This window comes from Eriocheir sinensis, chromosome 13 (assembly GCF_024679095.1).
Source record: "Eriocheir sinensis breed Jianghai 21 chromosome 13, ASM2467909v1, whole genome shotgun sequence".
NCBI classification, from domain to species: Eukaryota; Metazoa; Arthropoda; class Malacostraca; order Decapoda; family Varunidae; genus Eriocheir; species Eriocheir sinensis.
The window spans coordinates 23,615,357-23,687,445 of record NC_066521.1 but is presented as its reverse complement, the minus strand read 5'-3'; the positions used below and the strand labels follow the sequence as shown (position 1 = coordinate 23,687,445).

Sequence of the window (72,089 nt, the reverse complement as noted above, 5' to 3'; positions counted from 1 at the left end):
ATGTCTAGTATGTTCTTACCTCTTGTAGGAGTGTCGATGATTTGATTGAGGCAGTATTCCTCGGCAAAGTGCATGACAGCTTTTGCCTGGGTCCTCATGTCTTCCGCTCCTCCATACACACACTCCAAATTCCAGTCTGTTAGCGGAAAGTTTAAGTCTGCAGTAAGTATAAGGGTGGGCATGGGCAGTGGTAGCGAGCCAATGATATCTTTTATCTTTGTTAGTTGCGTCATAAATTTCTCTGTTGGGCATGCTGGTGGTCTGTATATATACCCAGTCAATGTCTTGAATGCATAGTACCAGTGATTCTGTGTACATATTGGATTCCTGGAAAAGTACTTTTGTTCTAGCTGCAAAATGGCTAAGTGATGACCCCGCCTTTTGTCCGTTGAATTGGTCGGTCCGTCCTGTGTGGTACAAAGTGTGGTATTTTTATTTCTGCTCTTCTAATCTCCTCTGTTAAGTGTGTTTCTGTGAGAGAGATTATATAGGCATTTTCAGTTTGTGCCATTTCTGTGAGCAGACCATTAATTTCACATCAACCGGTTGATTTATTTATCTCTTATCTAATCACCCCCCCCAGAGGCAGTGCCAGTGTTTGGAGTGCCACTGTGCCTGGCCGTCCAGCGCTGCCCGGCACACGATGGCATCCAGCTGCCCACCATTGTCAGGGAGTGCATTGACCAGATAGAGGAGCGGGGTGAGTGTTATTATTATTATTGTTATTATTGTTATTATTATTATTATTATTACTGCATTATTACATTATCTGGGCCTGAGAACACACACACACACACACACACACACACAGCGCTCATGTGTGAAGATTATTAGAGAAGTGATTCCTGGCAGCAAGAACACATCAAAGACAGCGTGTCATTTTGATACTGTTTTTGCTCAAGTGGGTAAATGTACATTTGAAAAATCTCAACAGAACTTAAGTGATGCAGACTTAATACTACAACCATTACACACAAATTTAAGACATGGCATTAATTCACATAGTAGTAATTCACATGTTTGGGCCTGAACCCACAAGCTGGGAAACAGTAACTTCAGCTATCAGACACATGAATAATATTGGCTCTTACGGATCAGACGGAATCCCTTTTAAAGTTTTAAAAGACGCCCTTCAATGCACACATCACTTGCATCATAAACACCTCAATTGTAAGTGGAGTTTTCCCCACACCGTGGAAGCACTCCATTGTAATACCTATTTTTAAGTCTGGCAATGAAAACGAACCTATAGCGTCCCATCCTACCCATTCTTTCTAAAGTAACTGAAAAAAGAGTTGCATCTCAGCTTACTAAGTGAATGAGAAGGATAGTCTCCAAAATACGCATTTCCCCCTCGATTTGCAAGGTTTGCAGTGAGAACTGACGGACGATGGCCGGAGCCAGAGCCGAGGCTGACTCTAGACGGGAGATGGCAGAGTGAACATGACCCCGAACTGTGGCGTTGAGGACTTCCTGATGGAGGTTAAGCTGACGTCTCTCTTCCGCCAATAGAGTGTAGAGATGGGAGATTTTCCCGTGTATGACGTCTATCTGGGCCTGACTGGCCGTACCAGAAAGGAGGTGCAAGCGAGCCAATGAAATCAACGGCTCCTCGCCGCTGGGGAGTCCAAAACGGGCTCTCATCCCTACCACTCCTAGCCGACAGGAAGTTGTTGAGATCCTTGAACAATTTTGCAAATTCAGTGTGGAAGGAGTCTAGAGTCCGCCTCAGCAGCCCAACAGTAGGGACTGATTGATTCATATGGTCAATTGTGTGTGTGTATTTACCTAATTGTATTTACCTAGTTGTGACATACGGGAAAAGATCTACGCTCATGCTGTCCGGTCTCCATATCCTCTCTTATCCAACTTTTCCTTAATATCCTGAATGTTTCTTGCACAAACCACCTCCTCCTCCAGTCCGTTCCACAGCTTCTGTTTGGGAAGCTAAACTTTTTCACATCTCACCTACACGTGGTCGCCCTAAACTTCTTTCCATGTCCTCTCGTTTCTCTCTCGCTCCACACACACACACACAGGTCCTCTCTGTCCACCCCGCTCGCCACCCTGTACACCGCTGTCAGGTCTCCTCTCTCTCTTCTCCTCTATCTATATGTGTGTGTGTGTGTGTGTGTGTGTGTGTGTGAGAGAGAGAGAGAGAGAGAGAGAGAGAGAGAGAGAGAGAGAGAGAGAGAGAGATGGGGGATTTTGGCACCTCATTGACAGAGAGAGAGAGAGAGCCTATTTGGCTCTCTCTCTCTCTCTCTCTCTCTCTCTCTCTCTCTCTCTCTCTTTTGGGGGAAGGGACACACCCACACAGAAGCATGGAATAGACTGGAGGAGGAGGTGGTTTGTGCAAGAAACATTTTAAGGAAAGGTTGGATAAGGCTTGTGATTATTGGACTAAACTTTTGCAACCTCACAGAACACACCCTTGCAACAACACCCCTATACACCTCTCCTTCCGCCCCCCATAGGTACATGCCGCCCATTGGGTAGCGGCAGCAGCGGCAGCAGTGGAGAGCGGAGTCTGGAACAGCTGCAAAGTGTGGCAGAGAATGAGGTGGAAATGATGAAGCAGGAATCTTGATTGGCACACTTCCATACTCAGGTGTGTGTGTGTGTGTGTGTGTGTCCATAGATAGATAGATAATTTGTATATATTTATCTATGCTAAATGTAAGTCAAATGCTCTTTTATATTGTTGTCTGTCAATTGATATTTATTTCTCTCAATATTTTAATTATGTATATATATATTTAATGACGAGCTTTTCTATTCTCTTTTTTTCTATTACTCTCTCGGTCCCACACGTCCTCTGCGTGTATCCAAACACACGAGAAACTAATCACAACAAGGAGAGGGTATTCCCCGGCTGCCTGGGACTGAACCTGCGACCAGCGTGACGGGAGAGCCACTCCTTGCCGAGTCGGCCAAAGAGGTGCCCCCCTGGCTAAGTGGGTTATGGGAGGCTCGTTCATCAGGCATTTATCTATTTATTTATCTATTTATTTATTCTCAGGTAACCGCCGGGCAGGTGTCTCGGAGCAAGGAGGAGCAGCTTTGGGAGTCTACAGCGGCACCCTACTCAACCCACCACCACCACCACCACCCATAATGTGACAGTTATTAGCACGGAGGAAGTGCCGACTAGTGAGACTGGTTGTGTTTCCGACACTGTGCCACTGTTGACGAGTGCAGTGCCGTGAGTGCCAGTGTTAGTGTGGCACCTCAGACGGAGGGTGATTCGGCACTCCGGGGTGATGTCAGAGTGCCAAGTGACGAGCCCAAAACCGAGGAGGAGAAGGAGGAGGAGGAGGAAAAGAAGGAAGAGGAGGAGGAAAACAAAGCTAGTCAAGTGATCAAACTGGAGGAAAAGGAAGAAGAGGAGGAGAAGAAAGAGGAGGAGGAGGAGGAGGAGAGAGAAACACAGGAACAAATAGATGGAGAGAGGAGAGAAGAAGGAAAAAGGAGGAGGAGGAGGAGGAAAAATTCACCACCAAACTTTCCACCAATGAAAGAGGACCCCAAGATACTGTCATACAAATAGTGCCACAGGGACAGCAGGGGGTGGCACAGGGGGCCTCAGGGGTGCCGCAGGGAGGGAGGCTGCCCCGCCCCTCGACTCGAGCCTTGACGACACTAGGCCTAAGGGTGAGTGCAGTAGTAGTAGTAGTAGTAGTAGTAGTAATGGTAGTTCTTGCTTAGAATATAAATTCATTGATCTCTCTCCATATTTATTTATTTATTTTATCTATTAACATATGCACTGTCTTCATCTGTCTATCTATTAATCTATCATTTATCTATTGACCTATCCTCCCTCTCACACATGTATTTATCAGTTTATCTATCTATCTGCCTCTCCCCTTCTCTTTCTTTCCCACATGTATATATTCAAGCATGTATTATATTATCTATCAGCCTTTTCCCCCCTTCAAACATGTATTTCTGTATTTATCAGTTTATCTATCTATCTGTCCTTTCCCATCTGTCTTTCCTTCACGCATGTATTTCTCATTCATTCATGTCATGGATCCTAGGAGCTCCCACCAGGGGATGGCCACGGCAGAAGAGCTTCCAACCTTCTCTATCCAGACACTCCCTCCTTGCCTGCTCAAGGATCTTTCCCCCCTCTCCCTAACGTACTCTTGCACCCTATCCCTCCATTTCACTGGAGGCCCAACATTCCCTCCCTCTATCTCACTCACATACACCCTTCTGGTCATCCTACTCTCCTCCATTCGCTCCATGTGGCCAAACCACTTTAAAGTCTGTCGCTTCACTTCTGCCCTTCACCCCTGTGTTGACACATTCCAAAACACACTTTCATTACTCACTCCATCCATTCTACTCACACCACACGCACTCCTCAAATAACTCATTTCCACTGCCTGCACTCTAGACCTCTGACTTTCATTCCAGGCCCACGTTTCATATGTGAGGGTTGGTACTGTTATTGTATTTCTCAAATCCTTCCATGCTCTCTCCTCATCTCTCTCTCCACCTCTCTCCTCATCTCTCTCTCCACCTCTCTCCTCATCTCTCTCTCTCTCCACCTCTCTCCTCATCTCTCTCTCCACCTCTCTCCTCATCTCTCTCTCTCTCTCCACCTCTCTCCTCATCTCTCTCTCCACCTTTCTCCTCATCTCTCTCTCCACCTCTCTCCTCATCTCTCTCTCTCTCCACCTCTCTCCTCATCTCTCTCTCCACCTCTCTCCTCATCTCTCTCTCTCTCTTCCTCTCTCTCTCCCTCTCTCTCTCTCTCCACCTCTCTCTCCTCATCTCTCTCTCTTCTCTCCCCTCTCTCCCTCTCTCTCTCTCTCTCTCACCTCTCTCCTCATCTCTCTCCTCTCTCCTCATCTCTCTCCCTCTCTCTCATCTCTCTCCCTCTCTCTCTCTCTCTCCACCTCTCTCCTCATCTCTCTCTCCTCTCCTCATCTCTCTCTCTCCACCTCTCTCCTCATCTCTCTCTCACCTCTCTCCTCTCTCTCTCCACCTCTCTCCTCTCTCTCTCCTCTCTCCTCATCTCTCTCTCCCTCTCTCTCTCTCTCTCTCCACCTCTCTCCTCATCTCTCTCTCTTCTCTCTCCTCATCTCTCTCTCCACCTCTCTCCTCATCTCTCTCTCCTCTCCTCATCTCTCTCCCTCTCCTCTCTCTCCACCTCTCTCCTCATCTCTCTCTCCCGATCTCTCCTCTTCTCTCTCTCTCCACCTCTCTCCTCCTCTCTCTCTCCACCTCTCTCCTCATCTCTCTCTCCACCTCTCTCCTCATCTCTCTCTCCACCTCTCTCCTCATCTCTCTCTCTCCACCTCTCTCCTCATCTCTCTCTCCACCTCTCTCCTCTCTCTCTCCACTTCTCTCTTCATCTCTCTCTCCACATCTCTCCTCATCTCTCACTCTCTCACCACCTCTCTCCTCTCCTCATCTCTCTCTCCACCTCTCTCTCTCTCTACCTATCCCCCTCTCTCCTCATCTCTCTCTCCACCTCTCTCCTCATCTCTCTCCACCTCTCTCCACATCTCTCTCCACATCTCTCCTCATCTCTCTCTCCACCTCTCTCCTCATCTCTCTCTCCACCTCTCTCTCATCTCTCTCTCCTCTCTCTCATCTCTCTCCCTCTCTCCTCATCTCTCTCCCTCTCTCCTCTCTCTCTCTCTCCTCCCTCTCTCCTCATCTCTCTCTCTCCCTCTCTCATCTCTCTCACCTCTCTCTCATCTCTCTCTCCCTCTCTCCTCTCTCTCACCTCTCTCCATCTCTCTCCACCTCTCTCCTCATCTCTCTCTCCACCTCTCTCCTCATCTCTCTCTCTCTCTCTCTCACCTCTCTCCTCATCTCTCTCCACCTCTCTCCTCATCTCTCTCTCCCCTCTCTCTCTCTCTCCACCTCTCTCCTCATCTCTCTCTCCACCTCCTCTCTCTCTCCACCACTCTCCTCATCTCTCTCTCCTCCTCTCTCTCTCTCCACCTCTCTCCACCCCACTCTCCTCTTCTCTCTCTCTCCACCTCTCTCCTCATATCTCACCTCTCCTCATCTCTCTCCACCTCTCTCCTCATCTCTCTCCCTCCTCATCTCTCTCTCCCTCTCTCTCCTCTCTCTCCACCTCTCTCCTCATCTCTCTCTCCACCTCTCTCCTCATCTCTCTCTCCTCTCTCTCCACCTCTCTCCTCTCTCTCTCTCCACCTCTCTCTCATCTCTCTCCACCTCTCTCCTCATCTCTCTCTCCTCTCCTCATCTCTCTCCACCTCCTCTCCTCATCTCTCTCTCCAACTCTCTCCTCTCTCTCTCTCCACCTCTCTCCTCATCTCTCTCTCCACCTCTCTCCTCATCTCTCTCTCCCACCTCTCTCCTCATCTCTCTCTCTCTCTCTCTCCTCTCTCTCTCTCTCCACCTCTCTCTCCTCATCTCTCTCTCCACCTCTCTCTCTCTCTCCACCTCTCTCCTCATCTCTCTCTCCACCTCTCTCCTCATCTCTCTCTCCACCTCTCTCTCTCTCTCTCTCTCCACCTCTCTCCTCATCTCTCTCCCTCTCTCCTCATCTCTCTCTCTCTCTCACCTCTCCTCATCTCTCTCTCTCTCACCTCTCTCCTCATCTCTCTCTCCACCTCTCTCCTCATCTCTCTCTCTCTCCACCTCTCTCTCTCATCTCTCTCCACCTCTCTCCTCATCTCTCTCTCCTCTCTCCTCATCTCTCTCTCCACCTCTCTCCTCATCTCTCTCTTCACCTCTCTCCTCATCTCTCTCTCCACCTCTCTCCTCATCTCTCTCTCCACCTCTCTCCTCATCTCTCTCTCCACCTCTCTCCTCATCTCTCTCTCCACCTCTCCTCATCTCTCTCTTCACCTCTCTCCTCATCTCTCTCTCCACCTCTCTCCTCATCTCTCTCTCCACCTCTCTCCTCATCTCTCTCTCCACCTCTCTCATCTCTCTCTCCTCTCTCCTCATCTCTCTCCACCTCTCTCCTCATCTCTCTCTCTCCTCCTCTCTCTCCACCTCCTCATCTCTCTCACCTCTCCTCTCTCTCTACACCTCTCTCCTCATCTCTCTCTCCACCTCTCCTCATCTCTCTCACCTCTCTCCTCATCTCTCTCTCCTCTCTCTCTCTCTCCTCTCCTCTCCCTCTCTCCTCTCTCTCTCTCTCTCTGTCCCCCGCTCTCCTTCTCTTCTCTTCCACCTCTCCTCATCTCTCTCTCTCCACCTCTCTCCTCATCTCTCTCTCCACCTCTCTCCTCATCTCTCTCTCCACCTCTCTCAACATCACTCTCTCACCTCCTCCTCTCTCTCTCTCCCTCTCTCCTCATCTCTCTCTCACCTCTCTCCTCATCTCTCTCTCCTCTCTCCTCTCTCTCTCTCTCCACCTCTCTCCTCTCTCTCTCTCCACCTCTCTCCTCATCTCTCTCCCTCTCTCCTCATCTCTCTCTCCACCTCTCCCTCATCTCTCTCTCTCTCTCCCCTCTCTCCTCTCTCCCACCTCTCTCCTCATCTCTCCACCTCTCTCCTCATCTCTCTCCTCTCTCCTCATCTCTCTCACCTCTCTCCTCATATCTCTCCACCTCTCTCCTACTCTCTCTCTCCACCTCTCTCCTCATCTCTCTCTCCACCTCTCTCCTCATCTCTCTCCACCTCTCTCTCATCTCTCTCTCCACCTCTCTCCTCATCTCTCTCCACCTCTCCTCATCTCTCTCTCCTCTCCTCTCTCTCTCCTCTCTCTCTCCTCTCTCTCTCTCACCTCTCTCCTCATCTCTCTCTCCCTCTCTCTCATCTCTCTCTCTCCCACCTCTCTCCTCATCTCTCTCCCTCTCTCCTCATCTCTCTCTCCACCTCTCTCCTCATCTCTCTCTCCACCTCTCTCCCTCTCTCTCTCCACCTCTCTCCATCTCTCTCTCCTCTCTCCTCATCTCTCTCCACCTCTCCTCATCTCTCTCTCTCCCCTCTCTCTCTCTCTCTCTCTCCCCTCTCTCCTCATCTCTCTCCACCTCTCTCCTCATCTCTCTCTCCTCTCTCTCTCTCTCCCTCTCTCCTCATCTCTCTCTCTCTCTCTCATCTCTCTCTCCACCTCTCTCCTCATCTCCCCTCTCTCCTCATCTCTCTCTCTCTCCACCTCTCTCCTCTCTCTCTCCACCTCTCTCCTCATCTCTCTCTCCTCTCTCCTCTCTCTCCCTCTCTCCTCATCTCTCTCTCTCCACCTCTCTCCTCATCTCTCTCAACCACTCTCCACACCTCTCTCTCTCCACCTCTCTCCTCATCTCTCTCTCCACCTCTCTCCTCATCTCTCTCCTCATCTCCTCATCTCTCTCTCCACCTCTCTCTCCTCTCTCTCCCTCTCTCCTCATCTCTCTCCACCTCTCTCTCTCTCTCTCTCCACCTCTCTCCTCATCTCTCTCTCCACCTCTCTCCTCATCTCTCTCTCCACCTCTCTCTCTTCTCTTCCACCTCTCTCCTCATCTCTCTCCCCACATCTCTCCTCATCTCTCTCTCCACCTCTCTCTCCTCATCTCTCTCTACATCTCTCCTCTTATCTCTCTCCACCTCTCTCCTCATCTCTCTCTCCACCTCTCTCCTCATCTCTCTCTCTACCTTTCTCTCCTCTCTCTCCACCTCTCTCCTCATCTCTCTCCACCTCTCTCCTCATCTCTCTCTCCACCTCTCTCCTCATCTCTCTCTCTCTCCACCTCTCTCCTCATCTCTCTCTCTCCTCTCTCTCTCCCTCTCTCCTCATCTCTCTCTCCACCTCTCTCCTCATCTCTCCTCATCTCTCTCTCTCTCCACCTTTCTCCTCATCTCTCTCCACCTCTCTCCTCATCTCTCTCTCACCTCTCTCTCCTCTCTCTCTCTCCCTCTCTCATCTCTCTCTCCTCTCTCTCATCTCTCTCCACCTCTCCTCATCTCTCTCTCCCTCTCTCCTCATCTCTCTCTCCACCTCTCTCTCATCTCTCTCTCCACCTCTCTCCTCACCTCTCTCCACCTCTCTCCTCATCTCTCTCTCCACCTCTCTCCTCATCTCTCTCTCCACCTCTCTCCTCATCTCTCTCTCCACCTCTCTCATCTCTCCACCTCTCTCTCTCTCTCTCTCACCCTCTCTACACATCTCTCTCTCTCCACCTCTCTCCTCATCTCTCTCACCTCTCTCCTCTCTCTCTCTCTCTCTCTCCACCTCTCTCCTCATCTCTCTCTCTCTCTCTCTCTCTCTCTCTCTTCTCTCTCCTCATCTCTCTCTCCACCACTCTCCTCATCTCTCTCTCTCACTCTCTCTAACTCTCTCTCTCTCTCTCCACCTCTCTCCTCATCTCTCTCTCCACCTCTCTCCTCATCTCTCTCTCCACCTCTCTCCTCATCTCTCTCTCTCTCTCTCTCTCTCTCTCTCTCCCCCTCTCTCCACCTCTCTCTCTCCACCTCTCTCCTCATCTCTCTCTCCACCTCTCTCCTCATCTCTCTCTCCACCTCTCTCCTCATATCTCTCTCTCCTCATCTCTCTCTCCACCTCTCTCATCTCTCTATCCACCTCTCTCCTCATCTCTCTCTCCACCTCTCTCCTCATCTCTCTCTCCACCTCTCTCATCTCACTCTCTCTCTCTCTCTCCCACCTCTCCTCATCTCTCTCTCTCACCTCTCTCCTCTCTCTCTCTCTCCACCTCTCTCCTCATCTCTCTCCACCTCTCTCCTCATCTCTCTCTCTCCACCTCTCCTCATCTCTCTCTCCACCTCTCTCCTCATCTCTCTCCACCTCTCTCTCATCTCTCTCTCCATCTCTCTCCTTCTCTCTCTCTCCACCTCTCTCCTCATCTCTCTCTCCACCTCTCTCCTCATCTCTCTCTCCCCCTCTCTCCCTCTCTCTCCACCTCTCTCTCATCTCTCTCCCCTCTCTCCTCATCTCTCTCTCCACCTCTCTCCTCTCTCTCTCACCTCTCCTCATCTCTCTCCACCTCTCTCCTCATCTCTCTCTCCACCTCTCTCTCTCCACCTCTCTCCTCATCTCTCTCTCCACCTCTCTCTCTCTCTCTCTCTCTCTCTCTCTCTCTCACCTCTCTCTCATCTCTCTCTCTCCACCTCTCTCTTCATCTCTCTCTCCACTTCTCTCCTCATCTCTCTCTTCATCTCTCTCTCCACCTCTCTCCTCATCTCTCTCTCCACCTCTCTCCTCATCTCTCTCTCCACCTCTCTCCTCATCTCTCTCTCCACCTCTCTCCTCATCTCTCTCTCCACAATTTAACCACCGACAGGCTCAGTGCAGGTTTGACCATAGGTTACGATGTGGTATGTGTCGTAAGCTTGGTCATAAGAACCGTCTGTGCGATTACCATAACCAGTAGGAGTCCGGCAAAGAAGAAAACGCCAGTAGTAATGCAGTGAAAGGCCACAATGAAAACGATTATCTGACAATAGAACACATTAATGCACAGAGCCTTCTAGGAAACAAAGTGGAGGTTGAATTATTAGTGAAAGATAGACATATAGATGTCCTTTGTGTCAGTGAGACGTGGCTCCTTCATCGTACTCCAGACCAGCTTATTTATCTTCCACAATATAAAGTTTACCGGTGTGACACTGGACGGGGTGGTGGAGTTTGTATTTATGTTAAGGACTACCTGAGTGTTACTCTTCTCCCCACACACCCTGTTAGCAGGCCACCAGGTATTGAGGATGTCTGGGTCACCACACAACACCGAAAAATGCCATCTATCATCGTAGGATGTCTATACCGCCACCCTAAAGCAACACAAGAATCATTTGATTATATTCAGGATATTCTTAGATTAGTACGTCTTCGAAAGAAAACGTTCTTTTTGCTCGGCGACCTCAACGATGATTATTTATGTACCTCAAGTAAACTCAGGAATATCATTACTAATGCCAAATTTTCTCAGCTTATTCAAAATCCCACGAGAGTTACGGCTAACACTGCAACGCTCCTTGATGTTATTGTCACTAACAGGCCAGATACAGTTATAACCTCTGATGTTCATCCATGCTCCATTGCAGACCATGACCTAATTTCTGTCACTACAAATGTACGCAAGCCTCAGTGCTGCCAACCAACTGTTGTAACAAAACGAAGTCTAGGAAATTACTCCCCAATCGTATTTTGTAATGCACTTTACAAAGAGACGATCAACTTGAGCCAAATATTTAATACTGATGATGTTAACGTACAGACAAGTTTATTTACTAACATTTTCTGCTCATGTCTTGACCTTTGTGCCCCGATGGTGACCAAAGAGTTACGAGGACCTCCATGGTTAACTGAAGAACTTCACCACGTCATGCAAGAAAGGAACACCAGACAGAAAGCTCTAAAACACGATAGATATGACATAAGCCTACAACAAGAATATAAAGTCCTAAAGAAAAAAGTCAAAGCCATGATGGGTACTGCCAGGAAGGACTATTATAAAGATAGACTTAACACGTCCAGAGGTAACACAACAGCCTTGTGGAAAATCTTGAGAGAAATAGTTCCTAATGCTACAAAGAAACAAGCTAATAAAGTATATCAGGAATGCAGTGTCGAAGACTTCAATAATTTCTTTGCTAATGTTGGAAAAAAAGCTTTCGAGGAATCTCAAAACAGTGTAAGAAACAATCACGAAAACTCACCCCCTGAAAACCCTGAAAACAATAACAGTCGTTACACCTTTCCACCCCAGCCCACCGATACTGACACAATCACTCTCACTATGAAGCACCTCAAGGAATCCAACTCATATGGATCTGACGATATTTCCCTGAGATTCATCAAAGACGCTCTGCCAGCAATTCTACCATATATCACATGCATCATAAATACATCTATTACAACAGGTATAATGCCTGGAAACATGCTATTGTCACACCAATATTTAAGAAAGGAAATCCAGAAGAAGTAGGTAACTACAGGCCAATTTCCTTGCTCCCAGTTGCATCGAAAATATTAGAAAAGATAGTCGCAACTCAATTGGCCCAATTTATGGAACGGCATTCCCTCTTTAGCAGTACTCAACATGGCTTCAGACCAAACTTGTCTACTGAGACGGCACTCTTACAAGTTTCCAAAAAGATTTATGACACCACGGACAAAAGAGAAATATGTCTTTGAACTCTTTGCGACCTATCTAAAGCTTTTGACAGTGTCAGCCATAACATTCTACTTAGAAAATGTAACAGATTAGGAATAGATATATTTTGGTTTAAAGATTATTTGTGTAACAGGACTCAGTCTGTGTGAATCGGGGGAAATTTGTCCTCTACACTAGAAGGGCCTTTTGGAGTCCCGCAAGGATCTATTCTCGGCCCTCTGCTATTTAACGTCTTCGTAAATGACCCGTCACAAGAAATTAAAGAACGTTTTGTTATTCAATATGCTGACGAGACACAATTCTTTCATACTGGTAATACTGAAAATCTACCTGAACTAATTCTTAGAACAGAACAGACATTAGAAAAAATTAAAAACTATTTTAACAGGAACGGTCTCTTGCTGAACTCCAAAAAAACTCAATGTATATTTCTAGGCACAAGAGCTCTGATGTCACGAATACCGGATAACACCACTATCAAAGTAGGGGGTGCCTTAGTAAAACCTTGTCAAAAATTTGGGGCTACATTTCGACAGTAACATGTTGTTTGATATGCACGTGACAGAAATCAGTAAAAAGGTATCTGGCATGCTTATGTACATCAGTCGTTTTCAAGACATGCTCAGCAGAAAAGCCAGGCTAATAGTGGTTCAGACACTTGCGTTAAGTCACCTTAACTATGGGATAACTGTTTGGGGCACCACAAATATCACACAGCTGAATAGAGTTCAGAAGCTACAGAAAGTTTGACCATGTCAGCCCACTCTTAAAAGAACTACAGTGGCCAAATATTACACAGAAGTGCATTTTTGAACAGTGCATCATAGTATTCAAAGCACTGAAGAAGCATTTTCCTGAATGGCTATTCTCTTTTCCACAAGTAGGACAAATAGTTGACATAAACACAAGACAACAAAATCTCCTCTGTGTACCCAAAACACACAGTGACATTGGGTCCCGATCTATCACAGTCAGAGGGCCAAAACTATGGAATAACCTCCCCACAAAGGCAAAGAATTGTCACAGTCTGCATACCTTTAAGGTCAATCTGAAGAAACACCTCTTGCAAGATAGCTCAGGAAACTAATCAGACTGAATACTCTTATTACATTTTATCATATAATGTTCTGCATGATGTCCTAGATATTAGTCCACACTTTATCTTTAGCACCAATTATATACTACTTATATTTTAGGGATTATCTGTAAATTTTATCGCACTCCATATACCGTGTTCAATAGTTTTAAGCCAGTAAAGAATAACCATTGTATAAATGGAAATAAAGTTTCTGATTCTCTCTCTCTCTCTCTCTCTCTCTCTCTCTCTCTCTCTCTCTCTCTCTCTCTCTCTCTCTCTCTCTCTCTCTCTCTCCCATAACTTACTCACTTGTGCCCATAAACTTACTCACCAATGCCAATAAACTTACTCATCTTGCCCCCAAAACTTCCTCACCAATGTCCATAACTTACTCACTTGTGCCCATAAACTTACTCACCAGTGCCCATAAACTTACTCACCTGACCCCATGAATTTACTCACCAATGCCCATAAACTAACTTGTGCCATAAACTTATTCACCTTTCCCCCAAAACTTACTCACCAATGCTCATAAACTTACTCACCTGAGCCCATGAACTTACTCACCTTACCCCAAAACTTACTCACCAATGCCCATAAACTTACTTGTGCCCATAAACTTACTCACCTTTCCCCCAAAACTTACTCACCAATGCCCATAAACTTACTCACCTGAGCCCATGAACTTACTCACCTGCCCCCAAAACTTACTCACCTGCCCCCAAAACTTACTCACCAATGCCCATAACTTACTTGTGCCCATAAACTTACTCACCAAACCCCATACACTTACTCACTACGAGGGCTGCACATTTGAATCTTACCAGGGCACACACACACTAAGAATTATTTGTCCTGGTATAGTGTGGCTAATTCTTATGGCTCCGTGGTGTAGTGGTTAGCATGCCAGGGTTGGAATCCCCCTCCCTGGACAGTCATTTAATTGTTGCCCACTTATGAATTTTCCCCAAAAACATTTGAGGAAGAATTAATTTTGTCATAGGTGTGTAGGTGAGTAAGGTTAGGTTATGTTCATCCTTCCTTTCAGGCGGGCTGGATGTACCTATTGTTAGACCTTGCTATATAGATCTCTCTCTCTCTCTCTCTCTCTCTCTCTCTCTCTCTCTCTCTCTCTCTCTCTCTCTCTCTCTCTCTCTCTCTCTCTCTCTCTCTCTCTCTCTCTCTCTCTCTCTCTCTCCCCCCCATAACTTGCTCACTTGTGCAAATAAACTTACTCACCTATGTCCATAACTTACTCACTTGTGCCCATAAACTTACTCACCTGAGCCCATGAACTTACTCACCTGCCCCCAAAACTTACTCACCAATGCCCATAAACTTACCTTGTGCCCATAAACTTACTCACTAAACTGCCCACCTGCCCATAACTTACTTGTGCCCATAAACTTACTTACCAATGCCCATAAACTTATTCACCTGAGCCCATGAACTTACTCACCTGCCCCCAAAACTTACTCACCAATGCCCATAACTTACTTGTGCCCATAAACTTACTCACCAAACCCCATACACTTACTCACTACCAGGCAGCACATTTGAATCTTACCAGGGCACACACACACTAAGAATTATTTGTCCTGGTATAGTGTGGCTAATTCTTATGGCTCCGTGGTGTAGTGGTTATCATGCCTACCTATGAATCTGCCGGCCAGGGCTGGAATCCCCCTCCCTGGACAGTCATATAATTGTAGCCCACTTATGATTTTTTTTTACTCGGAATGCCTCACCATATTTAAGCATTTTGTGTTATATTGTCTGACTACATCATACTCTGATCTTAACACTTTACTTTAACCTTTTATCATGATAACGTTTTAGCTTTGTATGTTTAATACTTTTTACCTTATAACTCACGAATGTTGTCTAACTCAGTTTTGATATAGGTATTTTCTTTTGTGTATTAACTTCATTTTAATGTTCTCGTAAGCGTAAGTCTCATGGAAAAGAATAACCATTGTAACAATAGAAATAAAGTTCATCTCTCTCTCTCTCTCTCTCTCTCTCTCTGTTACCTACGTACTTATTGAAGACATTGTGCATCGGTCTAAAGCATTCTCTCTCTCCCTTACTGCTTGTCTCCGCTCTCCTAAACACACAAACACACACACACACACACACTCAAACACACACACACACACACACTCAAACACACATATACACACACACACACACACACACACACACACGTATCCTCCTCTTCCTTCTCCTCCTCCTCCCCATCATCGTCCCCTCTAAAGTTTCCTCCACCTCCTCCTCCCCCTCCTACCCCGCCCCCTGCGCCATGTTTAAATGTTTAAAAGGCCTCGTCGCGTCATTTCTAGCCACCATGTCCCCAGGTTTAAAGCCCCGGATACCCAGCGACCTTGAAAGTGTCCTAGAAAACGAAACTAGGGAAGCCAAGCTGGAGGGGAAGACAAGAGTATGGAACGCCTTGTGATGGGACGGTTAATGTTCTCTGTTACTACTACTACAAGTATATAACAAGTATAGTCTCTCTCTCTCTCTCTCTCTCTCTCTCTCTCTCTCTCTCTCTCTCTCTCTCTCTCTCTCTCTCTCTCTCTCTCTCTCTCTCTCTCTCTCTCTCTCACACACACACACACACACACATACACACAATCTTTATTTATATATATTTATTTATTTACAGTAAGTCTCTCTCTCTCTCTCTCTCTCTCTCTCTCTCTCTCTCTCTCTCTCTCTCTCTCTCTCTCTCTCTCTCTCTCACACACACACACACACACACACACACACACCATTAATTTCACATCAACCAGTTTATTTATTTATCTCTATCCAGTGCAATATAAATGAGTGATTTTGTTTCTTCTATTTTTCTGTCTATCTTTTGCTGTTTCTGTGTGTGTGTGTGTGTGTGTGTGTGTGTGTGTGTGTAAGGTTAGATTAGGCTAGGCAAGGTTAGGTTAGGTAAGGTTTGGTAAGGTTAGATTAGGTTATGCAAGGTTAGATTAGGTTAGGTAAGGTTAGATTAGGTTAGGTAAGGTTAGATTAGGTTAGGTAAGGTTAGATTAGGTTAGATAAGGTTAGATTAGGTTAGGTAAGGTTAGATTAGGTTTGGTAAGGTTAGATTAGGTTAGGTAGGGTTAGATTAGGTTTGGTAAGGTTATATTAGGTTTGGTAAGGTTAGATAAGGTTTGGTAAGGTTAGATTAGGTTAGGTAAGGTTAGATAAGGTTTGGTAAGCTTAGATTAGGTTAGGTAGGGTTAGATTAGGTTAGGTAAGGTTAGATTAGGTTTGGTAAGGTTAGATATGGTTTGGTAATCCAAATGACCATTCTGCAGGGAGTTGCCGGAGCCAGTGTTGACGTCGGACATAACAATAATAATAATAATAATAATAATAATAATAATAATAATAAAAATGACCGTTCTGCAGGGAGTTGCCGGAGCCAGTGTTGACGTCGGACATGATGCCACACTTTGAGGATGTAGCGATGATTCCTAACCCCGGGGAGCGCGCCGAGGCCATGCGCCAGCTGATCAACCGCCTGCCAACCGCCAACCGCCTGCTGCTCCAATACATGTTCAAGCATATGGGACACATCATTGCAAGGGTAACTAGGGATTTTCTTTATGGTACTTATTTATTTGCTTTTATATTTATTTATTTTTGTTTTTCTCTCTCTCTCTCTCTCTCTCTCTCTCACCACTTCAGTAATGCGGCGCCATGCCCGGTCTGAGGGCGCCGCTGGACTGTGCGTGTTTGACCTTATTTTAAAGCTACTATTTGACCATCGCAGGAATTATTACACTTTTCATTAGTCTTCATTAATGAGTGAGTGCCTCAAGTCATTGTTTTGTCTCTGGGGTGCCGCACATAACCTATTCCCAAAGCTTAAAAAGGACGTCAATCAGGCCTTCACGAGTGTTTTACAGGTTCAAGGTTCAGAGGAAGGGTCAAACTGCATCCAGGCTCACTAATATACCCATGCAAGTGACCCAGACTCCTAGGAAATCACATCAACACAAAACAAATTACTACAGAATCATACCCAACACACCGAATTCATCCAAAATCACACCCAACACACTCAATTGCTCCAGTGCTAGCAACTGCAATATAAATATGTGATTTTTTTTTCTATTTTTCTCTCTATCTTTTGCCGTTTCTGTGTGTGTGTGTGTGTGTGTGTGTGTGTGTGTGTGTGTAAGGTTAGATTAGATTAGGTTAGGTAAGGTTTGGTAAGGTTAGATTAGGTTAGGTAGGGGTAGATTAGGTTTGCTAAGGTTTTGCAAGGTCATATTAGGTTAGGTAATGTTGGATTAGGTTAGGTAAGGTTATATTAAGTTAGATAAGGTTAGATAAGGTTTGGTAATGTTAGATTAGGCTATGCAAGGTTAGATTAGGTTAGATTAGGTAAGGTTAGACTAGGTTAGGTAAGGTTAGATTAGGTTTGGTAAGGTTAGATTAGGTTAGGTAGGGTTAGATTAGGTTTGGTAAGGTTAGATTAGGTTTGGTAAGGTTAGATAAGGTTTGGTAAGGTTACATTAGGTTAGGTAAAGTTAGATTAGGTTAGATAAGGTTAGATTTGGTTAGGTAAGGTTAGATTAGGTTAGGTAAGGTTAGATTAGGTTAGGTAAGGTTAGATTGGGTTAGGTAAGGTTAGATGAGGTTTGCTAAGGTTAGATTAGGTCAGGTAGGGTTAGATTAGGTTTGGTAAGGTTAGATTAGGTTTGGTAAGGTTAGATATGGTTTGGTAATCCAAATCACCATTCTGCAGGGAGTTGCCGGAGCCAGTGTTGACGTCGGACATAACAATAATAATAATAATAATAATAATAATCCAAATAATAATAATAATCCAAATGACCGTTCTGCAGGGAGTTGCCGGAGCCAGTGATGCCGTCGGACATGATGCCACACTTTGAGGACATAGCGATCATTCCTAACCCCGGGGAGCGCGCCGAGGCCATGCGCCAGCTGATCAACCGCCTGCCAACCGCCAACCGCCTGCTGCTCCAATACATGTTCAAGCATATGGGACACATCATTGCAAGGGTAACTAGGGATTTTCTTTATGGTACTTATTTATTTGCTTTTATATTTATTTATTTTTGTTTTTTTCTCTTTGTGTGTTTGTGTGTGTGTGTGTCTCTCTCTCTCTCCTCCGTTTTCCTTCAATTGTCCTCTTTTTTTTTTTCCTTCATATTCCTTGTGTGTGTGTTTCTCTCTCTCTCTCTCTCTCTCTCTCTCTCTCTCTCTCTCTCTCTCTCTCTCTCTCTCTCTCCTCCATTTTCCTTCAATTGTCCTCTTTTTTTCCTTCATATTCCTTGTGTGTGTGTTTCTCTCTCTCTCTCTCTCTCTCTCTCTCTCTCTCTCTCTCTCTCTCTCTCTCTCTCTCTCTCTCTCTCTCTCTCTCTCTCTCTCTCTCTCTCTCTCTCTCCTCCATTTCCTTCAGTTTTCCTCTTTTTCCTTCATATTCCTTGTGTGTGTTTCTCTCTCTCTCTCTCTCTCTCTCTCTCTCTCTCTCTCTCTCTCTCTCTCTCTCTCTCTCTCTCTCTCTCTCTCTCTCTCTCTCTCTCTCTTCTTTTCTCCATTTTCCTTCAATTTTCCTCTTTTTCCTTCATATTCCTTGTGTGTGTGTTTCTCTCTCTCTCTTCTTTTCTCCATTTTCCTTCAATTTTCCTCTTTTTTTCCTTCATATTCCTTATGTGTGTGTTTCTCTCTCTCTCTCTCTCTCTCTCTCTCTCTCTCTCTCCTTTCCTCCGTTTTCCTTCAATTTTCCTTTTTTTCCTTCATATTCCTTGTGTGTGTTTCTCTCTCTCTCTCTCTCTCTCTCTCTCTCTCTCTCTCTCTCTCTCTCTCTCTCTCTCTCTCTCTCTCTCTCTCTCTCTCTCTCTCTCTCTCTCTCTCTCTCTCTCTCTCTCTCTCTCTCTCTCTCTCTCTCTCTCTCTCTTTTCCTTTCCTCTTCTTTCCATTTTCCTTCAATTTTCATCTTTCCCTCCATTTTCCTTCAATTTTCCTCTTTTTTCCTTCATATTCCTTGGGCACTGGAGTAGGGAGTGTTCTGGGGTGCCAGGCTGTGTGGGGCACCATGGGCAGTGTGTGCAGGTGTCATGAAGTGTTCTGGGGTGGCAGGCAGTGTGGGGCACCATGGGCAGGAAGTGTTCTGGGGTGTGGTGGTAGTTTGACAAGGCTTTGGTAGAGGTGGTTGTGTTAGTAATTCTATGGTGGGTACTAGTGTTTTGAGCCTGGTGACAACAAGGCTTTGGTAGAGGTGGTTGTGTTAGTGAGTGTGTGTGTTGAGCATGTCTTCAGCGCACACTGCCTCTGTTGCTGACGAGTAAGGTGGCACTCTCTGCATTGTGATTTCAGGTGCCTGAGGACGCCTTCCCATGGACAGCAGCAGGCGACATCCTCCTGAGGGGCTGCTGTGTGGTGTCCATCCTCTTTTGTATAAAGACAAATACACTTACCTCAACACAACAACTTTTTTTATATTCATATGTTTTCTGGGAGGGAGAAGGGGGAGAGAGGCAGGATGGTGTGTGCCTGTGAGGTGAGTGTTGTATGAAATGACCACCCTCAAACTTCCCCTTCAGGCTCGCTTGCGACATAAGTTTTAGCGAGTGTGTGTTTCCACACTCTCCGTTGGGTGTGTGAGTGGACTGTCCCGTGGCTTCAGACTTGCCAGAGTAATAATTTTTTTTACTACAGCAAAGGAGACGGCTCAAGGTAAAGTTGGGGGCATACACTATAACTGCGCATGGCCTCAGTGCTCATCTCCGTGACATTGAGCCTGTGGTGGGAGGGAGCTCATTACCCCGGCTAGTGTGACATCCGGGTTACGACAGTTTACCTTCCCCAGGTTTCCCCAGGTACCCATTTATCAACCAGCACACGGAGTAGTGGCCAGCAGGTACGGTGACCACTGGACCACGGAGGCATATGAGACGGCCTTCAGTCAACCCTGGCTTATGGGGACAAAGGAGTCGTTAACCCCAGCAAGAGTCACACACAACGACACCCACTATAAATACAATTCACTTGTGCCACTGACGGCCTGGGGTTGTCCATGGGGCCCCTCATGAGAGCCTGCCAGCGCTATAGCCAGCAAGGAAAAAAATATTAGAAGCAGTTGCAGCATTGGCCAAGCAAGAGTCACATGGCAGTCACTATAAATAAAATTCGCTTTTGCCATTAACCGTCTAGGGTTGTCCAGGAGGCCCGCACCTCAAAAAAGCCTTTCAGCGCTGTAGCAGCACCAATATAAAGTTTAAAGAAATGGTAGCAATAGTAACATAGACCACTATAAATAAAATCCTCCTCCTCCTCCTTCCCACGGGTGACCCAAACTCCCTCAACGTCCCTGGGGCCAGAGTTCAGCCTCCCCCTGGGCCACACCTTCAGGACGGCACTCTGGAGCCTGGCGGTGGAGCTGGTGGAGGGGCCGGCACTTAGGCAGGCACTTGTGGCATCCGTGAACCTGCTGTCCCTGGTCACTGGCACTGCAAAGGAGGCTGTAGAAGTGGGTGCCAGGGGGGGGGGGTTCGCACTGTTGTTGTAGTAGTAGTAGTAGTAGTAGTGGTGGTGGTGGTAGTAGTAGTAGTAGTGGTAGTAGTAGTAGTAGTAGTAGTAGTAGTAGTAATAGAAGTAGTGTTATTATTATTATTATTATTATTATTATTATTTTGTGTAGTAGTTTTTTTAATATTTTTTTTCTGTTGACTATTTATTTATTGCTTCTTCTTCTTCTTCTTCTTCTTCTTCTTCTCTTGTTTGTCTGTATGTCTGTTTCTCTGATTAGTTGTTTTGTTTTTTGTTTTCTTTCTTGCCTCTTGTTTCGTGTTCCTTATCTTCGTTTCCCTCCTCCTCTTCCTCCTCCTCCTTCTCCTCCTCCTCTTTCTCAAACTTATCTCATTTTCCTGCAGTTTTTCTTGCCTCGTTTTTCTTCTCCTTGTTCTTGTTTTCTTTCTTCTTGAACTTCTTATTGCTCTTCTTCTTGTTATCCTTGTCTTTGTCTTTTTCTTTGTTCGTATTTTTCTCGTTATTGTTCTTTTTCTTAATTTCTTCTTGTTCTCGTTCCTGTTATTTTTCTTCTCGTTAGTCAATTGAAAGAGAAGAAGAAGAAGAAGAAAGAGAGAGAGAAGAAGAAGAAGAAGAAGGGGAGAGAGAGAGAGAGAGGGAGAGAGAGAATACAAACAAACAAGCAAATGAAAGAAGAGAGAGAGAGAGCAACAAACAAACAAACGAGAGGATAAGAAGAGAGAAAACCTTCATTATCTCCCAGTCGTTCTCATCCTGATAACACTTCACACAATATATAACACTCGTCGTTAATTCCGAGGTCAAAGGTCAAGGTCAGGCGCCGTGGCCAGACGTATAACAGCTATATGTGAAGGCGAGCGGCGACGTGACCTTTGCCCGCCTAAGGTCAGACGCGACTGAAAAAAAAAGGGCGGAATTGTCGTACGTAGCCTCATTATATACCGACTTCCGACCCAAAAAACTGTCTCCTGGACCCCAATAACGAGATGCACTTATAATTAATGTTAAAATGGTTGATTCCTGATGTTTCTTGGCAATAGTTAGGCGTCAGAAACCGGGATATACTGCCATGCGCCGAGTACGATAATCTGTCACCGGGGCGGATATGGTCAGCTGTTCTGGGGACACGAACGATTGATTGATTGATGTTATAATTATTTACCATTATTATTAAGTATTATATCACCCTTGGCTCACTAATTATTATTTTATATAGGCCTACTACTACTACTACTACTACTACTTATACTACTTATACTACTACTACTACTACTACTACTACTACTACTACTACTACTACTACTACTACTACTACTACTACTACTACTACTACTACTACTACTACTACTACTACTACTACTACTACTACTACTACTACTACTACTACTACTACTACTACTACTACTACTACTACTACTACTACTACTACTACTACTACTACTGCTACTACTACTACTACTTCTACTACTACTACTACTACTATTACTACTACTACTACTACTACTACTACTACTAATAATAATGTGTAATGTGTATAATAATAATAATAATGAACTTCATCTCATGCTCTCAAAATATTTCTGATAATTTAGAACTGACTGACTGACTGACTTGACGCGGTTATAACTGGTTGGCTGACTGACTGACTTGACGTGGTTGGCTAACTGACTGACCTGACTGACTGACTGACTTGACTGACTGACTGATTTGACTGACTGACTGACTTAACGTGGTTAACTGGCTGACTGGTTGACTGACTGACTGACTGACTTGACTGACTTGACGTGGTTAACTGGCTGACTGGTTGACTGATTGACTGACTGACTTGACTGACTTGACGTGGTTAACTGGCTGACTGGTTGACTGATTGACTGACTGACTGACTGACTTGACTGACTTGACGTGGTTAACTGGCTGACTGGTTGACTGATTGACTGACTGACTGACTGACTTGACTGACTTGACGTGGTTGGCTAACTGACTGACCTGACTGACTGACTGACTTGACTGACTGATTGATTTGACTGACTGACTGACTTGACGTGGTTAACTGGCTGACTGGTTGCCTGACTGACTTGACTGACTGACTGACTGACTGACTGACTGACTGACTTGACGTGGTTAACTGGCTGACTGGTTGACTGACTGACTGACTGACTGACTGACTTGACGTGGTTAACTGGCTGACTGGTTGACTGACTGACTGACTGACTGACTTGACGTGGTTAACTGGCTGACTGGTTGACTGACTGACTGACTGACTTGACGTGGTTAACTGGCTGACTGGTTGACTGACTGACTGACAACGTGGTTACTGGCTGACTGGTTGACTGACTGACTGACAACGTGGTTAACTGGCTGACTGGTTGACTGACTGACTGACAACGTGGTTAACTGGCTGACTGGTTGACTGACTGACTGACGACGTGGTTAACTGGCTGACTGGTTCACAGTGATAGATGGATAGGCAGAGAGATGGAGAGAGATAAACAAACAGATAAACGGATAGATAGATATAGACAGATAGATAGACACAGGTTAGTGCATGATAACAGATATTAATAAACCGATAGATACTGAGGTTATTGCACAGTGATAGATGGATAGATAGATAGATAGGCAGAGAGATAGAGACAGACAAACAGATAAACGGATAGATAGATAGATAGACAGACAGACAGACAGAGAGAGAGAGAGAGAGAAGGAAGAGAAAATTATTAATATTTTGACCTTCCCCGCTCTGTCTCGCTTCTCATATCCTTCTGCACACTTTTATACACTTTTCCACACTTATCCACGTCAGCCTGCACACTTAAACACGTTATTATGCCCCGAGTTCAAGTGTTCTGAAGACTTAACTGATGCAAACTTTCCGTTCGTGTATCGTTTTCTTCTTTCGTTAATACTTAATAGCATACCCTGATCTTATTTGTCTCCCCTTATCTGTTATTTTGAGCGTGTTTTTACCAGTGAACTTGCTCTATTTATCCGTCGTCAAGTTCTAAGGTTGTCGTGTATTAAAGTTCCAACACTATGATGACGTCACGGCCTCCATCTTCCCTGTCGTCTGGGAAGGCTGCCGAGACAGCGATATATTTTCATTGTTTTTCAGGTTATTATAAAGTGCCAGGAAGCGCCATGCTGTGGGAAGGTAGGTGGACCCTTTGCCCTTATTTTGGTGTGCAGGGACAGGAAATCAGGGCGTGGAAATAGGGGAAAATTGGAAAATCTGTTTCATGTGGTGGTGATGGCGGCGGTGATGACGGTGGTGGTGGTGGTGATGGCGGCGGTGATGGTGGTGACGGTGGTGGTGGTGGTGATGACGGCTGTGGTGACAGGTGTTGGTGGTGATGGCGGCGGTGATGGTGGTGGTGACGGCGGTGGTGATGATGGTGGTGGTGACAGATGGTGGTGGTGGTGATGATGGTGGTGGTGGTGATGACGGCTGTGGTGATGACGGTGGTGGTGGTGATGACGGCAGTGGTGACAGGTGGTGGTGGTGATGACAGTGGTGGTGGTGGTGGTAAGTGGTGATGATGGCGGTGGTATTGACAGGTGTTAGTGGTGATAATGGCAGGGGTGACAGTGATGGTGACCGTTGTGGTGGTGTTGGTGGTGGTGGTGGTGATGGTGGTGGTGGTGGTGGTGGTGGTGTATAATGGGTTGAGTTGACAGCCCCTGACCTGTCAAGCCACCAAACTGTCACTTAACTGTCATTCTCTTGCTGTCAAAATGTCGGGCACCTGTCAAATGTCAGGTGTTAGGTCAGGTCACAGTCCACCTGGGTTTCTGTGGTGTGGAATGACGCTAGTAAACTCCACCTTCATTGACTAGCAATAGTGATAGGTTAGATTATTTATTTCTATACTATTTCTAATTCTATTTCTATTCAATTGTATTTTATTTCTGTTAGTATTTCTGTTACCATTAGGGTATTATTGAAGAAAGGGTAGCCTAAGAATTTTGACATTAATTTTGTCCTAAACTATTTGGGTGTTATTCCGGAAATCAGATTTGGTTAGGTTAGATTAATTGTCTGCATATTAGGTTAAATTGGGTTAGGTTGCCTTGGTAATGATGTGTCAGGCTTTGTATTTCTCTGTTGGTGGTTGTCGCTGAGAGTTCGTGGGTGTATTTCTTGAGTTTTACCTGTAATTAGAAGGGGGCTTCGTGGTGCAGTGGTTAGCACACTTGGCTCACAATCGAGAGAGCCCGGGTTCAATTCCCGGGCGGAGTGGGAAAATTTGGGCGGCTTTTCCGATACCCTACACCCCTGTCCACCCAGCAGTGTACCAGGTATTAATCGGGGGTTGTGCCCAGTCTCCTGGGGTCTGTTCCCTTCTCCTATAATTCCTTCCCCTTCTGTCTCTCTGTCTTCTGTCTTTCTGGGTGTGTGTTGTGCCGGGCTGTGTGAAGCTTAGTGTTTACTTTCCTGAAGGTTACTGGTGTGTGTGTGTGTGTGTGTGTCATCTCAATAACCTTGACATTTTCATAGTCACATTGTCATGTTTTGGCTCGCCCTAAAATATCAAGATCTTTTCGTATATAGCATCACAAATATCCGAAATCTACCAGAACAAAATAGTTTCGTCCTCACAGATTTCAGTGTGTAGCAAAACAGGGCCCTTTTTCTTTCAGTCTGAGAAACTAATGACCTACAATAACAACCCATCATTACAAAACACACCAAATCCTACCACAAAGAACTGTTAGGCAATCTCCAAAGGTCTGTCCCCTGAATCAATGAAGCAGACCAAGGTGCCTTTTTATCAGAGCCAGCGAGGGAAGAAATCTTTGCGGTTATTGCTGTAACTGAAACTTTAGTGCATGGTCTTTCAATGTCACTGTGTTTTCAGGATGATGCAAGTGAAGGCCACGAGAGAGAAGTGGAGAGAGGACCAGGGAATGAATGATCCAATGTCTTGCTGCCCCACTCACTGAGACAAGGTGTGTGTATGTTTTATTTTAATGTGTGGGTGTGTTTATTACAGTATCTTGCTTTATAGACAGACAGCTAATCTGTTTTCTATGACAAAGGCATAAAATAGTACATCAGTATAGCCGTATATTAGACAAAGCGCAAAAAAGTTGTGCAAATTACAATCCTAATGACACTGACAAGTTGCGTCAATACTACAAATATTTCAACAACAACAAACGCCATCACTTAGAGAAAATGGAACTTCATAGCAAAACATGGGTCTGGAACTTATGGCGGCCCCCTCACCCTCTACATCCCCTTCCCCATGGCAGGTGTAAGACTGTATCCACCTACAGAACAGTATGTGTATGTATAACTTCCCCCACAGAACAATGCCTCGCATATCGGAGGAGGATAATTGAAAAATACGAGGCGAACGAAGATCAAATGTGTAGTTGTGTCAAACTATTTTGCATGAACGACAAACTTTATTGGTACGGTGGTGTAGCTCGGGACTCACTGATTAATGGTGACCGCTGGTTTTTATTCCTCATATCTGTCTGTCTATGATGCAAAATACTGTAGTACTATTGTTGTTGTAATTATTGTTATTATTATTATTATTGTTATTGTTTATCTTTTATCTGTTACCTATTCACCAAAACCTCTTCTTGCTCCTGTTCTTTTTCTTGTTTTGTTCGGCCACCTCTTCCTCTTCTTCTTCTTCTTCTTCTTTTTCATTTACATTTTCCACTGCCAGTGTATATAGACCTTTTGAGTGTTGGTATTAGTAGTAACAGTAATAGTAGCAGTAGTAGTAGTAGTAGTAGTAGTAATAGTAGTGGTATTGTATTGATAGGAAAAGTAGTTGCAGTAGTTATTGTAGTCGTCATAATAGTAGTTGTAGTAGGAGTAGTAGTAGTAAAAGTTCTTGTAGAGACAGTAGTAGTGAAGCGGACATGGAACAGTCACCCCTTTGGGCTGGTTTACACAGACACGCAGACATGCATGGACTTCCAGCAGGACATGGAAACTTCGTTGGTATAATTTTCCTTTATTCCTATGATGTGGCTTTGGACAAAGAGTCCTCCATTTTGTGCGCCATACATGCCCCAGTCGTGCCGGGAAACTATGGGAAAAGTGATGACATAATCAATTTACACATCCCAAACTTTCTGGCTCCTTGCACTGAAGCCCAAGTCATATATTGTTGCATTCATAGCTTAAACTATTCTAAACACTCTTATACACAGTATGTGGACATTACATAGCTTAACATTATGTTATAACATAGAAATATTAGCAAAATACACTGACCTCCAGTGCCACGGATTAAATCACCGCTCCATATCGCTGAGTCTACAATTCATATCCACTTATAAGCGACAGACTCGCTGCCCGAACATCAGCAGCTGTGTGTGCGTTCTTAACGGAACCTATGTTACCTTCTAATAGCATCATACAAGTTTATCCTTTTAGCACCATATAAATTCTATAGCACCATATAAATTCCTTACACATTAATATTTTACGTAATAACAAGGAGGTATAATGAGGCATATTGATACCACAGTTACATGGCTCCCCTAAATTGTAGGACAATTTAACTTATAACTACTTAATACATTAATCATAACATGAGTATTTTAGATACATGAAATGCTGCTAACATCATCTTTGCACTTCCTAAGTACAAACAGATCATTTAGGCTCCTCGGTGGGGTCGCCCCGGTCTTCCTGAGTAGTACATTCTAACAAGAGAACAAGACTATGAACAGGCCTTTCAACAATGTTCATTGCCTTTATTCTTTTCCCTGAATTGTCAAGACATGAGTCTGACATCATCACTTTCACCTTTCTCACAAGACCATCATCACTTGGAAGACACTCAGTTATTCTGCCTAGCTTCCATTGGTTTCTAGCTAGGTTGCAATCCTTAACAATAACAATATCATCCACCTTGAGGTTTCTGCCATTTATTTCTAAGCTGAAGAGACTGCAAAACTTCCCTTTTCCACCTTGACCAAAACTCATTTGCAAGGAACTATACCCTCACGTTCCTCTGTACCGTGAACCCATAGAGCGCAGGCAAAAACATACCTCACCTCAGCCTTCCATACCTTCACTCCTACTTAGCTTACCTAACTGAATGAAGTATCCTTATAAAGTACATACCCTTAACCCCTTCACTACGGCTGGGCCAAAACGGCGCCCCGCACCGTATCCAAGATCGCCACGCGCACCAAATTTGAAATGTTGCTATTGAATATAACAAGTTTTCGCTAAGTGGGGATCTACTGTAGTTTGTTAATCACATCTGCCTTTTCCTTTTCCCATTTAGATATCTTTGTTTGTATGAACTGTTGTGTTTGTTGTTTTACTTCACAGTATTCTTTACATTTCTCTTCCCATTTGCTGTTTTCTGCAAGAAGTTAAAAGTTCCTTATTAACTTCTTTTCTTTTTTTTTTTTTTTTTTTTTTTTTTTTTTCCTGCGTCCCACCATCCTTTTAGTTTTCTGTTGGAGGTAAGTGTTTTCTTTATGCCCACATGGGGGCTTCGTGGTGCAGTGGTTAGCACACTCGGCTCGCAACCGAAAGAGCCGGGTTCGATTCGGCGGAGTGGGAAAATTTGGGCGGCTTTTCCGATACCCTACGCCCCTGTCCACCCAGCAGTGAATGGGTACCAGGTATTAATCGGGGGTTGTGTCCCGTCTCCTGGGGTCTGTTCCCTTCTCCTATAATTACTTCCCCTTCTGTCTCTCTCTGGCATATGACCACAGATGTTGCGCCCACTAAACCAACCTTCCAACTGTTCCTTCTGTAATTCCTTCCCTCCTGTCTCTCTCCGGCATATGACCACAGATGTTGCGCCCACTAAACCAAACTTTCCAACTGTTCCTTCTCCTATAATTCCTTCCCCTTCTGTCTCTCTCCGGCAAATGACCTTAGATGTTGCGCCGACTAAATGAAACTTTCCAACTTTTGTGCCCACAAGCTTTCTTGGTTCTTCTACCATTTTCACGTCCATTTCCCATTGGTCTTTCTTTCCCGTCCACTTCTACCTGCATTAATGTTTCTACGTCTTCGTAATATTGCATCCAGTTTGCTTCTGTTAGACTCCGCTTTGTTTCTCTGTGTTCTTCATTCATTTTTGTTCCCCTCTTTTCCTTGCCTTTGTTCCATGGTTATTCCTATCATCACATGGTCTGAAATGTCCATGTTTTCATTTGTCCAGAATTTTGTATCGGGTCTGTCTACAGCTTCATTAACTAGAATACAGTCTATTACCCATAGCTGGGCGTTATCGCGATACTTTATCGCTGATAACAAAATCGGGTTATCGGCCATCCGCTACTTATTTAAATATTAATCGGTATCTTCGTTACTTTTGTAACCAAACTAGCGATAATCGCTACTTTTTTCCGCCTCAGAAAAAAAAAACATTGTCTCCTCCCTACTGCGCATGCGTGGCCCGGGCGCCCGGTGTTGTGTGAAAAAACTTCGGGAGAGATTTTAAACTTAGATCATCAACATTAAAACACTAGGTTATTTTTTATGTTAGACTCAAAAATCAATATATCAAAAAGATAAATCATTTAACTTTGCCCAAAAATGATTATTCACTGCCTCAGATTTGATATTCCATGTTCGTTTTTGAGCATGCCATGGTATTGAAGGTGTTGTGTTATTTGGTGTCCCATTGTCAAAAACTGGCGCTTTTGTTTACAAACACTGGTCTCTTGTGAACTGCACATGTTCAGACCAGTAAGCGTAGCCCTGTACAGTATCACAAAGCTTTTTAACACATTAAGAGTTGCTGGAAGGCTGAATCAGACATACAGTACCACCATCCTCGCTGTTTCTGGAACGACACTCTGTACATATAAAAAGCTTTGTGAGACTGTACAGGGTTCACGCTTGCTGGTCTGAGCATGCGCAGTTCATGAGACCAGTGTTTGTAAACAAAAGCGCCAGCTCTTGACGGTGGGGACGCCAAATAACACAACACCGGTTCAGGCGTTTCTAGTATTACCGTCCAAATATACGTGTCAACGTGTGGTTTTTCAGTTTTTTGTAAGTTTTCTAAAATACAGATAATGATCATCTGTTATTTTTTATTTGAAATATCAATATAGTATCGTTTTCACCTGCCGGACTTATCGCTATCTAGTATCGGAATTGTGGATTTATATCAGGTATCGGTTATCGTTTATCGCCTATATTTGTGTCTCCAGTTAACGAATATCGGTTATCACCGATAAGGTTTTCCATTATCAGTTATCGGGTATCGGGAATAAGGTTTTCTGTTATCGTGCCCAGCTATGGTAAATACAACTACACACTATGAATATGAGTATATGTTTGAGTGTGTGTGTGTGTGTTAGGAAGTCATTTGTTGTCACATATCATATATATATATATATATATATATATATATATATATATATATATATATATATATATTTATATATATATAGATACATATATATATATATATATATATATATATATATATATTTTTATATATATATATATATATATATATATATATATATATATATATATATATATATATATATATATATATATATATATATATATATATATATATACATACATACATACATACAGTCTTACTTTGGTTTATGAGGTTAATTTGTTCCTGAATTTAGTTCCCAGAGCAAAGATCATAAACCCAAACAAATTTCCTCATTTCAATTAATGTTGTTTCCATTAATGTGTTCCCAAAACTATCCCCCAAATGAGCGCCCTAATCCTTCACAATGGTGCCAGGGGTGTGCTCAAGCTGTTTCTTTACAAGATATTTGCCAAAAGCGCTGCCTGGTATTTATGGATGTGTGTGTTACGAGTACGTTGACTGTTTGCCTTGTGTAGGTATGTTTGTGGGTCAATGTCAATGTGAGTGTTTGTGATTTTGTACATAAGTGTAAGTCTGTGTGCTTGTCTGTGTATGTGAAGAGGGTCCATGTTTATCTGTTGTTTGATCCGTGATTTTTATATGAAGAAGCATTCCACAGTAGGTAGCAGGGGCTGGCCCAGCACTTTCTCACTCAAGGGAGGCACTAAGGAGCTGCCCATTTTCAATTTTGGTTTATTTATGCCTGACCAACAAGACACCACAGGCTCAACCCCTTTACTACGGCGGGCCAAAACAGCGCCATATCCGGGCTGGCCACGCACCAAATTTCAAATGTCGCTTCTGTTTATAACAAGTTTTCAGCCATAAAGTCAACATAATCATCATATATTATATATAAAAACATGCAGAATTAAATGGTGCACATAAAGAAATATAGATTATTTGATCATTTTGAGATGTATGCATACAGAGAAATTTGTGTTATTCAGATGATGACGTGTGTGTTGAATTGTATTTCCTTATAATAGTTATGATAAAGAAACAGATTTGTGAAGGAGAGGGAAGGGAAGGACACAGACGTGATTATGGAAAATATACCACTGACTACCCGACAATACACCGTGTGTGTGTGTGTGTGTGTGTGTGTGTGTGTGTTTACCTATTTGTGAAATCCAGGAAAAGAGCTGTACTAGGCCCGTGCTGTCCCGTCTCCATAACGCTTATCATCCAGTTTGGCTTTCAGTTCATGAATCGTTTTTGCACACACAGTCTCCTCGTCAAGTCCGTTCCATGTTGTTATGTATGGAAAACTGTATTTCTTGATGTCTCTCCTACAGTCGCTCTTCTTCAATTTCTTACCATTGCCTCTTGTCACACTTCTGTCACGTTCCACTAGGTCTTCCCTGTCCAATTTCTCCAATCCCTCCTGTATCCTGTATTAGGTCCCCTCTCTCTCTCTCCAGTGCTGTTAGTCCCAATTTCTCCAGTCTTTCTTCATAAGTATGTTCTCTCAGAGTTTCCGGTAATTTAGTCGCTGCTCTCTGTATTCTTTCCAACTTTATAATTTCTTTCTTCAATCTAGGTGACCACACTAATGCTGCATATTGGACGTATCATCCACGTCTCTTTAATTCTCTCTGTCTCTGTCTCTTTAATTCTCTCTGTCTCTTTCATTCTCTGTGTCTCTGTCTCTCATTCCCTGTCTCTCTGTGTCTCTTTAATTCGCTGTCTATCTGTCTCATTAATTCTCTGCCTCTCTCTGTCTCATTAATTCTCTGTCTCTGTCTCTTTAATTCTCTCTCTCTCTCTCTCTCTCTCTCTCTCTCTCTCTCTCTCTCTCTCTCTCTCAATATCTATCTATTTATGTATTTTTACCTTAAAAAGAATTTATTACCACAAAAAAATAAACTATCAACTTTATTAATCTCCTTACTTTACTTATAGAGACAAGAGAAGGAAGAGGAAGAAAAAGAAGATGATGAAGAGGAAGAGGAGGATGACTTTGAAGACCAGCAGACAGGCAGACAGACAGACATTGGTGAGTGTTGAATCATTTTCCTTCCATAAAACTCTCCTTCCTTCCTTCATTCCTTCTTGTCTCTTGGATAAATTAGGATAAAAAGCCAGGTTATTTAAACCCTTCAGCAGTTTACATATTTGAGGTTTTCATAGGAGCTTTGAGAGGCATTTCCAGGGCTAGTTTAATGACCCTGGTGGTAGTGTGACCCTTCCTCTGTACCAAGAATTTAAAGGAACTCATTTGTCAAGACTTTCATTGGAGTTTGGGGCATTTCCAGGGCTAGTTTTATGACTGGAGGTAGTGTGACCCTTCCTCTGTACCATGAACCTAAAGAAACACACATTTGTCTAGACTTTCATAGGAGTTTGGGGAATTTCCAGGGCTAGTTTAATGACCCTGGTGGTAGTGTGACCCTTCCTCTGTACCAAGAACTTAAAGAAACACAGATTTGTCTAGACTTTGAGTTCGTATGGGGTGGTACGCTGGTGCCTCCAATGGACTCGCCATAACGCTCATTTTGCCATTTTCCACCGACGAGAGAGCCCGGGTTCAATTCCCGGGCGGAGTGGAAAAATTTGAGCGGCTTTTCCGATACCCTACGCCCCTGTCCACCCAGCAGTGAGTGGTTACCAGGTATTAATCGGGGGTTGTGTCCCGTCTCCTGGGGTCTGTTCCCTTCTATAATTCCTTCCCCTTCTGTCTCTCTCCGGCAAGTGACCTCAGATGTTTACCGACTACATCAAACTTTTTCCAAACTCCCCCCTGTGCTAAGTCCTGTGATGCTTTCATATACATAAACTTTAACATTAAAGTAAAAACAGGTATTTTGCACTTTCCCATCTCAGATCATCTCCCAATGTTCTTAAATATATCAACTCCCAAAGTAAATCAGAAACTCTATAAGAAAAAAATCCAAGACATATCTAATAATAATAAAGAGCTGTTTTCAATTAAACTAAACTTTATATGCTGGCAAGACTATCTATCTGTACAAGATGTTAACTTAAATTGTGCTAGATTCATAAAAAATATTCAAGACCTATTTGAGGAATGCTTTCCTATAAAAACAAAACATATATCAGAAAAACGATTTAATAGTCCCTGGATCACACAAGCTATCTTAAAATCCATAAAAACTAAAAACAATTTGTACAAGGACTACAAAATTGGGGCCATATCTGAAGAGTATTATAACAAGTATCGAAATACACTAAACACAACGATAAGAACTGCCAAGAAATCATATTATATGAATACATTTACAAGCTTTAAAAACAATACAAAAGTAATATGGAAAGCTATTAATGATTTAAAAAACAATCACAATAGAACTTATCTAAATTACATTTCCTATAACAACAAAATATTAACAAGTCCAGATGAAATAACTGAAGCATTAATGAATACTTTGTGAACATTGCACCTCACCTAGATAGTAACATTCCACCATCTAATATTGACCCTATTAGCTTTCTCCCCAACAGTTATCCAACATCTATGGCAGCTCCTCATATTGACCCCCAAGAGGTAATCGTTATAATTAACAACCTAAAAAACACAAAAGCCAGTATAAATGAAATTTCTGTATTTCTTATAAAAACAACAAATACCAACTAGCCATTCCTTTATCAATTTTATTTAACCAATCTATATTTTATGGTAAACTCCCACAATGTCTAAAACATGCTAATATAATTCCAATCTATAAAAAGGGCCATAAAGATCTATTAAGTAACTACAGACCAATTTCTCTGTTAAATGTATTTTCAAAAATATTCGAAAAAATAATGAAAGCTAATCTAGTAAATTTCCTAGAGAATAAGTGAGTTATAACTCCATATCAATATGGTTTCAGACAAGGGTTAAGTACATTTAATGCTTTAAGTAATTTAAGTGAAAAAATCTACTCTACACCAGGTTCAAAAAATTCTCTTAAGTATCTATATAGATTTCCAAAAAGCATTTGACACTGTTCGACATGACATTTTATTGAAAAAATTATATCATTACGGCATTAGAGGGATCATACATGACTGGTTCAAAGACTACTTGATAAACAGAACTCAATCCACTAAATTGCTCGACCACTCCTCCACACCACGGCTTATTGAATATGGAATACCACAGGGAAGTGTTCTAGGTCCAATTCTATTTTCATTTTGCATTAATGACCTACCACATATATTCAAAAACTGTAAGACTATATTATTTGCCGATGACTCAACTCTATATATAACTAGTACAGACCCAACTGCCATGGTACATAAAGCCAATATGGAAATGGATATCTTCTATAAATGGTGTGTGAGCAATAGATTAACAGTAAATCAAAATAAAACTTATTATATGCTATTCACCAACAAACATACACAATCTCTACCTCCATTATTTTACAATTTCAGTATAATAAAAAGAATAACCCAGCATACACTATTAGGGATCACTTTTGATGACTCACTAACATTCAAACCTCATATATCAAATATGTGCCTTAAACTATCTAGAATAGTTGCCCTTCTCTATAAAATTAAAGATCACATGCCTCGTCATGTTTTGAAAATCATATATGATGCTCATGTCTAACCCATTCTAAGTTATTGCATACCCATTTGGTGCAATACTTACCCAACCCATCTGTTACCCCTTTTCCGATTACAAAAGAAAATAATAAGAATTATTACAAACAGCGAATATTACGCACACTCTCTACCACTCTTTAAGGAAACAAATACTTTAACACTTTTCAATTTAAATAAACTTCATATGGGTATTTATATGTATAAAACAAAAAGTGAACATACTATGTTACTGCAACCCCACCATAACTATCACACTCGTACCAGCCACAATCTGAATGTACCTCCACACGCCCTATCCCTATATCAACACTCCCTGTCATGCAATGGCCCCAAACTATGGAACTCAATACCTCAACACATAAAACTCCTTCCAAACCTAAATTCCTTTAAAAATCATCTAAAAAAATATATACTATCCGTACTATAAAAGCTGCATATATCTCTTATTCAATGTCATTATTATTATTATTATTATTATTATCATCATCACTATCACTACTTTTACTATTATTATTACTATTACTATCATTTTCAACTGTTGTGTACCATTATTATTATCATTATTATTATGTCATTATATTATATTGTTTTCTGGACATGTATAGTCTACTAAATTTCTGGCCCAAGTAACATTAGACGAAGTATTCAAAATAATGATTCTGAATACTTCGTCTAATGTTACTTGGGCCAGAAATTTAGTAGACTATACATGTCCAGAAAACAATAAAATTTAAAAATACATACCAATTGTTGCCCCAAAAGCTCTAGCTTCCTATGGGCTACTTGCACAACTAATCTATGTTATATCAACCAATGTATATACAAATTGCAAGTATAATAAAATGTTTCAATGTTTCCACCCCTCCAATCTTTCCTTCCCTCCAATCTTTTCTCCTTTCCTCCAATCTTTCTTCCTTCCCTCCAATCTTTCCTCCACTCTCTGTTCCCAGGAGGAGTGTTATCAAGGTCTCATTAAAGGTGCTAGATAATGGTACAATAGATAAATATAGGTAACAGATACAGTGTCTCCTAACTACTGTGATGCTCAGCGCATCACAGAGGTGATTGTCTCTGGAATGGAGGCATACATTCCTCGTTCTTTCTCTACTCCTCACGCTAAAAAGCCTTGGTTTAATCACGCTTGTTCTCGTGCTGTCAATGATAGAGAGGTAGCTCACAAAAGATACCAGAGCCTTCAAACTAATGCTAATTATGAACTTTACATTTCTGCCCGAAATCGTGCCAAATCTATTCTCCGACTAACCAAAAATTCTTTCATTAATAGAAAATGTCAAAACCTTGCTTTCTCTAACTCTTCCCGTGACTTCTGGCATCTAGCCAAAAACATCTCCTCCAACTTCACTTCTTCATCTTTCCCTCCACTCCTCAGTCCTGACGGCAACACTGCCGTCTCATCTATCTCTAAGGCTGAACTCTTCTCTCAAACTTGTTCTAAAAACTCCACTCTGGACGATTCTGGGCATATTCCTCCTACTCATCCCCCCTCTGACTCCTTTATGCCTGTTATAAAGATTCTTCAAAATGATGTTTTCTATGCCCTCTCTGGCCTCAATCCTCAGAAGGCTTATGGACCTGATGGAGTGCCTCCTATTGTCCTTAAAAACTGTGCCTCCGTGCTGTCACCCTGCCTGGTCAAACTCTTTCGCCTCTGCCTGTCAACATCTACCTTTCCTTCTTGCTGGAAGTATGCCTTCACACAGCCTGTACCTAAGAAGGGTGACAGATCCAATCCCTCAAACTACCGTCCTATTGCTTTACTTTCTTGTCTATCTAAAGCTTTTGAATAAATCCTTAACCATAAGATTCAAAGCACCTTTCCACTTCAGACCTTATATCTGATCGCCAGTATGGGTTCCGCAGGCGTTCTACTGGTGATCTCCTAGCCTTCTTAACTGACTCTTGGTCATCCTCTCTTAGCCGTTTCGGTGAAACTTTTGCTATTGCGCTGGACATATCAAAAGCTTTTGATAGGGTCTGGCACAAATCTTTGCTTTCTAAACTACCCTCCTACGGTTTCTATCCTTCTCTCTGTACCTTTATCTCCAGTTTCCTTTCTGACCGTTCTATTTCTGCCGTGGTAGACGGTCACTGTTCTTCCCTAAATCTATTAACAGTGGTGTCCCACAGGGTTCTGTCCTATCCCCCACTCTTTTTCTGTTGTTCATTGATGATCTTCTTTCCAAAACGAACTGTCCTATCCATTCCTACGCCGATGATTCCACTCTGCATTATTCAACTTCTTTTAATAGAAGACCCACCCTTCAGGAACTTAACGACTCAAGGCTGGAGGCTGCAGAACGCTTAGCCTCAGACCTTACTATTATTTCCGATTGGGGCAAGAAGAACCTGGTGTCCTTCAACGCCTCAAAAACACAGTTTCTCCACCTATCCACTCGACACAATCTTCCAAACAACTATCCCCTATTCTTTGACAACACCCAGCTATCACCTTCCTCAACACTAAACATCCTCGGTCTATCCTTAACTCAAAATCTCAACTGGAAACTTCATATCTCATCTCTTACTAAATCAGCTTCCTCGAGGCTGGGCGTTCTGTACCGTCTCCGCCAGTTCTTCTCCCCTGCACAGTTGCTGTCCATATACAGTGGCCTTGTCCGCCCTCGTATGGAGTATGCATCTCATGTGTGGGGGGGCTCCACTCACACAGCTCTTCTGGACAGAGTGGAGGCAAAGGCTCTTCGTCTCATCAGCTCTCCTCCTCATACTGATAGTCTTCTACCTCTTAAATTCCGCCGCAATGTTGCCTCTCTTTCTATCTTCTATCGATATTTCCACGCTGACTGCTCTTCTGAACTTGCTAACTGCATGCCTCCCCCTCCTGCCCCGCTGCACTCGACTTTCTACTCATGCTCATCCCTATACTGTCCAAACCCCTTATGCAAGAGTTAACCAGCATCTTCACTCTTTCATCCCTCACGCTGTTAAACTCTGGAACAATCTTCCTTCATCTGTATTTCCTCCTGCCTACGACTTGAACTCTTTCAAGAGGAGGGTGTCAGGACACCTCTCCTCCCGAAACTGACTTATCTTTCGGCCACCTCTTTGGATTCTTTTTAGGAGCAGCGAGTAGCGGGCTTTTTTTTTTTATTAATGTTTACTTTTTTGTGCCCTTGAGCTGTCTCCTTTGCTGTAAAAAAAAAAAAAAAAATATATATATATATAATCTATATTTGGTAAAATTGTACACTGGTTTTTAATATGTATGTATATTTCAACTATGTGTAAATCTATGTGTTTATTTTTGTATATGTATCTTATCTATTACTGTCATCCAGTATACTTTGAAAGAGTCTAAATCGTCAAGGAGTAATAGTTGATGTGAGGGTCAGGTCATATTAATTGCCCACCTGGAACACACATTTAACAAGGCGTTCATTGGAGTTTGAGGTCGTTCCAGGGGTACTAGCTTCATGACCCAGGTGGTGCTTTAATAACCCTTCCTATGTACCATGAACCTAAAAGAAACACTCAATAGAACCTAAATATTCTCCTTTTTGGCCTTTGGAAGTAGTTGATGTGAGGGTCAGGTCATATTAATTGCCCTCCTGGAACACACATTTAACAAGGCGCTCGTAGAAGTTTGAGGTCGTTCCAGGGGTACTAGCTTCATGACCCAGGTGGGGGTTTAATAACCCTTCCTATGTACCATGAACCTAAAAGAAACACTCAATAGAGTCTAATTAGTCTCCTTTTTGTCCTTTGGAAATAGTTGATGTGAAAGGTAGAAGTGTCTGATGGTCACATTCTTAAATATAACCAAGACACATACTTAAGACGGCTTTCCTAGGAGTCATAGGCATTCCCAGGGGTTGGCCCAGGTGGTGGTTTAACCCTTCCTCTGTACCATGAACCTAAGAAAACACTCATTAGAAACCGACTGACCACCTTTTCGGCCTTTAAAATTGGTTAACTTGAGGGGCTCAGAATGCCGCCCTAGGCCCGGATTCATCAATCTTACCAACCACGCCTTTGGTATCTCACATTTACCGGAGCGCTACCAGAGCTGCGGCATCTTTCAAACACGGCATTCATCAACAGTATGGTAACGCTCCGGTAACTCGCACCCTAGCAACAATTGGTTGGGCTGGATAGCCAATCACGTGCGACCTTTGATGCTGTATTTCAGCTTTCACGTGTCGTTTGTTTACTAATACACAGACTTCAAAATCAAGACATGTGTATTGTACAGGCGTAAATACTGCCTTAAAACAAATAATTAGCGTGGTGATCCCTCAATTAGATGTGGCGTTTTTTACGAATGAATGCCGTTACTTGTATATTTATTCTTGAAATAAAAATATACTTGCTTATGTAGCCTAGCAATATTCTGAACATTTTTGTATGTTACCTACATAGTTTTCCATCGCCAACGCCAGCTGCGTGCCTCGCTATCACAAGATTGGGTATTATTCTAATGTTTGCCCATACTCACCCCTCGCAACCAAAACTGACTAGGGGGCCATTGTCATCATGCCTCACTGGTGCAGCCAAGCAATGGGTGTGGGCGTGGGAAGTTGTGGCTGCTGAGGTGAATGGCGTGATCAAGTGGCTTCGTGAGTAGTGTGGAGGAGGTCAGAGCAAAATTTTACGACATTAAACTCCACAGCAAGAATATTGGAGACTTGAGACGGGAGGTGACTGTCACAGGCAGAACATTATTCCCTCTGCAGTGTTTTAACAAGTAGGGAAAAGTCATGTGGGTGGACAGTTCCATGAGACGGGAGGAGGCAGAACATTATTCCCTCTGCAGTGTTTTAACAAGCAGGGAAAAGTCATGTGGGTGGACAGTTCCACAGACTTACATACTATAGAGTGCGGCCTGCAAGTGAAGCCAGCCTGAGGCTGTGCACGGGTGTGCCCAGTTCATCCCAAACCGACGACTTCACACACCTCACTCCCACCCCGTTTCCTGACCCCAACATTCATTTTTGAGAAAAATGTAGACCATCATCTTCTTGAGAAAATTCTGCATCACACTAGCATAAAATTGTAACAATAATGTGTAAATACACATACGAAAATCAAAGTTAAATGAATAGGGAGTACACATTTTCTTGCATTTATTTCTCTTCAACTCCTTCGTACTCAGCTGGTTTTCGTCACATCGCTTCTATAAGCCCAGATCCTAAATCTGCATACTTTTCTGCTTCTGATGGTGTAGGGCACGTTACGAGGTAAAAAATACATTGGCTCAAAATCGCCTCCGAACATGAGCCACGGCAGTGTCTAAGCACTTACCACGCCTGTGGTAACTCAGTTACGGGTGCTCCGAGCCGCAGTAACTTTTGGCCTTACCACGGCTCCGGTAAGTGGTTGATGAATGCCGATTTACCGGGTGGGCGGAGATACCGCGAGACTTACCAGACAGAGGTCCGGTAAATGGTTTGATGAATCCCGCCCCTAAGCTACAGTGGGTGTGTGCCATGACTGACCTAAATTGTACACTGCCATATTACATTATTATAAGTCCACAGTATACCCATCACAGCAACACTGTACCCAGCGTTGCCATGTACTCAAATCATTGCATATATTGTTTCAAGACCCTAAAACTATTGTACAAGCACCAATAATGCCCTAAAATTAAAGTTAATGTTATTAGTGTCAAGTATTGATGCTTTTGTGTCAATACTTATGAGTAAAAAATAAAAAAGATACGATATATGTTCACGGTGGTTCATGGTAAGCCGGCAACGTTGACTGTACCTCATATATCGCACTTGACTGGGGCCGCCAAACCCTTAGGAGAAGCTAAATTGCACTTGCCAAACAGTAGAATCAATGGGGTTTACTCTAATGGGGTCCAGGCCCTCCCCAAGGTACCCATTCCTCCCCCATTACACTCAGGCAATGGTGGGATACATACAGCGTGTTAGTTGAAGGGTTAACCCAGTGGTAGCAGCGGGGATCATGTTTCTTAATGGTCCCTATTCATTGCCAGTAAAAGTATACAGAATTATAATATCTGCCAAAATTAATACGTAAAGCACATACTGCACCATAGCTATACGATATAGGACGATGATAGGTATTTATTTAATAATGCACCCATGCTGTGATTACACTGTTAAAAATCTGCTGCAAGGCTTTGAGGCCTGTCACTAGTGGAGCCTGTGGCCACATGTCTGCAGACCCATTCATACGTTAGAGATGGACACACTAATCGGCTGTGCTATTTGACGATGACTGAGGCCTTCACCGTCAAGGATAATGATGACTTTGTGGCGGTCTTGTGGGGTCTGCATTGCCACCAACTTGAGCATGACTTTGGACAGTATAGTAAGACAGTTTTGCTTCTTACATCAGCTATTTCTAAGGGCCAAAGAGGGGATCAGTTGGGTTGCAATGAGTGTTTTTTGGGTTCATGCAACTGAAGAAGGGTTAGGCCAGCACCAGGGTTATAAAACTACCCCTGGAAATGCCCACAACTCCTTGGAAAGCCCTGCCAGATGTGTGTTTCTCCCACTCCACTTCCCTTCCCTTCCCATCCCTTTCCTTCCCTTCCCATCCCTTCCTCTCCCATCCCATCCTTTCCCATTCCATCCCTTCCCATCCCTTCCCTTCCAATCCTATCCCTTCCCCCTCGTAAGAAGATGGCTCCACTATAAACACTTGCCTGCGCCATGATGGGCTGGGGCCGAATACCATCCAGGCCCCTCAAGCAAGCCTACCGGCACAATAGGAGGAGATGTAAAAAAAACAAAAAAAGCAGAGGTATCACTGTGCCGTCAATTATCCCGAGTTAAAAATTCCTTGTTCTGCCGCATACAACTGTTTCCTTAATATAAAGCATGTTAATTTTCTTGGGGGGGGGACTTAGGGCCGCTTTCACAGTCGTTTTGTTTGTTTTGATCGCTACCAATGATCGCCGCTGTAGAATTTCCACTTAAAACTGGCCGATGGGGTGGTAGTGGGGTTAGCCTAGCCTTGCCACACACTCTCAACCCCTCTCGCTTCCTCTGCAGTCGCCACCACCCCATAGGCCAGTTTCACATGGAAAACTATAGCATCGATCGGCGCCATTGGTAACGATCAAAACAAAGCTTCCCTAAGTGCCGTAAGTCTGTCATAAGCAGCGTGAACTTCATCTAATTCACCCTAAAGTAACCTTACTCTGTCTTGAATGACCCTAAACTAATGTAATTCACTCTCATCTTACCTAAAACTACAGTTGAATTACCCTAAACTTGCCTTAAAATATTCCCCTTAACGTAATTCACTCCAAGGTAACCTGAATCTGACCTATCCTGACCTTACCTTAATATCCTAACCTTACCTTAACTTATCCTGACCTTACCCTTAAGTGAGGGTTTCAGGACGGTACAGAATTCTGCTAATATTTTCTGCACCTGTACATGTATGTTCATAAGCCCAGCATAATTTTTCATTAACACTATTATTATTATTATTATTATTATTATTATTATTATTATTATTATTATTATTATTATTATGCACTATATTCAAAGGTTAGGTTATATATTATGCATTCAAAGATTGTTTTACTAAAGTTATGATTAAATTTTTTTTATTATTGTAGGGCTATTGTATGTGTGAATTGTTTTGATTCTCTCTCTCTCTCTCTCTCTCTCTCTCTCTCTCTCTCTCTCTCTCTCTCTCTCTCTCTCTCTCTCTCTCTCTCTCTCTCTCTCTCTCTCTCTCTCTCTCTCTTTCTATAATTTTAGCCTGAAAAGAATTTATAATGACCTCAAAAAATGAATTATCAACTGTACTAATATCTTTACTTATCTTTAGAGACAAGAAGAAGAAGAAGAGGAAGAGGAAGACTGACAGACAGACATTCCATTGGTGAGTGTTAAATAATTTTCCTTCCTTCCTTCCTTCCTTCCTTCCTGGCTCTTGGATAGGTTAGGTTAAAGGGGCTGATTATTAAACATTTCAACGTTGACTGTACCTCATATATCGCACTTGACTGGGGCCGCCAAACCCTTAGGAGAAGCTAAATTGCACTTGCCAAACAGTAGAATCAATGGGGTTTACTCTAATGGGGTCCAGGCCCTCCCCAAGGTACCCATTCCTCCCCCATTACACTCAGGCAATGGTGGGATACATACAGCGTGTTAGTTGAAGGGTTAACCCAGTGGTAGCAGCGGGGATCATGTTTCTTAATGGTCCCTATTCATTGCCAGTAAAAGTATACAGAATTATAATATCTGCCAAAATTAATACGTAAAGCACATACTGCACCATAGCTATACAATATAGGACGATGATAGGTATTTATTTAATAATGCACCCATGCTGTGATTACACTGTTAAAAATCTGCTGCAAGGCTTTGAGGCCTGTCACTAGTGGAGCCTGTGACCACATGTCTGCAGACCCATTCATACGTTAGAGATGGACACACTAATTGGCTGTGCTATTTGACGATGACTGAGGCCTTCACCGTCAAGGATAATGATGACTTTGTGGCGGTCTTGTGGGGTCTGCATTGCCACCAACATGAGCATGTCTTTGGACAGTATAGTAAGACAGTTTTGCTTCTTACATCAGCTATTTCTAAGGGCCAAAGAGGGGATCAGTTGGGTTGCAATGAGTGTTTTTTGGGTTCATGCAACTGAAGAAGGGTTAGGCCAGCACCAGGGTTATAAAACTACCCCTGGAAATGCCCACAACTCCTTGGAAAGCCCTGCCAGATGTGTGTTTCTCCCACTCCACTTCCCTTCCCTTCCCATCCCTTTCCTTCCCTTCCCATCCCATCCCATCCCTTCCTCTCCCATCCCATCCTTTCCCATTCCATCCCTTCCCATCCCTTCCCTTCCAATCCTATCCCTTCCCTCTCAGGGAATTTTGATGCTTGTAAATCCAAACACTCGTACAACTTGTATAATGTAACCCTCGTAAGAAGATGGCTCCACTATAAACACTTGCCTGCGCCATGATGGGCTGGGGCCGAATACCATCCAGGCCCCTCAAGCAAGCCTACCGGCACAATAGGAGGAGATGTAAAAAAAACAAAAAAAGCAGAGGTATCACTGTGCCGTCAATTATCCCGAGTTAAAAATTCCTTGTTCTGCCGCATACAACTGTTTCCTTAATATAAAGCATGTTAATTTTCTTGGGGGGGGGACTTAGGGCCGCTTTCACAGTCGTTTTGTTTGTTTTGATCGCTACCAATGATCGCCGCCGTAGAATTTCTACTTAAAACTGTCCGATGGGGTGGTAGTGGGGTTAGCCTAGCCTTGCCACACACTCTCAACACCTCTCGCTTCCTCTGCAGCCGCCACCACCCCATAGGCCAGTTTCACGTGGAAAACTATAGCATCGATCGGCGCCATTGGTAACGATCAAAACAAAGCTTCCCTAAGTGCCGTAAGTCTATCATAAGCAGTCTGAATTTAATCGAATTCACCCTAAAGTAACCTTACTCTGTCTTGAATGACCGTAAACTAATGTAATTCACTCTCATATTACCTAAAACTACAGTTGAATTACCCTAAACTTGCCTTAAAATGATCCCCTTAACGTAATTCACTCCAAGGTAACCTGAATCTGACCTATCCTGACCTTACCTTAATATCCTAACCTTACCTTAACTTATCCTGACCTCACCCTTAAGTGAGGGTTTCAGGACGGTACAGAATTCTGCTAATATTTTCTGCACCTGTACATGTATGTTCATAAGCCCAGCATAATTTTTCATTAACACTATTATTATTATTATTATTATTATTACTATTATTATTATTATTATTATGCACTATATTCAAAGGTTAGGTTATATATTATGCATTCAAAGATTGTTTTACTAAAGTTATGATTAAATTTTTGTATTATTGTAGGGCTATTGTATGTGTGAATTGTTTTGATTCTCTCTCTCTCTCTCTCTCTCTCTCTCTCTCTCTCTCTCTCTCTCTCTCTCTCTCTCTCTCTCTCTCTCTCTCTCTCTCTCTCTCTCTCTCTCTCTCTCTCTCTCTCTCTCTCTCTCTCTCTCTCTCTCTCTCTCTCTATATATATATATATATATATATATATATATATAATTTAAGCCTGAAAAGAATTTATAATGACCTCAAAAAATGAATTATCAACTGTACTAATATCTTTACTTATCTTTAGAGACAAGAAGAAGAAGAAGAGGAAGAGGAAGACTGACAGACAGACATTAAATTGGTGAGTGTTAAATAATTTTCCTTCCTTCCTTCCTTCCTTCCTTCCTGGCTCTTGGATAGGTTAGGTTAAAGGGGCTGATTATTAAACATTTCAACGTTGACTGTACCTCATATATCGCACTTGACTGGGGCCGCCAAACCCTTAGGAGAGGCTAAATTGCACTTGCCAAACAGTAGAATCAATGGGGTTTACTCTAATGGGGTCCAGGCCCTCCCCAAGGTACCCATTCCTCCCCCATTACACTCAGGCAATGGTGGGATACATACAGCGTGTTAGTTGAAGGGTTAACCCAGTGGTAGCAGCGGGGATCATGTTTCTTAATGGTCCCTATTCATTGCCAGTAAAAGTATACAGAATTATAATATCTGCCAAAATTAATACGTAAAGCACATACTGCACCATAGCTATACGATATAGGACGATGATAGGTATTTATTTAATAATGCACCCATGCTGTGATTACACTGTTAAAAATCTGCTGCAAGGCTTTGAGGCCTGTCACTAGTGGAGCCTGTGGCCACATGTCTGCAGACCCATTCATACGTTAGAGACAGACACACTAATCGGCTGTGCTATTTGACGATGACTGAGGCCTTCACCGTCAAGGATAATGATGACTTTGTGGCGGTCTTGTGGGGTCTGCATTGCCACCAACTTGAGCATGACTTTGGACAGTATAGTAAGACAGTTTTGCTTCTTACATCAGCTATTTCTAAGGGCCAAAGAGGGGATCAGTTGGGTTGCAATGAGTGTTTTTTGGGTTCATGCAACTGAAGAAGGGTTAGGCCAGCACCAGGGTTATAAAACTACCCCTGGAAATGCCCACAACTCCTTGGAAAGCCCTGCCAGATGTGTGTTTCTCCCACTCCACTTCCCTTCCCTTCCCATCCCTTTCCTTCCCTTCCCATCCCATCCCTTCCTCTCCCATCCCATCCTTTCCCATCCCATCCCTTCCCATCCCTTCCCTTCCAATCCTATCCCTTCCCTCTCAGGGAATTTTGATGCTTGTAAATCCAAACACTCGTACAACTTGTATAATGTAACCCTCGTAAGAAGATGGCTCCACTATAAACACTTGCCTGCGCCATGATGGGCTGGGGCCGAATACCATCCAGGCCCCTCAAGCAAGCCTACCGGCACAATAGGAGGAGATGTAAAAAAAAACAAAAAAAAAAGCAGAGGTATCACTGTGCCGTCAATTATCCCGAGTTAAAAATTCCTTGTTCTGCCGCATACAACTGTTTCCTTAATATAAAGCATGTTAATTTTCTTGGGGGGGGGACTTAGGGCCGCTTTCACAGTCGTTATGTTTGTTTTGATCGCTACCAATGATCGCCGCTGTAGAATTTCCACTTAAAACTGTCCGATGGGGTGGTAGTGGGGTTAGCCTAGCCTTGCCACACACACTCAACCCCTCTCGCTTCCTCTGCAGCCGCCACCACCCCATAGGCCAGTTTCACGTGGAAAACTATAGCATCGATCGGCGCCATTGGTAACGATCAAAACAAAGCTTCCCTAAGTGCCGTAAGTCTATCATAAGCAGTCTGAATTTAATCTAATTCACCCTAAAGTAACCTTACTCTGTCTTGAATGACCCTAAACTAATGTAATTCACTCTCATCTTACCTAAAACTACAGTTGAATTACCCTAAACTTGCCTTAAAATATTCCCCTTAACGTAATTCACTCCAAGGTAACCTGAATCTGACCTATCCTGACCTTACCTTAATATCCTAACCTTACCTTAACTTATCCTGACCTTACCCTTAAGTGAGGGTTTCAGGACGGTACAGAATTCTGCTAATATTTTCTGCACCTGTACATGTATGTTCATAAGCCCAGCATAATTTTTCATTAACACTATTATTATTATTATTATTACTATTATTATTATTATTATTATGCACTATATTCAAAGGTTAGGTTATATATTATGCATTCAAAGATTGTTTTACTAAAGTTATGATTAAATTTTTTTATTATTGTAGGGCTATTGTATGTGTGAATTGTTTTGATTCTCTCTCTCTCTCTCTCTCTCTCTCTTTCTATAATTTTAGCCTGAAAAGAATTTATAATGACCTCAAAAAATGAATTATCAACTGTACTAATATCTTTACTTATCTTTAGAGACAAGAAGAAGAAGAAGAGGAAGAGGAAGACTGACAGACAGACATTCCATTGGTGAGTGTTAAATAATTTTCCTTCCTTCCTTCCTTCCTTCCTTCCTTCCTGGCTCTTGGATAGGTTAGGTTAAAGGGGCTGATTATTAAACATTTCAACGTTGACTGTACCTCATATATCGCACTTGACTGGGGCCGCCAAACCCTTAGGAGAAGCTAAATTGCACTTGCCAAACAGTAGAATCAATGGGGTTTACTCTAATGGGGTCCAGGCCCTCCCCAAGGTACCCATTCCTCCCCCATTACACTCAGGCAATGGTGGGATACATACAGCGTGTTAGTTGAAGGGTTAACCCAGTGGTAGCAGCGGGGATCATGTTTCTTAATGGTCCCTATTCATTGCCAGTAAAAGTATACAGAATTATAATATCTGCCAAAATTAATACGTAAAGCACATACTGCACCATAGCTATACGATATAGGACGATGATAGGTATTTATTTAATAATGCACCCATGCTGTGATTACACTGTTAAAAATCTGCTGCAAGGCTTTGAGGCCTGTCACTAGTGGAGCCTGTGGCCACGTGTTGTCTGCAGACCCATTCATACGTTAGAGACAGACACACCAGTCGGCTGTGCTATTTGACGATGACTGAGGCCTTCACCGTCAAGGATAATGATGACTTTGTGGCGGTCTTGTGGGGTCTGCATTGCCACCAACTTGAGCATGACTTTGGACAGTATAGTAAGACAGTTTTGCTTCTTACATCAGCTATTTCTAAGGGCCAAAGAAGGGGATCAGTTGGGTTGCAATGAGTGTTTTTTGGGTTCATGCAACTGAAGAAGGGTTAGGCCAGCACCAGGGTTATAAAACTACCCCTGGAAATGCCCACAACTCCTTGGAAAGCCCTGCCAGATGTGTGTTCTCCACTCCACTTCCCTTCCTTCCCATCCCTGTCCTTCCCATCCCATCCCATCCCTTCCTCTCCCATCCCATCCTTTCCCATCCCATCCCTTCCCATCCCTTCCCTTCCAATCCTATCCCTTCCCTCTCAGGGAATTTTGATGCTTGTAAATCCAAACACTCGTACAACTTGTATAATGTAACCCTCGTAAGAAGATGGCTCCACTATAAACACTTGCCTGCGCCATGATGGGCTGGGGCCGAATACCATCCAGGCCCCTCAAGCAAGCCTACCGGCGCAATAGGAGGAGATGTAAAAAAAACAAAAAAACAAAAAAAGCAGAGGTATCACTGTGCCGTCAATTATCCCGAGTTAAAAATTCCTTGTTCTGCCGCATACAACTGTTTCCTTAATATAAAGCATGTTAATTTTCTTGGGGGGGGGACTTAGGGCCGCTTTCACAGTCGTTATGTTTGTTTTGATCGCTACCAATGATCGCCGCTGTAGAATTTCCACTTAAAACTGGCCGATGGGGTGGTAGTGGGGTTAGCCTAGCCTTGCCACACACTCTCAACACCTCTCGCTTCCTCTGCAGTCGCCACCACCCCATAGGCCAGTTTCACATGGAAAACTATAGCATCGATCGGCGCCATTGGTAACGATCAAAACAAAGCTTCCCTAAGTGCCGTAAGTCTGTCATAAGCAGCGTGAACTTCATCTAATTCACCCCAAAGTAACCTTACTCTGTCTTGAATGACCCTAAACTAATGTAATTCACTCTCATCTTACCTAAAACTACAGTTGAATTACCCTAAACTTGCCTTAAAATATTCCCCTTAACGTAATTCACTCCAAGGTAACCTGAATCTGACCTATCCTGACCTTACCTTAATATCCTAACCTTACCTTAACTTATCCTGACCTTACCCTTAAGTGAGGGTTTCAGGACGGTACAGAATTCTGCTAATATTTTCTGCACCTGTACATGTATGTTCATAAGCCCAGCATAATTTTTCATTAACACTATTATTATTATTATTATTACTATTATTATTATTATTATTATTATGCACTATATTTTTTTATTATTGTAGGGCTATTGTATGTGTGAATTGTTTGGATTCTCTCTCTCTCTCTCTCTCTCTCTCTCTCTCTCTCTCTCTCTCTCTCTCTCTCTCTCTCTCTCTCTCCTCTCTCTCTCTCTCTCTCTCTCTCTCTCTCTCTCTCTCTCTCTCTCTCCTCTCTCTCTCTCCTCTCTGTCTCTCTCTCTCTCTCTCTCTCTCTCTCTCTCTCTCTCTCTCTCTCTCTCTCTCTCTCTCTCTCTCCTCTCTCTCTCTCTCTCTCTCTCTCTCTCTCTCTCTCTCTCTCTCTCTCTCTCTCTCTCTCTCTCTCTCTCTCTCTCTCTCTCTCTCTCTCTCTCTCTCTCTCTCTCTCAATATCTCTATCTTTCTATAATTTTAGCCTGAAAAGAATTTATAATTAACTCAAAAAATGAATTATCAACTGTATACTAATATCTTTACTTATCTTTAGAGACAAGAAGAAGAAGAGGAAGAAGAGGAAGAGGAAGACTGACAGACAGACATTCCATTGGTGAGTGTTAAATAATTTTCCTTCCTTTCTTCCTTCCTTCCTGGCTCTTGGATAGGTTAGGTTAAAGGGGCCGATTATTAAACATTTCAACGCCCAAACTCACTTCTGTAAGGCTTTCATAGTAGGGCTTTTTGGGCATGTCCTGGGGTAGTTTTATGACCCTTGAGGTAGTGTGACCCTTCCCCTGTACCGTGAACCTAAAGAAACACATTTGACGAGGCTTTGGGAGGAGTTTTTGGCATTCCCACGGATAGTTCTGGCACGTGAGGAAGGGCGTCAGATGGTACATGGCGGACACGTTCTTTTCCTGCACAGAAGGGCGCGCACACACACACACACACACAGAAAAAGGGCTTCAAAGTACGGCCTTTCTTTCCGTACTTTCTTGCGCAAAATCTACATGAGAGGTCGTGAAACATAACAGAAAGTTATAGTGTGACCAGCTTTCGTAGGAGTTGTGAGCATTTCCAGGGGTAGTCTGATGACCTTGGTGGTAATTTTAACTTTCTCTTTACCATGAATCTTAAAAAAAGACACGTGAGAACTTGATTGATCTTATTGACCTTTGGAAGAGGCTGACGTTAGGGGCGGAAGGGTCTGCCTCATAGATCTCAGGAAGGAAAGTTTGGGACGTACCTTGAATCGGCTCCTTGACGACAGTAGACTCCATGGCTGGGGTTCCTTCCTCCTTCTCTTCCTCAAATTCCAGACTTTCCTCTCATATCTTAATTTTTCCTCCTCTGTGATGTGTGTTTTCTCTCTCTCTCTCTCTCTCTCTCTCTCTCTCTCTCTCTCTCTCTCTCTCTCTCTCTCTCTCTCTCTCTCTCTCTCTCTCTCTCTCTCTCTCTCTCTCTCTCTCTCTCTCTCTCTCTCTCTCTCTCTCTCTCTCTCTCTCTCTCTCTCTCTCTCATTTCTAATCCTTCCTCCTTTATTTACTTCTCTTTTATTTATAATTATCCTCATCGTCTCCTCTGTTTTACTTACCTTAATCTCTCCTCCTCCTCCTCACTTCCCTCCTCTCTACGTATAGGTGTTGTTAGTACCTCAGTGTCTTTCTTAATAATTATTTCGTCTATATATCATTCCCTGTTATTTCCGTCATTCCTCAATAAATCATCTCTCTCTCTCTCTCTCTCTCTCTCTCTCTCTCTCTCTCTCTCTCTCTCTCTCCCACCCCCCCAGCTGTGAATTCATCAGACTTGTCGTAAATTCTGGTTTACTTTTCATAAGATTAATAAAAATAATTCATGACTTTCCTCTTTATAATAGTGCCCCCCAGCTGGTAGGCCTATGCTCTCAATGTCTATCATCCATGTCTACATTGACTTTACATCCACTTACAGCCTTGCTTTTCCTCCTCCTGTCCACACAATCCATATCCTTCCATCCTTTGGTCTGGTAGGAATCCACCTCTCGGCTTGCAGTTTCTTCCGAATGTTTCCCATTACGTAACTCCACTTTCCACTCCTAGCTCCTCCATGTCCTTTGATCCACTTATTGGACAGTCTTTCCTCCCTCCATCCACACTCCACATCCTCCTATCTTCATCCAGTCTCCTGCTAGTCCCATTTTTATCAAGGACTGTGATTCTCGTCTCACATTTTCTTGGGCAGTAAGAAATTTTTCCTTTTACGCCACTCCACTTTCTTCCACTTTCCCTGTCTAGCTCCTCCAAGTCCTTTTATCCACTTATTGGTCAGTCTTTCCTCTCCCTATCCACACTATCTGCATCTTTCTATCTTCATCCATTCTCTTGCTATTCCCATTTTTATCAAGGACTGTGCCTCGTCTTCCACTTTCTTCGAATAGTAAAACCTTCCTCTATACATGGCTCCACATTCCACTTTCCAGTTGCTTTTTCTCAACCTCCTTGTATCCGCATCTTCCTATATTTCTCCATTCTCCTGCTATTCCAGTTCTTGTATTTACTTTTGTCATTGTTTTTTTTGCTGGGGTTTCGTTCCTCTCGTCAAGGGTCCGTACGTTACCTGAGGTGTTGGGCGGCCTGTGATGACTGCCTCTTCATCCTTCTTCCTCCCTTATACCTCCATCTCTGGACCTTTCTCTCCCTTCGTATATTTATTATTCTCATTTTATCTCCCTTCCATTGTGTATTTTCCTCCTCCCCACTTTCTCTCTCTACACATAATCAGTCCGTTCCTAGTCAGTGCGTAATGTTTTATATACGAGGCGTCCTGCCGAGAGGGTTTAAGTGACCTGTTCTTCAGTAAATTATGGGTTCAGTTTCCCTCCCAGAACACATTTCAAGACTCCCGACCCTTGCTTATAACATATACAAGGTCCCACGTGCCCATCTCGGCTGGACGCCAGGCAGTTTTTGTAATGTTGGCTTCGGTTTCTCAGATTCTGACGCAATTTGTTAGATTTTTTCTTCGTTTTTATACGTATAGGTGTCGTACCTCAGTGTCTTTCTTAATGATTATTTTGTCTGTATATCATTCCATGTTATTTCTGTCATTCCATTCCTCCTCAGCGCGTAATATACGAGACGTCCAGCCAAGATCAGGTTAAAGTGACCTGTTCTCAAGTATTTTAGGGTTTGATTCCTTCCCCCAGAACACTTATAAGACTTCCGACCCCTTGCTTTTACCATATACAAGGTCTCTTATGCCTATCTTAGCTGGACGTCTTGTAGTTTGTGTAAAATTTGCTTCGGCTGTCACAGATTTCACCTCTCCTCTCTTCTGCTCTCTCTCTCCAAGCTCCTCCCTCTTTTTTTTTTTTGTTTTGATTCTTTTAACTCATTTTCCCTCATTTTGACTCATCTTTTACTCATCTCCTCTTTCCTTTCATTCCTTCTAATAGGTTTGTTAGAACTTTAAACATTTACTTACTATTATATATATATATATATATATATATATATATATATATATATATATATATATATATATATATATATATATATATATATATATATATATATATATATATATATATATATATATATATATATATATATATATATATATATATATATATATATATATATATATATATATATATATATATATATATATATATATATATATATATATATATATATATATATATATATATATATATATATATATATATATATATATATATATATATATATATATATATATATATATATATATATATATATATATTATTTAGGGCATATTTATTGCCAACTTATTGCATGATATACTTATTGCATAGTATTGCAACATATATGCAAAAAGTGAGCCATATGATTTTTCTAAAATAAATACAAAATTATTTTTTTGTCAATTATTTATTAAATAAATAGAGCACATTTCCTTCACTAAGAGGCTGATTCTGCTGGAGCTTGACATCTTGGTGTTCTTTCTTGTTCCAGAGTGTGCGGCGTCCCGCAGGCAGGCAGACCGAGACGCCAGCCATTCAATTCTGCCGAGGGAAGGAAGTCGTGTTAGTCAACTCTGATGACTTGTACTTTTCTCTGCAAGGGACTGTTCTGTAAGCCAGTCACAGAAGATGTGAACTGTATCTGTACTATGAAGTCTTATAAATAAAGTTAAGGCCACACCTATGACTTTATCTTGCCCCAAACCCATTTAGCTAATCCCCGGACACTTTTTTAGGTATAATTGACTTAGGTACATTTTTCAGGCTACTTTTCAAGATGTTTTTGAGCTGTAAGCTGATATATCTAATTGCTTATACTTATAATATAAAAGGAATTATATATGAATTGGAAACAAGATATAAGAGAAGACAACGAAGGGAACTAACAAGAGGAGAGATTGTATACACAAAGAGCTCAAAAGTCATTGGAAAAGCAATGGAAATTAAGAGACAATAATAACATATGAAATAAAAGACGTGGAAACAAGTAGCCTAAAAAATGAGAACTCAAAGACAGAGGAAGATATATACAACCAAGAAGAAAATAAGACAGACATGAGATTATTACTATGACATAATACCTTAGACAAAGAGAAAGCAGATAACATATCACAGACTAAAATATTTGAGGCGTACGGTAGAGAAGTGAGGTGACATTAGGAATGGCGACCCTTGTGTAAATTGTACGAAGGGTCTCTTTCCCCTTGCAGCTAGTATCATAACATAGCAATTTAACTCTAATTTGCACTGGGAAAGACAGACTACCCCTCCAAGGATGAACGAGGGACGAATCAAAATGGAAGCTCAACTTTTATGGGGCAGACGGAGGGTCACTTTCCCTTGTAACGTACATTATGACGAGCAATATAACAATAATTATGTTCTAGTTAGCAAGGGGGGAAAGGAAGAACAAGATATAGTTACTTGCAAGGGAAAATAAACCTTGCATAGGATGAGCGGAGGGCTGGAAGTCTCGTAATCTGTTCTCAGTGTGTTACCGTACTCTAATATACGTAACAATAGGTCACCGTGCCTTAGGATTTCTCTGCCGTAAGCCTCGTTAAGAGATGAGGAGGAAGGGAAACAAGCAAATAATGGAACTCTATATATACGATGCAGTGAAAAGGATTTACGAGGAGGAAAGTGAGGAGGAGGAGGAGGAGGAGGCGGAGAAGAGAGAGATTAAGGTAAGTAAAGGGAAGTAAAACATGATGATGAGGATATATATATAAATAAAACTAAATAAAGAAGGAATGATTAGAACTGAGAGAAAGAAAGGTACATCACAGAGGAGGAAAGTCTGGAATTTGAGGAAGGAACGCCAGCCGTGGAGTCTACTGTCGTCAAGGAGCTGATTCAAAGTACGTCTCAAACTTTCCTTCCTAAGATCTATGAAGCAGACCCTTCCGCCCCTCATGTCAGCTACTTGCAAAGGTCAATAAGGAGATCAATCAAGTTCTCACGAGTCTTGTTTTAAGATTCACGGTAAGGAGAAAGTTAAAACTACCACCTGGGTCATCAAACTGCCCCTGGAAATTCTCACAACTCCTACAAAAGCCTGTCAAATGTGTGCGCTTGGAACAATATTTTTTAAGAATGTGACTCAGATGCCAAAAAGGAGATCAATCGGGTTCTAATTGAGTGGTTTTGAAGGTTCATGGTACATAGGAAGGGTTAATCTATCACCAGGGTCATAAAACTACCCCTGGAAATGCCCAAACCTCCTACGGAAGCCTTAAATACAAGTCTCTCGGGATGGCTTTTTCAAGAATGTGAGCCTCGGACATTTCCGCTCCTCACATCAGCTACTTCCAAAGGCCGTAAAGGAGATTAATTGGGTTCTTTTGACTTGTTTTATAGGTTCATGGTAAAGAGGAAAGGTCTTGCTACAACCAGGGTCATCAAACTACCCCTGGAAATGCCCGCAACTCCTATGAAAGCCCTGTCAGTTTACCGCACTCGGGGGACGAAATGTTTAAGAATACAACACTAATACAACAAATATAATGAGTGTTTTTTAGGTTCTTGGTACAGTAGAAGGGTTAAGTTGTAACGTTTTGTTCAGTCGGTGCAACATCTGTGGTCATATGCCGGAGAGGGACAGATGGGGAAGGAATTATAGGAGAAGGGAACAGATCCCAGGAGACGGGACACAACCCCCAATTAATACCTGGTAGTACCCATTCACTGCTGGATGGACAGGGGCGTAGGGTGTCGGAAGTGTCCCAAATTTTTCCACTCCGGAATCGAACCAGGGCTCTCTGGTGTGAGCCGAGTGCTGACCACTGTACCACGAAGTCCCCCTAGAGAAGGTTAAACTACCACCAGGTCATCAAACTAGCCCTGAAATGCCTGGGCTTTCAATGGACTGTGTGGTGACCCTGGTGATAGCTATACACTCCTCTGCCATGAATGGGAAAATTAAATTGCCATGAAATCCCTATTTATCTTCTCTACCCTACAAAGTCATAATAAGAGCTGGAAGCCTCGTCATAGATCCTACAGTGGTTCGTGGACTTTTGTGACTTTGTACCTGGTGATAGTTTTACACTCCCTCTGCACCATGAACGGTTAAACCACCCATGAAAACCCAGTTAGCCTTCTCTGTGGCTTTGAAACAATCATAACAGCTTTTCAAACAAGCAAACTGTGGCGTCATTAAGTTCAAGAATACAGGCTTTATTCAGAAAGTAATTCCTAGTACAGTAAGCAATATAATCTGACTTACAGTGGACTACACAGACTCTGGAGATAGAGAGCAAAGATCCGCACTCGTAGCTCACCCAAACAGGTCCCAATGTTAGGTACCACATACCCGTAACCGCATATACTTAACCTATACAGAACACCACACACTTCCCTTCAGTACCAGGAGGCTGGGTCCCCACACGGTACAATAATATCATGTTTAAAGAGAAAGAAAGATGCTTGGCGTGAGAACAGGGTAACTTTTGATATGAAAAGTGGCACTGTACGGAAACATCTGAACATGGACCGGGGCTTTCAGAAGGTGCACCCGAGGAGAAAGACTTAACTAGCAGATGCTTGGCGTGAGAACAGGCTAACTTTTGATAAGAACTATAGAGTGCTGGACATCAGGAAGTGAATCAAGGTACTTTGGACTCATGGAAGTACCCTCTTGGTGACTGAATGGAGTGGCGAGTGTGTGTAGGGTATGTCCAGGGGTAGTTATAAGACACTGGTGGTAGTTTGACCCTTCCTCTGTACCATGAACATAAAGACACACACATTTGCCGAAGCTTTTGTAGGAGTTTTGGGTATTTCCAGTAGTTTTATGGCCCTGGTGGTAGTGTGACCCTTTTCTACCGTGAACCTAAAGAAACACACATTTGGCAAAGCTTTTGTAGGAGTTTTGGGTATTTCCAGTAGTTTTATGGCCCTGGTGGTAGTGTGACCATTCTTCTGTACCTTGAACCTAGAGAAACACACATTTGACAAGGCTTTCAAGGGAGTTTAGGGCATTTCCAGGGGGTAGTTTTATGACCCTGGTGGTAGTGTGACCCTTCCTCTGTACCATGAACCTAAAGAAACATATTTGGCAAGGCTTTCGTAGGAGTTTGGGGCATTTCCAGGGGTAGTTTTAGGACACTTGTGGTAGTTTGATCATTCTTCTGTACCATGAACTTAAAGAAACACACATTTGACAAGGCTTTCGAGGGAGTTTTATGCATTTTCAGGGGGTAGTTTTATGATCCTGGTAGTGTGACCCTTCCTCTGTACTGTGAACCGAAAGAAACACAAATTTGAGAAGGCTTTCAAGGAGTTTAGGGCATTTCAGGGTAGTTTATGTCCCTGGTGGTAGTGTGACCATTCCCCTGTACCGTGAACCTGGAGAAACACATATTTGCCAAGGCTTTCATAGGAGTTGTGGGCAGCCCAGTTTGAATCCGACCTGTGGCTATATCTGCTCAGTTTCCTAGGCACCAGTCATCATTGTACCATACGCTACCATCCACAGAACACAGCCAACCAGCGCACTACCACCTCACACTGCTACCACTGCTCTCTCTGCCTGACTAGCCCAGCTGCCTTACGCTGACAACACCAGAATACAGAAAATTGCACAGGAAATGCCTCCCACAGCTCCCTCAAAAGCCATGTCAAATGTGTGTTTCTTAGGTTCATGGTACAGAGGAAGGGTCACACTACCACCAGGGTTACAAAACTACCCCTGGAAATGCCCACAACTCCTCTGAGAGCCTGGTCAAATGTGTGTTTCTTAGGTTCACAGTACAGAAGAAGGGTCACACTACCACCAGGGCCACAAAACTACCCCTGGAAATGCCCACAGCTCCCTCAAATCCATGTCAAATTTGTGTTTCTTAGGTTCACAGTACAGAGGAAGGGTCACACTACCACCAGGGTCACAACACTAGCCCTGGAAATGCCCACAACTCCCTCAAAAGCCATGTCAAATGTGTTTCTTAGTGTCATGGTACAAAGGAAAGGTCACACTACCACCAGGGTCACAAAACTACCCATGGAAATGACCACAGCTCCCTCAAAAGCAATGTCGAATGTGTGTTTCTTAGGGTCATGGTACAGAGGAAGGGTCACACTACCACCAGGGTCATGAAACTACCCCTGGAAATGCCCACAACTCCAAGGAAAGCCTTGTCAAATATATATAATCTCTTCCTTCCTTCCTTGCTTCCTATCTGTCTCCTTCACTCCTTCCTTCCTTTCCTCTCCTCCTTCCTTCCTTCTTTCCTCCCTTCCTTCCTCCCTTCCTCTCTTCCTTCCTTCCTTCCTTCCCTTTCTCTCTTCCTACCTTCCTTCCTTCCTCCCTTCCTTCCTTCATTCCTTCCTCCCTTCCTTCCTTCCTTCCTTCCTTCCTTCCTTCATTCTTTCCTCTCCCTCTTTTTCCTTCCTTCCTTCCTTCTTTCCTCTCCCTCTTTCCTTCCGTCCTTCCCTCCCTTCCTTCCTTCCTTCTTTCCTATCCCTCTTTTTCCTTCCTTCCTTCCCTCCTTCCTTCCTTCCTTCCCCTTTTTCCTTCCTTCCTCCTTCCTTCCTTCCTTTCCTCTCCCTTTTCCTTCCTTCCTTCCCTCCTTCCTTCCTTCCCCTTCCTTCCCTCCCTTCCTTCCTTCCTTCCTTCCTTCTTTCCTCCCTCTTTTTCCTTCCTTCCTTCCCTCCCTTCCTTCCTTCCTCCTTCCTTCCTTCCTTCCTTCCTTCCTTCCTTCCTTCCTTCCCTATCCTTCCTTCCTTCCTTTCCTTCTTCCTTCCTCTTTTCCTTCCTTCCCTCTCTCCCACCTTCCTTCCTTCCTTCTTTCCTCTCCCTCTTTCCTTCCTTCCTTCCCTTCCTTCCTTCCGTCTTTCCTCTCCCTCTCTTCCTTCCTTCCTTTCCTTCCTTCCTTCCTTCCTTCCTTCCTTCCTCTCTTCCTTCTTTCCTTCCTTCTTTCCTCTCCTTCCTTTCTTCTTTCCTCTCTTCCTTCCTTCCTTCTTTCCTTCCTTCTTTCCTCTCCTTCCTTTCTTCCTTCCTTCCCCCTTCCTTCCTTCTTTCCTTCCTTCTTTCCTATCCCTCTTTTCCTTCCTTCCTTCCTCCTTCCTTCCCTTCCTTTCCTTCCTCTCCCTTCCTTCCTTCTTTCCTCCCTCCCTTCCTTCCTTCCTTCCTCCCTTCCTTCCTTCCTTCTTTCCTCTCTCCTTCCTCCCTTCCTTCCTTTCTCTCTCTATCCTTCCTCCCTGCCTTGCTTCCTTCCTTCCTCTCTTCCTTTCCTTCCTTCCTTCCTTCCTCTCTTCCTTCCTTCCCTTCTTCCTCCTTTCCTTCCTTCCTTCTTTCTTCTCCCTCTTTCCTTCCTTCCTCCCATCCTTCCTTCCTTCCTCTCTTCCTCCCTCTCTCTCTCTCTCTCTCTCTCTCTCCTTCTCTCTCTCTCTCTCTCTCTCTCTCTCTCTCTCTCTTCGTTCCTTCCTTTTTGTAAGAAAATGAGTATGAAGTAGAAAAAAGGAAACAAAGAAAAATATTGATAAATGGAACAAAGAAATAAAAATAACACTCACCAAGAAATTCCTGTGTCCTCCTCCTCCTCTTCCTCTTCCTCTTCCTCTTCCATCTATAATATAAGTAAGGAATTAGTATTTGTGTCAACCTGAAGATGCATTTTACATATAATATTAAATTCCTTTAAACTTTCAACCCTTCCTTCCTTCCTTCCTTCCTTCCACACAGTCACTACCACCAGAGGGTCAACACAGGGGGCAGGGTCAGAGCCTTGCCGAGACACAGGGTCAAATATTTACAAACTCTCCTATCTTTACCAACATAATAATCATTTTCCTGGCATTGCTTCCCGAGGCCGCCACAGAGAATAGTCACTAGGTATCCATGTTACTGTTCAAGGTGCAGAAACATTTTAAAACTACCTCCAGGATGACTGTATCTTCTTCAACATATTGGGCTCCCATTACCACTGTTTACACAGACAAAGTTAACCAGGTTTTCATGGGTGGAAGGAAAGTTTGGTTTAGTGACATCCTTGGTCATATGCCGGAGAGAGGCAGGAGGGGAAGGAATTATAGGAGAAGGGAACATCTGTGGTCATATGCCAGCAAAAGACAGGAGGGGAAGGAATTATAGGAGAAGGGAACATCTGTGGTCATATGCTGGAGAGAGACAGAAGGGGAAGGAATTATAGGAGAAGGGAACATCTATGGTCATATGCCGGAGAGAGACAGGAGGGGAAGGAATTATAGGAGAAGGGAACATCTATGGTCATATGCCGGAGAGAGACAGAAGGGGAAGGAATTATAGGAGAAGGGAACATCTGTGGTCATATGCCGGAGAGAGACAGAAGGGGAAGGAATTATAGGAGAAGGGAACATCTGTGGTCATATTGTAGTGCCGGGACGTAGTATTAAGTATGGGTAAGTAATGTTAAGTTAATGTAAGTAGCATTTAAGTTAATGTAAGAATTATTAGTAACATTGAATTATTATTGCGTGATGCTCACACCCCCGAGACAGACGGACAGACAGACAGACATACATGTTGACGCCTGCAGAAAGTAGGTGATCGGTTCCATACGAGATAATGGGCATAATTTTAATACAAGATAGTAGCTTCTAGTTAGAATTTTTCACCTTGCTATTCAGGGGAACCATTATACCAATATCATGCGACGAGTAAAGTACCGTAGACGGTTGTTGCAAGGTTGAACAAATCAGGGTTCGAATTAAATCTGGGGAGGGATGTGAACTGGGCAGCGGCTGCGTAGGGAGCCCCACCCAGCAAACACCAACAGACACGCCTTGGCTCTTCCCCCGGACAGGTGCGTCTCTCTGAGGTGAAGTAATTCCTGTTCATATTATAGATATATTTTCTCATTATTGTATTTGTGCGGTGCAAACACTAACAGACACGCCTTGGCTCTTCCCCCGGACAGGGAAGTGAGGAGATAAAGGGTCTGTCACGCGTGTCTCGGGTGTGTTCGGTATGACACGTATTGACTACGTAGGGTGTTTAGTCCACGGAGTAGCAGGGCTGTGCAGTATTTCTCTTTAACGAGGATGTAACCACCTGGTTCGTCCCCTTTGTCTGCTGGTTAGGCTATATTTTACTAAGGATATAGGAGATTGTAAGAAGATTGTTTATGCCCATGTGAGCACCAGTGAACTGTTTTTCGTGCCACGTTTGTGGTAGGCGGTGGCCGAATTGGTAGAGTACTGGGCCCACATTCACCGCGTGATGGACGACGCGGGTTCGAATCCCCACGCTACCACTCGGATTTTTCAGCCACCGCCGAGTGGCTTAAAACTACCCACATGCTGTCCTGAAGACCACCCATCAACCCGGACTCTAGAGGAAGCCGTCCAAGCGAATCAAGAACGAGTTCCGGGGGGCAGCATGAGCCAATGCAAGATGGCGCCACTATAAACACTCGCCTGCGCCAGGACGGGCTGGGCCAACCATCAGGCCCCACCTGGAAGAAGCCTTGGGCCGACCATCAGGCCCCACCAGGAAGATGCCTACCGGCGCAACAGGCAGCGACGTAAAAAAAAAAAAAAAATATCACCCTCGCTAGGTGAAGGAGACTGTAAACCCGTGTAACATCCAAACAAGCCTAACGCCCATTATTGTATTCTGGTGAATGAGTTGAGAGGATCAAGGGATTAATTCGGCCATTATTGACTACTGTAATTAAGTCTTCAACGCTACCAAAAGGATATTTTTCTTGCCTGATGTAATCTGAATGAGAATTAGTTCAACGCTACCACAAGTGAAGGAAGAATAAAGGTCTTAAATCAATGATTGTGAATATCTTCTGACCAACTATTTAGGAGAAATAGGGAAAAACAGATCTTCGAGGATTAGGAGCCTTGACCAGGAAAACCCTAGATACCGCATTGCATTTTTATATATAATACATGATGATTATGTTGAGATTATGGCTGAAAACTTGTTATAAGCAGAAGTGATCTTTTGGCGAACTAATAATCCGGCCTTTTATCCTAACCTATCCAAGAGAAGGAAGGAAGGAAGGGAGGAAGGAAGGAAGGAAGGAAGGAAGGGAGGAAGGAAGGAAGGAAGGGAGGAAGTAAGTTAGGAAGGAAGGAAGGAAAAGAGGAAGGAAGGAAGGGAGGAAGGGAGGAAGGGAGGGAGGAAGTTAGGAAGGAAGGAAGGGAGGAAAGAAAGAAGGAAGGAAGGAAGGAAGGAAGGAAGGAAGGAAGGGAAGGAAACTAACTTAACTCACCACTGGAATGATGTCTGTCTGTCAGTCTTCAAAGTCCTCCTCCTCCTAATCTTCCTCCTCCTCTTCTTCCTCCTCCTCCTCTTGTCTCTAAAATTAATAAACAGTTGATAATTCATTTTTTGAGCTAATAACCTCTTGTCAGACCTAATAATAATAATATTAATAATAATAAGAATAAGAATAAGAATAAGAAGAAGAATGATAATAGTAATAACAAGTTTTGCTGGGCTTATATACATGTGTAATTAATGCAGAGTGTGTGTGTGTGTGTGTGTGTGTGTGTGTGTGTGTGTGTGTGTGTGTGTAATTTATTTTATTTAATTTCAATGTGAAGGAATTTCTCTCTCTCTCTCTCTCTCTCTCTCTCTCTCTCTCTCTCTCTCTCTCTCGGTAAAGCCAAATTTGTGGCTTTACCATGTAGCAGCAATGGGCCAAATTTGTGGCTTTACCGTGTAGCAGCAACGGGACAAATTTGTGGCTTTACCGTGTAGCAGCGACGGGCCAAATTTGTGGCTTTACCGTGTAGCAGCAATGGGACAAATTTGTGGCTTTACCGTGTAGCAGCAACGGGACAAATTTGTGGCTTTACCGTGTAGCAGCAACGGGCCAAATTTGTGGCTTTACCGTGTAGCAGCAACGGGACAAATTTGTGGCTTTACCGTGTAGCAGCAACGGGCCAAATTTGTGGCTTTACCGTGTAGCAGCGACGGGCCAAATTTGTGCCATGATTTAAACCCCCAAAAATAGATGATGTGTAAACTGATCACAAATGCTTTGATATGTATTATGAAATGGTTTGTGTGAGGGGTGATTTTTTCTCATTTTTCTCGCTTAGAGGGACCATAAAGAAACATGATCCCTGCTGCTACAACCACTGGGTTAAAAGGCCTTTCCCTCTAAGCAAGGGGATGTACTGAACATTTTACAACACACTGGGTTACTAAGTGAGCTGAACATTTTACAGCTCAATATAACGGGTTCACCCTTTGGGGGCTTCTGGCGGGGGTAATGAAGGCAGGGCAGGAAATGAGTAGAGAAAGCTTACCTATTCCTCCAAGCTGCTGAAAAGCTTGTTGGTGAAGAATTACTTGTCGGTGAAGAGACTGTTGTTGAGGTGAGGAGTGCCCTGTGTTATGGAACCTCCCGGCACTGCTACACCAACCTGCAAATATGTGTCCACTCTCAAAGTCTTGTACTGGGAAAGACAGCATGGGATAATATATTATAAAATCTCTCTCTCTATCAAGGGCTGTATAATATAAGATAATTAATTGATACTCTCTCTCTCATATTTGTTTTTTTACATACTTTTCTTCCTCTACACCCTCCCTCTCTCTCTCTCTCCCCTCAATGCCCTCATAACTCTATACATACAGCCAGGCCTATACTTTGAGGCAGTGCCAACATTGCCAGACTGTTGTACTCAGCCTCTTATATTTACTGACTCCCAACACAAAATCTGTCTCCTGGTCCCCAATAATGAGATTCATTTATATTTATCATTAACCTGGTGGTGGTAGCAGCGGGAAAGTGGAAAGTTTTGTTTAGTGGACAGCGCAACATCTGTGGTCATATGCCGGAGAGAGACAGAAGGGAAGGAATTATAGGAGAAGGGAACAGATCCCAGGAGACGGGACACAGCCCCCGATTAATACCTGGTACACTGCTGGGTGGACAGGGGCGTAGGGTATTGGAAAAGCCGCCCAAATTTTTCCACTCCGCCCGGGAATCAAACCCGGGCTCTCTCAGTTGTGAGCCGAGTGTGCTAACCACTGAACCACGAAGCCCCCTAGGGCTGCATGCGGGGGACCACACTCAACTCAGCGATGTGTTTGAAAGCTGAAGCAGTCCGCTGGAGACCTTGCTCTTAGTGCGAAGGGGGAAGGGAGGGGGGGTCAGTTTAGTTAGTTATCAGGTAGTTTAGTTAGCTATAGTCCATGGACTCTTAACTTGAGCCCTGTGGCTTGGCCCGGGGAACCCCCCCATTGTTTACAGACCTAGCGATGACCTGCGATCTGTTATGTTAGCTATTTATGGAGTACATATAATCAAACCTCGATTTACGAGTTTAATTCATTCAAGAATATTCCTCGCACACCAAAACACTCGAAAACCAAAATGAATTTCCCCATTGAAATTAATGTAAATCCATTAACGTGTCTCATATCTCAAAAAAACTATTTACGTAAGAACCATCTTACATGTTATTTTTTACAGAATTGAAGTTATCTTACTAACAAGTAGAGATGATAAAGATATGAAACACAAGTCAAAGTGTTACAGTTGTTTGGAGACTCCGCAACTGCTGGCCATGCTTGAGGTGCAGGCTTCGCCCAGGGTTTAGCAGGTGGTTCCCCTATTCTCAGGGCACCGGAACTACACCCGACCACCAACGTGAAGCTAACCCGACATATCGTCCGAGATGGAGGGTGAACGAGTCACGTCCAGGGGGCATACAAGATACCTCTCCATTAACATGAGTTGCAATAGGAATGATATTAAGGACAATAATAATAATTACAAGATAATTTAATACTACGCTATTCTAACCTAAAACTTATTCAAACCTAGCCATACTTTTTTTCCTTACCTCCCTTGGCTGGGCCTGGTGGTGGGCCCAAGCCGGCAAGTGTTTATAGCGGCCCCATCTTGCTTTCCCTTGGACAGTCCCATACAGTCCAGGATGATGGTGGTGGTCTTCAGGACAAGTAGTCTGTGGCAGCGACTGATTCAAACCCTCATCATCCATGACGCAGTGAACGCAGGACCGGCACGCTAACCACTCAGCCACCGTCTCCTTCCCCAGCCTGTGTTCCGACGCCAAATATGCAAAAAGTAAAAACATATGCCTCAATGTGTCATCCCAGACTATATATAAAGAGAATTAAATCTAAGTCATCCTAACTTAACCAAACTTTAATGAAACTAATCTAGCCTTAGCAAGCCACTGTCAAAACAATATAAACATAAATATATCTCCAGGTGTGTCCCCCCCAAGACCATATATTTAGAGAATTAAATCTAAGCTATCCTAACCTGCCCAAACTTTAATGAAACTAATCTAGTCTTAGCAAGCCACTATCAAAACACAATATAAACAGAAATGTATCTCCAGGTGTGTCCCCCCCAAGACCATATATTTAGAGAATTAAATCTTAGCTATCCTAACCTGCCCAAACTCGCTGAGCTATCCTAACAAGACCTAACTTAACCTGGTAGTAACAAGGGCCCAAATTTGTGGCTTTACAGTGTACCAGCGACGGGCCAAATTCTTGCCATGATATGTAACTTGATATATTAAGAAGGATATAAACCCCACCATCAACCATTAGGATCCACGGGAAGAAGCCTACCCCGGCAATAGGCCAAGACGTAAAAAATAAAAAAAAAATGGATGATGCATAAACTCATCACAAATGAATTGATATATATTATGAAGTGGTTTGTGTGAGTGATGATTTTTTTCTCATTTTTCTCGCTTAGAGGGAAGGGCCTTTAACCCAGTGGTAGCAGCAGGGATCATGTTTCTTAATGGTCCCTCCAAGTGAGAAAAATGGAAAAAAATCACCCCTCACACAAACCATTTCATATTATATATAAAGCATTTGTGACCAGATTATGTATCATCTATTTTGGGGGGTTTATATCACGGCACAAATTTGGCCCGTCGCTGCTACACGATAAAGCCACAAATTTGGCCCGTCGCTGCTACACGGTAAAGACACAAATTTGGCCCGTCGCTGCTACACGGTTAAGCCACAAATTTGGCCCGTCGCTGCTATATGGTAAAGACACAGGTTTGGCCCATCGCTGCTACATGGTAAAGCCACAAATTTGGCTCGTCACTGCTACACGGTAAAGACACAGGTTTGGCCCATCACTGCTACACGGTAAAGCCACAAATTTGATGTGTCGCTGCTACCGAGTTGAGAAACATGATCCCCACAGCTACCGGGTTAACCGTACCTGCCGTGCGCTCTACTACCACAATGAAATAAAACAAATATATACTGCGTTGCACCCCAAGACAATATTTTAAGAGGCGGTGAGTATGGAGATGACCGTAGCCACCTCTCCCGCCAGTGACATCAACGGCAGTGTGGTGAGAGGCCTATCCTGCCTATATATCCTAAACAAGTGGGTGTTATTCCAGAAAAAATACCCAAGTCTCATCACTTCACACTTATTTATATATTCAAGGGCTGAAAAATATCGGAAACATTAACAAAAAAAATGCCCGGTCAGCACTAAGTTATCCTAACCTTGGATTAAACTTAGATTTTAACGTAACCTCCTGTGAGAGCAAGATAAAAATTGACAGACAAAATAGGTCAATTCCGGCCCTCACGGTACCATGAGCAGACCTCTAGAATAACACCCGATGGTCTAGGATAAAAAAATTGGAAAATTTCATTTAGTCGGCGCAACATCTGTGGTCATATGCCGGAGAGAGACAGGAGGGGAAGGAATTAAAGAAGGGAACAGATCCCAGGAGACGGGACACAACCCCCGATTAATACCTGGTACACTGCTGGGTGGACAGGGGCGTAGGGTATCGGAAAAGCCTCCCAAATTTTTCCACTCTGCCCGGGAATCGAACCCAGGCTCTCTCGGTTGTGAGCCGAGTGTGCTAACTGCTAACCACTGCACCACGAAGCCCCCAGGTCTAGGATATGATACTGGTCATCGCTAAGTTATCCTAACCTTGGATTAAACTTAGATTTTAACCTTAACCTCCTGTGAGAGCAAAGTAAATATTGACAGGCAAAATATAGGTTCATGCCAGCCTTCGCAGTACCAGGAGCATGTATAACTCTAGAATGACACCTGATGGTCTAGGGTAAGCACATGTGGTCAAGGCAACAACGCTAACCTACATATTCCCCTTAGAGTTAATAGGTTCACCACCCCGGGTCATCACCACCACATGCATCACCTAATATCACCACAATCACCATCAATACCACCTCAGACACACATGAAATCACAACCATGACGATGAAAACGCAAAAAAATCAAGAGAAATAACACTGAAATAAATAAATCTGAAAAATTCGTAAAATTCACCCCGCCCGCTAGACGAGTCACCCTTAAATCACTTCTAGCTCACGTTAACCTTCAATATTTCCTGAGTAACACAACCCAAACCTCATATCTGCAATAATACAACACAAATACACCCTAACCCTTAATATAGGAGTACCCAGGCATCTTACACTGGTCAAAACTCACGGATATAAGGTCACGTATGGTTCGCTCCCATCCGCCGGTTACGCCCTTATGACCTCACCGCTAAACGCCCATAATTCAATATCTAAGACACTCACACCTCATTTGACCCCATACATTAGGTCATTCAGCTTAGTTCTCCCTATCATAGTGTTCAAAGTTCTTAGGTGTTATTGATAACTGAGATAATACGTCACATATGGTTCGCTCCATCCGCCGGTTACGCCATTATGACCTCACCGCTAAACGCCCATAATTCAATATTTAAGACACTCACACCTCCTTTGACCCCATAAATTAGGTCATTCATCTCAGTTCTCCCTATCATAGTGCCCGAAGGTCTTAGAGGTCATTAATAATTAAGGTCATATATGGAGCCGGACACCCCAAGCCAGTTATATAAGTGACCTTTCTGACCTTACCGGCTTATATCCCGCTCTCCAACCTCACACACAGGAATGCAATGCACGTGTCGCCATGCCCCTCAAGCCCCGTGCCGCTACGTACTCTACTTTACCGGAAATCAGTAAAAAACGATGAACTTCTGAACGACCACGGCGGCCATTTAAATCCACCTCTCACCCCCACCGATACATTTTCCCTATTTTCACCTATTACAAGCCTTCATTCACTACCCTCACCCACCCAAAACAATCACAAGGGACTATTTACCGTTTCCAGGTGCATGGCTCCCTCGGCAACAGGATAATTCGCTTCAAAAAACACAAAAATAACACACCAGCCTCCTCCCTCCACGGCTGGGACCGGGTGTGTGCGAGAAATGCCTCCTCGGGGAAATAAGTCTCGATACTAGCCACTACACATGTCCAATGGGGTAAAGACAGCAAAAAACGTCTTAATTTGCCTTGATTTATGTCTCTTTAACCACCTGTGATCTATATATAAGCGTTGAGATTGCCCAAACCAGGAGTGAGTATCAGCTCAGAGTAGTTCCTCCTATGTAATCTCCTATGTGTTTGTTTTAAAGCCTTCTACTGATTTTAAGTGTTTATCTGATGTATTTGCAGTGTATTGAAGTCGCAAAGGGACAGTTAAACGATAGCAGTGAGTGATATATTGAAAATTAAGCATTGTTCCAAGTCCCCTTTGCGAGCTATTTTCCGGCTGCGAGCTGTTTCCTGCCAGCTCAATAGATTCTCGTACTTGAATTAAATGACCCTGGAACTGTCTTCTCCGCTCCAATAACTAGATTTATTTAGAGATAGGGTCGAAATGTTTAATTAATAGGGCTTTTTTTGCAGTGCTTAGGTATATTATCGCTGACATAAATAGTTTTAGTTTAACCTCGGAAACATTAATTACTCTATTTAACTGCCCCTTTGCCCTTTTATCGCGTGTCCTGTCATTAGTAAACCCCAACTAAGTCCTGCCGGGGCCTTAATAACAGCGGTAAGGCCTTGGAATCATTATTATTCGTTATTAATGGGTTGGTCTGGGTCTGGGTCTCGGCAAATGTTGTGAACGAAACTGCAGAAAGTATAAAATCCTATCACTCTTCAGCACGGGCTTACAATATGATGTAATGAGCTTATATGTGGGAATAATGGCTTCAGGGAGTTCTTAATACACTTAGTAGTCTCCCTTACGTGAAGCATGGAGGGAGGGAGGGAGGGAGAGGGAGATAGAGGGAGGGAGGAAGGGAAATGAATCACGTATTTATTAGATCTTAAAGCCATTGGTTACAACGTTTCTTCCTGTATAAACTGGTAATTATATCGCTTTTTCTCTTTAATTAAACCTAAAACCGTGTAAATAATGGCTTGGAAATATTTAATAAGGGAAGATGGACGTTGGAACAGGAAAACGCATTGTTGTACCTCAAAACTAATTGTTCCAACCTTTACATAGATTTACATAGAAAATCAGACCACATAGACCCCATGGTCCAGACTTGGTGGTCTGTCCTTAAACCTAAGTGATTTTACATTAATCAGAAGACTCCAAAACGTTGCATTTCTACTCTAGTTGATATTAAGTTGAAGGATATATGCTGAAATGCTATATCTTATGCTATCAAGCTGATTTAAACTTACGGTCACATGCTGACTTCATGATGCATGCTGACTTGAAATAAAGGTCACAATATGCAGTAAGTTGAGTTCAATGACGGCATTGTTCACTTGTATAACTCCTATGCTGAGCCTATAAAAACTCAACATTGAAAGAGATAGCCATGCTGACTCGATCTTATGCAAGCTGATTTAAACTTATGGCCATGCTGACTCATATGCTAATCTTAACTTAAATCCATGTTGAACTCCGAACTCAGTATATCAAGAAAACGATCATGCTGTCATATATAGACCACCATGCTGAGCTCAGAGTGGCTATACAGACTGAAATCAGTAACTCTTTAATGCATGCTGAGTTCAAAATAGGATCAGCATTGAGAAACAGCTAGGCACCATCCTGAGTGAGCATTGCTGACTTGTTCATAATTAAACCCCTGGTAATAGTAGTAGTAGTAGTAATAGTAGTAGTAGTAGTAGTAGTAGTAGTAGTAGTAGTAGTAGTAGTAGTAGTAGTAATAGTAGTAGTAGTAGTAGTAGTAGTAGTAGTAGTAGTAGTAGTAGTAATAGTAGTAGTAGTAGTAGTAGTAGTAGTAGTAATAGTAGTAGTAGTAGTAGTAATAGTAGTAGTAGTAGTAGTAGTAGTAGTAGTAGTAGTAGTAGTAGTAGTAGTAGTAGTAGTAGTAGTAGTAGTAGTATGCTGAGCTCAGAAAAGGTCATAGGCTGAGTTGAATTAAGCATATCGCTACAAAAAAGCTTCCTGTACCGACATGCTGAGTTGGGGGATCGAGCCAGCTAGGCCATGCTGACTTCAGACCATGCCGACTTAAAGAAATTCTGGGCCATGCTGAATTTGCTGAGCTTGGCTCCATATGTTTCACGAATGTAGACAGATCAATATTGTTTATGATCGATGACACTTTGCGTACGAGGAACAAATTAAGGCGTAAAACTCAAATGTAGACAAGCAAATTCAGACTGAACCAAATTTTTCTTCATCAACGTTGTAGTGCGAGAATGGAATAAGCTCCCTGCCTTCCTTCAGTGGTCACACGATTGATTTCCTTTAAAAACAAGCTCGGCCGTCACTTCCTTCTGCTCAATATATTAACTAGAGTTGAAATGCAACGTTTTGGAGCCATCGGATTAATGTAGAATCACTTATTTCCAAGGGCTGAGTTAAGCTGGGAGTTAGGTTAGATCCTCACATGAATTTAAGCTATTTCCAGTTTCCAAGGGCTGAGTTAAGCTGGGAGTTAGGTTAGATCCTCACATGAATTTAAGCTATTTGCAGTTTCCAAGGGCTGAGTTAAGCTGGGAGTTAGGTTAGATCCTCACATGAATTTAAGCTATTTGCAGTTTCCAAGGGCTGAGTTAAGCTGGGAGTTAGGTTAGATCCTCACATGAATTTAAGCTATTTGCAGTTTCCAAGGGCTGAGTTAAGCTGGGAGTTAGGTTAGACCCCCACAAATATTAAGCTATTCCAGTCTCCAAGGGGTGAATTAAGCTGGGAGTTCTGTTTCCTTGTCTATATCTACCTAAATTCCCCTTCAATCATTAGCCGGGCACTCCACACCTCCCCTTTCTTGACCATTCCACTCATCCACTTCTGTACGGGAGACTGATCTTTTTACCCTTCAGACATATAAGATTGAAGACATTTTTTATAAGGTTCAAAACTCCTAGCTTTTCTATCATACCTTCAAGTTGGCACCATCTTGTAACCTAACTTGCATGGGAAACTGTACTTCTTGACCCTGGAGAGATATTCCTTTGTTACTGTGACCTTGTTTTGTCCGCAAGTTAATCATACAAAGCTATTATATATATTCTGTAACCTAACTTGTATGGGAAACTGTACTGCTTGACCCTCACAGGTAATAGGTATATGGTTCCATTGAAAGATATGCAAATTTTAACATGTCCAAATTCATAGCATTCATATCAGACCCTCCAGTTTAATTAAGCCACCCAGCTGACACTATCCCCTGCTTGGACTCAATTTATAAAGAAAACTGTACTCGTTAATCCTTGAGTCATTTCCCCTTTTTCCAGCTTCTTAATTAGCGTGACCTCCCAGCCATATACAGTTTATCCAGTCCACTAGTATTTAACCAGTAGCTCCAGGGCCATTGGATATAAGCATAGGTCAATCATTTAGGTATGGATGAACAGGAATTTAACCCCTATAAAAGATATACGTGAGGGGAGGCAGCCGGTAAGGAAACATATATCGAGGACTGAATCATATCAAAGCTATACTCAAGATTATGACACTATAAATATCTCTCTAGCCAGGGCCAGGATATAGGCAAGGGTTCATATATAAGGAAGAGCAGGAGTTCAACCCCTATAAATAACATTTGTGAGGACTGCGGGAGGGGAGGCTGGATTTACGCTGATTTATCCTTTTATGAGCTGTCTATGGCGATGGGAAGACCTCCACGTACAATATTATACCTGCAGCTTCCTTAACTGTGATGGAAAACTAATGTATCACGCCCAAACGCCCACACACAGCTCAAACACACGGGAGTTCACAGGGTTCGCTGGGCGGGGCTTCTGGCGGGAGGGGAGGCTGTATATACGCTAATTTACCCCTTTATGAGCTGTTTATGGCCATGAGAAGACCTCCACGTACAATATTATACCTACAGCTTCCTCATTAGTGCTAGAAATCTAATGTATCACACCCAAAACGCCCACACACCGCCCAAGCACACGTACGGGAGTTCACGGGGTACGCTGGGAGGGACTTCTTGGCTGAGAGTAGGCAATATAGACGTTGAATTATCGCTTTATGTACTGTCTGTGGCTATGGAAACACCTCCACGTACCGTCCTATACCTCTACGTTCCTTGTGGCTACAGGAAAAGCAATGTACCACGCCCCGAACGCCCAGAAATAGCCCGAAATTAGCCTGAATGCACGGCGAAAAAACACGACTTGGTCTTTGAATTCTCACCTCGTCCCCTGCTGAATGAATGGCATACCAGGCGTGTTTGCTCACAGGGGGCAGCACTTACCGGGGCTCCTTTTTTTTTTTCTTTTTTTATTTCCGAAGATTGACAGAAGAGTGAACAGGACTTTTTCCAGGAAGTTGCCGTCGATCGCTGGTGAACTTATCCCTTAAACGCCTCATATCTAACCCCTGAACCCACGTGACGTGACGTGGAAGGGGGGGGAGGTGATTAGCCAATGCCATAATCATTCGTTAGTCATATTGCTTACTCAGAGGAGGAGGGGGTTAGGGAGGAAGGAGGGAAGGAGAGGAGGAAAGGAAGAGGGGGAGGGGGAGGGAAGGAAGGAGAGGTAGGTAACGGGAAGATGTGTGTGTGTGTGTGTGTGTGTGTGTGTGTGTGTGTTTTCCTAGGCTGTCAATCTCTCTCTCTCT

At 43.1% G+C, this 72,089-nt stretch overlaps 1 protein-coding gene and 2 long non-coding RNA genes across 27 annotated transcripts in view; 2 read left to right on the top strand and 1 right to left on the bottom strand.

The window, feature by feature from the left end:
* The window catches only part of LOC126998250 (ralA-binding protein 1-like), a 67,810-nt gene extending 51,321 nt beyond the window's left edge, over positions 1-16,489 (top strand). Inside the window, exon 5 of the transcript XR_007752735.1 lies at positions 16,452-16,489. The gene's annotated coding sequence lies outside the window, so the exon portion shown is untranslated. The remainder of the gene's footprint in view (positions 1-16,451) is intronic.
* A 7,184-nt stretch (positions 16,490-23,673) lies between these two features.
* Positions 23,674-52,912, top strand: LOC126998252 (uncharacterized). Of its 24 annotated transcripts, none has more exons than XR_007752749.1 (9): positions 23,674-23,809; positions 25,515-25,605; positions 31,905-31,998; positions 33,465-33,507; positions 42,357-42,410; positions 44,683-44,736; positions 46,864-46,917; positions 49,297-49,356; positions 52,724-52,912. It is a non-coding gene; the product is annotated as an uncharacterized LOC126998252 (long non-coding RNA). The 24 variants fall into 24 exon arrangements; XR_007752750.1 differs by having other exon boundaries at positions 33,450-33,507; XR_007752739.1 differs by lacking the exon at positions 33,465-33,507.
* Positions 52,913-58,780: 5,868 nt separating this feature from the next.
* LOC126998249 (uncharacterized) lies at positions 58,781-68,000 on the bottom strand. 2 transcript variants are annotated; one of them, XR_007752727.1, is made up of 5 exons: positions 67,338-68,000; positions 64,027-64,243; positions 62,482-62,598; positions 61,437-61,523; positions 58,781-58,799 (listed from the first exon to the last, which is right to left on the bottom strand). It is a non-coding gene; the product is annotated as an uncharacterized LOC126998249 (long non-coding RNA). The 2 variants fall into 2 exon arrangements; XR_007752728.1 differs by lacking the exon at positions 61,437-61,523 and having other exon boundaries at positions 67,338-67,988.
* Positions 68,001-72,089: the final 4,089 nt, after the last annotated feature.